The 69,774-nt window shown below is 39.1% G+C and overlaps 1 protein-coding gene and 1 pseudogene across 1 annotated transcript; one reads left to right on the top strand and one right to left on the bottom strand.

Annotated features, from left to right (window-relative positions):
- Positions 1-9,987: 9,987 nt before the first annotated feature.
- Positions 9,988-62,483, top strand: PNLIPRP3 (pancreatic lipase related protein 3). The gene is made up of 12 exons (XM_032169757.1): positions 9,988-10,202; positions 19,452-19,606; positions 25,856-25,975; positions 27,066-27,197; positions 40,176-40,284; positions 45,473-45,592; positions 45,675-45,797; positions 50,565-50,683; positions 53,383-53,515; positions 55,969-56,080; positions 60,882-61,049; positions 61,628-62,483. Exons 1-12 carry the CDS (start codon positions 10,154-10,156, stop codon positions 61,689-61,691), a joined length of 1,404 nt encoding a protein of 467 aa, XP_032025648.1. The 5' UTR covers positions 9,988-10,153; the 3' UTR covers positions 61,692-62,483.
- Positions 22,207-22,809, bottom strand: LOC116478494 (high mobility group protein B3-like; annotated as a pseudogene).
- Positions 62,484-69,774: the final 7,291 nt, after the last annotated feature.

Raw genomic sequence — 69,774 nt, 5'->3', positions numbered from 1 at the left:
GTACATGAACTTCTGTGGCTGAATGCTGTGAGATATTTCTGGACACTTTTATATCATTCAAGAGAAAATCCCTAAGCAATCCCCAACAATGAAAAGTGAATCAAAGTATTTGATTATTTTGGCTGATATTAGAACCTATAGACTTTGAATATTTCCCTGCAAAGTCATTCACAAATAGATGATGCCTTTTGATATGGTTTGGCTGTGTCCCCATCCAAATCTCATCTTGAATTGTAAGCCCCATAATCCCCATGTGTCATGGGAGGGACCCAGTGCAAGGCAATTGGATCATGAGGGTGGTTTCCCCCATGCTGTTCTCATGATAGTGATTGAGTTCTCAGGAGATCTGATGGTTTTACAAGCATCTGGCATTTCCCCTGCTGGCACTCATTCTCTCCCCTGCTGCCCTGTGAAGAGGTGCCTTTTACCGTGATCGTAAGTTTCCTGAGGCTTCCCCAGCCATTTGGAACTGTGAGTCAATTAAACCTCTTTTCTTTGTAAATTACCTACTCTTGGGTGAGAACAGACTAATACACCTTTAGAGAAACTAATTTGGCAAGAAATAACTTGGCCCACTAGCCTACACTACACTCATTTTCCTGAAATGAGAGTCATAGCCTGAACTACATTACCAAAACTGTAGAGATTAAAACAAAATTCCAAAAGGTTTCTCTGACTTTCAGCTTTATGAAAATACACTAACATTGCTTAAGTTTACCTTTCTAGCTTGTTATTGATACTATGAACAAATGGGCTACAAACTGAAGTTTTTAAACTGCAAAGCAATGGCAATGAATAACTAAAAACTAAATACATTGATGTTGAAATTCCAGAGCTGAACATATATCTCTAGATAATGATGATTGTACGAACAGAGTCTATATATGTTAAATAGCATCAATGTTAGTCTACTCTGTTTTTGCACATGAAACTAGGCCAATCAAATTATTGTTCCAAGCTGAATAATTTGTGGTTTAGGTTTCATGGCCTGACAGTGATGTCTAATGATAGATTACAATGACAAGGAGTAACAAATCGTGAAAGGAAACTTCAATAATGAAATACTTCTATTTTTTCAATATTGTTTTTACTTTAAAATTTCAAATATCTCTGTCATATGTTTGTATGTGCTATGTTACATGCTTTTATCATTATTCAAAAAACATACAGTATTTTTAAAAATTTCAATAGCTTTTGGGGTACAAGTGGTTATGAGTTGTATGAATTATATAGTGGTGTATTCTGAGATTTTAGTGCACCTGTCACCTGAGTCGTGTATGTTGTACCCAATATATAGTACTTTTATCCCACACTCCATTCCTACCCTCCCACTTCTGAGTCTCCAAAGTCCATTATATCACTCTGTATGTCTTTGCATATTCATAGCTTAGCTGCCACTTATAAATGAGAACATACAGATCATGAAGTAATTTTGGTTGTTTTCTGGCACTTGACTAAATTGACATCTAATCTGCCTCACTCATTTACATGACTGGCTGGCTTCTGTAGGCATTTGAATGAGTGACCTCTGCCTTTACCTAAGCCTCTATATGGTGCTCTGTCATCCTTTGATGAAAGACTGTATTAAAGAGAATAATCTATATGATTTTTATAAATAGAGAGTCCAAAGAGTAAGAATTTGTCAGAGTGTCTCCAGCACTGTCTAGAGGAAAAATGTACCCAGACCAAGGGCCTCAAGGATATTGTTACTGTGGAGAGAGATGCATTGTCTTTTCCTAGACTGATAACGGTGACCGTAAATATCATTTAACTAGCTGTCCTTGATCAGATGAGACACTCACCAAGCAACAGGAGCATTCCTGATCTGGCCTTAGGAGAGACCATAATTACCAGGCACCAGAGTATCTTGTCTCTTCAGAAGTGAATTTTTTCCTTCTACATTGTTACATTTTCTTTCTGCCTTATGTAGCAGCTTCTTGTCAGTTTGGGTAACTAAATAAGTCACTAGAGACTTATCACTCTTGGGCATCCTGACAAAGTATCTTGACTTCTAAACAATGGACCAGATCTTGCTACTTGTTTATATTTATATTTATAACTCAGTGTTCTAAAAACAGTTAGACCATACCCACTACTGTTCAACTGAAATGAAGTATGAGTATTTGGGAATAATAGTGACAGGCTCCCTTCCTACAATAATTTAGAAATAAAATTACTATCACTTTTACTTTGAAAGTAAAAAAATATTTTTTATGTGAATAAAATAAGTTAACTTAAGCAACGGTGAATACATTTGGAGACATTTGGGGACTCTTTAAAGTGCCATCAAAGTTGCTAGTAGGTAATTCAAGGAAAAGATAGTTTCTACTGATGCATTTTTTTTATTTATTTTAATCTAATCTAGTGGCATTCCATCTTGAAAAATTTACCCAGTAGGCTAACTGAATATTTAACAGACGTCTACATGAGAGTAGATTAGGCCAAGCCTAGAGTGCTCATGCTTTCAACCTCAGCCTGTGGCTGCTAGCGCTTTGATAGGTAAGGCAAAGACAAGGTGGTTAATGGCCATGATAGGCTTTTTCACAATAAATTAATTAATGTGGGTTTACATTCTTCTCAGAGGCACATAGGCATTCTCTGACATGCACCCATTAATATAAGTTATGAGACAAAGTGTTTTAATTATATATCATGCCACATAAGGCTTTATAATTTGTACCAACTCCGTCAATATTGAAGTCAATAAAAGTTGAGTGACTGTGAAATAAGATTCTGAACAATTAATCTTAAGGCTAAAATAGTATGAAGAGTGAATAGAAATTATAGATGTATGTGGCCGGGCGCGGTGGCTCACGCTTGTAATCCCAGCACTTTGGGAGGCCGAGGCGGGCGGATCACGAGGTCGGGAGATCGAGACCACGGTGAAACCCCGAATTACCGGGGGTGGCGGGCCCTGATCCCACTACTCGAGAGGCTGAGGCAGGAGAAGGCTGAACCGGAGGCGGATTTAGACGAGACATGATTATATTGAAAAAAAGTTTGTGTCTGCCTTTTAGAAATAATTTTAAATATACTCTGTTGGCTTTTTCTAACTCATTGAATCCTCAGACATGTTTTAAGCAAATTAATTAAGAGTGTTTGTTCTAAGAACTACTGTTGGGAAATGATAGTTTATAATAGAGATACATTTCTGCAAGAGAAAACAAACAATTAAACTGAGATGTCCATGAACGAGAAAATCATACAGTCCTTTTAAAAAATCCTTACTGTAGTGATAGTCTTAATAAAACCACAAAGCATTTGCTGGAAAGAATTGAATCTTGAAGGTCATGTAGTTTAACTTTCTACCCGATGAATAAATCTCTCTTACGTCATCCCAAATAGTCACACAGCCTCTCCTTGAACATTGCCTATGACATTGGATTTGTTACCTTTCTACTTGGTTCACAAATTTTACCTTCTATCCGGCTTTAGATTTCTTTATTAATATATGCCATACAACTTCTACTAGACTGTAGTCTCCCTGAGGGAGGAATCTATATTTAAATCCCTAAAGCCCTGTTTATAACCAGTGATGTCCCTATGATAATGTTACTGAAATAAACAGTAAGTTCTAGTTTGGGAACATTCTTCCTATTAGAAGATTTCTTTTTAAATTGAGCCCTTTATCTTCTGTCAACTGATCCAATTCCATTCTTAGGAGTCTCTCAGCCCAAGTGTGGGACTTCCTTCTTTGAGGTGAAGCTTACAATCTTTGGCTCCTTGTTATTGCTTCATTATCCCTTTCACAATGTGGAAAAGAGCTGATCTGTTTCTGTCATTTCAAAATAACTGGTATTCATGACACGGCAAGGTCTCAGATTTTACAGGACATAACTCATCCCTTTACTCATCAAGACACACTGATTATTTAGTTAATTTAATTGCAATTCAAGTCAGTCTCTCTTCCTAAAATTGCTTAAGGATAAAGAAAGGAGCTTCTTTCTGGGTGGTTCCAAGAGTCACCACCTGACTATGACGAACACTGAGACAGCACAGGTCACAGGAAATAATCCCACTTTCGGGTAGTTTTATGGTGATGGCATCAGCTTCATTGTGAGGTAGGAAGCCAAAATGGCCAATTTCTTTTTCTCAGAAAAGCTTACTCGAATGTCTATGAAAGATATCCTTAAAATTTAAAGCATAGACTGTTTTACAACCACAAAAGACTATATACCACCAGTTTCGACTTCCTCACTTTGTAGACAAGGGAGTCAAAACTCAGAGTGTTTGTCCGAAGCCAGGCATGGTGGCATGTGCCTGTAGTCTCAGCTACCCAGGAGGCTGAGGTGGAAGGACCTGTGAACAATGTCTGTGATGCCTCATTGGAAAGAGAGAAGCCTGGGCCAGCAATGATGTTTCAGGCAAAAGATGAAGTTCTGAGTGTGGACGTTGACAGTGAGTCTGACAGGAGGGAATGAATGAGGGAGACACCACTGAGGGACGATAAACAGGGCCTGGCTTGATTCATAGAACGAGAGTGGCAGGGACATTAAGGGTATCAAAAATGATGCAAATGTTTCCAGCTCATGACTCAGATAATAGCACTTCTAATAACAGGAACAGGGAAGGCATGAAGAAGAGCTCTTTGGAGTTCAGGAGTTCAGGTCCAGACTGGGCAACATAGTGAGACTCTGTCTGTTAAAGATAAACTTTAAAAAATAGGGTATTGGGCCCGGCGCGGGGGCTTACGCCTGTAATCCCAGCACTTTGGGAGGCCGAGGCGGGCAGATCATGAGGTCAGGAGATCGAGACCATCCTGGCTAACACAGTGAAACCCCGTCTCTACTAAAAATACAAAAAAAATTAGCCGGTCATGGTGGCAGGCACCTGTAGTCCCAGCTACTCGGGAGGCTGAGGCAAGAGAATGGCATGAACCCCAGGGGGCGGAGTCTGCAGTGAGCCGAGATCACGCCACTGCACTCCAGCCTGGGCGACAGCGAGACTCTGTCTCAAAAAAAAAAAGAAAAAAAAAAATAGGGTATTGTCCTAGATCATGGGAGTACTGGAAGTATCAGAAGTGAAGACCAAGACCCCTTATTTCTCTTTATTTCTATCTCCAAAGAGCTCTTTTCTCACACCACTCTCCTCAGATGTCAAATTGGATTGTGTTTTCTATGTCATGTCCTGTCATGTAAAATTTAAATATTAAAATCTGCCAGAGGGAAATAAGTGCTTTTAAAGGTATTTTGTGATTTACCATGTACAGAACTTAAGGATATGTATTAAATAAACCTGAAATAACACGTCATTCTATTTCAGCCCTCTCTAGTGAAAAGAGAAAACCTAGTTGTCTTTGGATTATCCTGTATTAGTCCATTCCCATACTGCTGTAAACAACTACCTGAGACTGGGTAATTAATGAAGAAGCTAGGTTTAGTTGACTCACAGTTCCACAGGCTGTACAGGAAGCATGGCTGGGGAGGCCTCAGGAAACTTAAAATCATGTCAGGAGGACAAAATGGAAACAAGCACATACATCTTCACATGCAACAAGAGAGAGAAAGCAAAGGCGGAAGTGCTACACACTTTAGACAGCTAGATCTCGTGAGAACTCAGTCACTATCAAAGTGAGCAAGGGGGAAATCGGCCCCCATGATCCAATCACCTCCCACCAGGTCCCTCCTCCAACACTCAGGATCATAATTCAACATGAGATTTGAATGGGGACACACAGCTAAAGCATATCATACCCTCAAATCTTCTTTTCTTCAGAAAATTTAAATTCTTTTAAATTGAAGTAGCCATTTTGGAAATACAGAAGCATAAATAAATAATATTGAACTAGGTGATGAGATAATCCAATATTTGGCCTGATTAAAGGTAAATATTTGTTAGTTCCAACATTGGATACTTGGCATTATCTGTTGGGGGAATATTTACTTGTTATATTGGGATATAATAAATTTTAATATATATATTATATACTAGATACATAATAGATAATATATTATTATATATTATAATGCAATGTATATTATATATTTATATATGTCAATATTTTAATATATCAGTGAGAACAATACATATAATCTTTGGAGTTCAGGAAAAGTGAAATAGGCCTGAAGTTAATCTTTTAAAAGCTGCCTAGATATACTAGAAACATGAAGAATGAAATGAATAAAACTCGTAGGATGACTTCTTCCTTCGCCATGAATCGTTGAGGGTTGTAATTATAGAAATTTGGACTCACGGACAAGTACTTTTCTATTTTGAAATGTTTCACCAAATAAATATTAGTTTATTTATTAATATTCATTTAAGTTTCTTTCTTTTTCTCTCTCTTACTTATTTATTTGTTACAGTATTTGTTCAAAAAGTACAAAATGTCCGCATGACAGGCCCCTTACCTGGTACTAAGTAATATAAAGATGAATATGAAGCATCGATTTCCTTAATCTCAAGGAGGCAATCCTCCTTGGAACAGTCCATCATGTGACTGATTATCATGCAATAGCGTCAGAGTGAGACATATGTCTAAAGTGTGGGTCAGCCAAGAGTAAGTGATAATTTCCAATTTAGGGGTTGGGGATGATTTTACAGAGCAGGTAATAAATGAACGCAAGCTTACCTGGTAGGGGATGGGGAGGGAAAGTGTTGCAGAAATAGCACAAGTTAAGTCATGGAGGTATAGGCACAACTAGTTTGTTTGCAGGGCTCTAAGTCAGGGGTCCCCAGCCCTCAGGCCATGGACCGGTAACCTGTCTGTAGACTGTTAGGAACTGGGCTGCATAGCGGGAGGTGGGCAGCAGGTGAGCGAGCGAAGCTTCATCTGTATTTACAGCCGCTCCCCATCGCTTGCATTACTGCCTAAGCTCCGCCTACTGTCAGATCACTGGCTGCATTAGGTTCTCATAGGAGCACAAACCCTATTGTGAACTGCGCGTGTGAGGGATCTAGGTTGCGTGTCCTACAAGAATCTAATGCCAGATGACCTGTCACTGTTTTCCATCACCCCTACATGGACTCTTGTTGCAAGAAAACAAGCTCAGGGCTCCCACTCATTCTAAATTAATATGAGTTGTAGAATTATCTCATTATGTATTACAATGTAATAATAATAGAAATAAAGTATGCCATAAATGTAATGTCCTTGAATCATCCCAAAGCCATCCTCCCACCCCATCCCGTGGAAAAGCTATCTTCCATAAAACTGATCCCTGGTGCCAAAATGGTTGGAGACTGCTGTTCTAAGTGGTTCAGCTTGAAGGGTGCTTAAAGTGAGGAAGTGGTAAAAGAAGCACGTGGGGGCAGTTTGCTAAAGGTCATGCAGGAATGCTAAGGAGTTTAGATTTTATCTCCTAGAAAAATGATCATCAGATCTGTGTTTTAGAAAAAACCTGTACCAACAAGCATACAAATGTACACTCTTGGCTTTCAAGCTTACAGTTTAGTAAAGGGGATAAAAAATAAGTAATATAACGTTTAAGTCATAAAAGATTAAAAATAAACAAAATGCAGTGAGTGTTCAGAAACTAGAGAAATCTTATCTGACTGAGGATGATCAGAAAATTTATTTATGAAAGAGATTGTTCACATTTGAGCTGGGGCTTGAATTTATGAGAGGGGTGTAGATATATAGAGAAAGGTGAGGAAGGACCATCAATGTAGAAGAAACAGCATGCCCAACACTCAGCAGGTGGACAGGAGAAACATGGGTGAAGGGCATGGACTTTACAGCTCAGATGGTAGACCAAGGAGAAGACAAGCAAGTCCTTGATCTAAATTAAGTAATTTGAGCTTTATTCAATAGGGACATTCGAGGAGAGTGTGATCAGAGATGTGATTTCAGATGGTTTACCTGGGAACAATGTCTGCGATGCCTCATTGAGAAGAGAGAAGCCTGGGCCAGCAACGATGTTTCAGGCATAAGAGGAAGATCTGAGTGTGGATGTTGACAGTGAGTCTGACCAGAGGGAATGAATGAGGGAGACACCATTGAAGGAGGATCAACAGGGCCTGGCTCGACTCATGGAATGAGGGAGGCAGGGACCTTAAGGGTGTCAAAGATGATGTGAATGTTTCCAGCTTGTGACTCAAATAATAGCAGTTCTAATAACAGGAACAGGGAAGGCATGAAGAAGAGCTCTTTGGAGAGAAAAGTGTTTCTTAAGATTTGGATAGGATGACTTTATGCTTCAGATAAAGTATCTGAAAGGCCCAGAAGATATTGGCAATGCTGGGCTGGGAGCTTTGGAAAGAGAATGGATTTTGTGATGAATTTTTAAAAGCTATTGTTAACTCCTGTATAGGACATTTGTCAGGCAGAACTACAATGATTGCAGCAAGCATTTATGGATTCACTAGTAACTGATACTCATTAAATACAATTGTTAAAGTGTGGGTCTTTATCTCTCAGAATGATAATCTCTCTAGGGTAAGAATTTCTTTAGATGATATGAGATCAATGAAATCTAATGCTATTTTTTTCTTTCAACAAATATTGACCAACTGCCTGCAATGATAGACCTATTGCTATGTGCTGGGCGCCCAGAGATGAACAAAACCCAGCTTGTCTCAGAATAGTTCGATCTGGGGGAGGAGAGTAAAATGTAAATACCTAACGATTCTATACTATCCTAAGTGTTATAAGAGATTCATTATAAATTGCTGTAAAAACACAGAAAAGGGCGTGGTTTTAAAAAATATCCCATATTATCATTGTAGGTCTTTGTACCTTTTAATTTAAAAATGCTTATTAAGTACCTACTAAGTCCCAGACATTGTGCTTGTCACTTGGGATGCAGATATAAATAACATGCAGTCTTCTGAGAGCTCCTACTGATGAATGTATTAAATGTTATTCATACTTATCTTACAGGTATGGCTGAAAACATTGATTCTTGAAATGTTTCTTGGAAAAAAAAAAACAACCAGTTGTAACTAGTGAAGCTTTTAGAGGGTGATTTCTCCATGGTGTGGGCACTCACAGCGTCTCTGGCACACTGCTTGGTGCTGTTGAATAGTTAATTCTCCAGTTACTGCAGGTCTGCATGCCAGTGTGGACTGGCTGCCATGAATACCAGAAAAGGTTTCCACCAAATAAAGCATCCAGGACTTGGAAGTACTCTTGTTCATAATCTCTTATTTGTCTAATTTTTGCATAATGTAACAAAGTTTGTGTGAAAAGGCTGTGCCTCATAAATCTTTGAAATTTTAATAATATTATAGTGAGAAACAAAAAGTCAGGAAAAACTAAGAAATAAGGTTAGCTATTTGCTATGAGCATTTGAAAATGAGAAACTAACTAAGAATATCTGTAGATTGAATTGCTCATCACTTTAAGTTAACATAGTAGCCAAAATGGCAAGTTTCTACTATTATATTACAGTATATCATGAAGCCTATGTACAATCATGTAAGGTTATATTTAGCTATATGTGAATACCAATTTGCCCATACACCCATTAACATAGTTGAACCATGACAGTACCAAAAAATTAACACATAATATAGTACTTACTATGTAGCAGGTGCTATTCAGACAATAAATAATTCAATCATCTTATTTAGCATATGAGCTAGGAACCATGATCATCCCCATTTTACAGGTAAGGAAAGGAATAGTGAGGCTTACTAGCCCAAGGTCACACTGCTAATAAGCGGCAGAGGCAGAATTTGGACCCAACATTCGGGCTCTGAAGACAATAATGATAACTCCCATATTACACTGCCACACAGGTAAGAGGAAAAGATTAGCTATGTTTGTTATTGAACTCGGAACATCTTATAGCAGGTCTGTTTATATTAATTGGGATGCTTACACACAGAAATGTGTTAGGGAAAAATATTCTGAAAATGCCTAATCCTGGTTTGGAAGAAAATACTACCTTTTAAATGCTTATTATCTAACACTTTGTAACCTTAAAGTAACTTTCAAGAGTGACTCAGTCTGTGCTTAACCAAAATATTACTAATAATGAAACAGCAAAACCTGGGAAGTTTCCATTGCCAATCACAAGATGTAAGGCACACCCCGATAATTTTATTTACTTTGCAGAGCATAAGGTGGAATAACATGTTCTTCTAAACGTAGAGTTTAAACATTGAGTTGCATCATTGTGAAGAAAACCACTTAGTATTTTATAGTGAGGTGACTTTACAAGTAAAGATCTTCAAGAAGATTTTTATGTGATTTAAAAAATCAGCTTCGATGCTTGGAATTTGGATTGTTGCATTCTTGTGCTTTGGCACATCAAGAGGTAAGATTCATAATTTATAACAAGTTCTTTAAAAATAATGAGTATACTTACATCTAAAATGTAATTGACATGAACTTATTCTTTAGAAATTACTATTACCAATTTCATTCTTAAGTAGTTTATTGTTTTTATGAATATGTTTAAAATATTGGCTGCTTATATTTCTTTGTATTTATTTATTTTTTCACTTATCATAAAATTATCAATGGAAAATGCATCATTTAATACTGAATGAGTCTTGTGAACATAAAGAAGCATCTATTTCCAACAATATAAAAGAGTTGCTGGACAGTCTTGTATTGGGCTCCTAGCTCTGCCACTTACTAGTCTTATGGGCTTAGACATTAAAGTCTCAATTTCTTCATTTCTAAGATGGGTACTTAGCAATAAATGAGAAAATATATACAAATTTCCAAATTCTGTAGCTGACTCATAGTAGATACTCAATAATTGAATGAATTAAATAATTATTAATGTCAATTGGAATGTCCATTTTTTTTGCTACTTCAGTCACAGTTTTCTGGAGGGATATTAGTCTCAGTATTCATTGACATGTTTGCTCTTTATACTATAGACTCCTTAGACATTACAGTGTAAGGAGTTAGTGATTTTGGCTACTTTTACCATCCATGTTTAATATTGTGCCTATAAGCAAATACTAAAATTAGTTGATTTATTTTAACCAAACTAGAATCAGATAATTTTAATGTTGAAAGAGATTAACCCTTTTGTTGTAAAGTATCATGTAGTTGGTTGAGATAGTATGGTGGTAAGAAGACAGTCATCACATCTAACATTCAGTTCAACCACCGGTTTGAATTCTGAATCTTCCTGGGTTTTAGTCCTCGTTCTGCTGCTCGGTAGTTGCTTAACTTTCAACAAGTACTTAACCTTTCTAAGCCTCAGTTGATTCATCTGTAGAAACAGGACAGTAACCAAAATAAAATTATAGGGTTGTGCAAATTAAATAAGATGCAAGTTGACCATCTCTAATCCAAACATCTGAAATCTAAACTTCTTCAAAATCTGAAACATTTTGAGCACTAACATGATGCCACAAGCAGAATATTTCACATACAAATACTTGACACAAACTTTGTTTTATGCACAAAATTGTTAAAATACTGTATGAAATTACCTTTAGCCTATGTGTATAAGGTATATATGAAACATAAATGAATTTTGTGTTAAGACTTGGACCCTGTCCCCAAGATATCTTATTGTGTATATGCAAACATTCCAAAACCCGAAATCTGAAACACTTCTGGCCCAAGCGTTTTGGATAAGGGATACTCAACCTGCAATTCATGTAAAATGCCTGGCATGGGATTTGGGACGTGTTATTAGTGAGCAATCAATAAACGTTTGCTCTTATTTACACAGATGAAGAAAACAAGATGCAGAGAGAGATTCATTGTGCAACATCTTGGCACTAGCTGGTGGAATTGGCCAATCTTGACTTTGAGTTCAGTGTCTTTTAGTCCCTGACCTCCAGCTCTTCTCTATTGGATAAAAAATGAAGGAGATAGGACTATCGTTAGTTTTCATATTTCAAGAACTATATTCTATTTTGCATGATTCTCCTGCCCCAGGACAGTCCTAATTGAGTGTTGAAAGCACTTAGACTGGTAAAGGCAGAATTAAGAAATAGGCAGTTTGCCCTGATCTGCTGAGATGATATTTAAAGCCATGACTACAGACAAGATCAGCAAGGGAGTGACTGCAGGTAGAGAAAGAAGATGGAACTACTGAGTCCTAGGACACTTCCTCATTAAGAAATCAGGAAGATGATGGCAAACTAGCAAAGAAGACTGCCGAGAAGTACTCAGTGAAGTGGTAGGAAACCTAGGAGAGTTAGCATCCTAGAAGTCAATTTAAGATGAAAGAAATAACAGCATGTTTGTGTGAGGCTAGGAATGATCCAGTAGAGAGGAGGAAAGTTGGTAAAGCAGGAGAAAGAGAAAGGAGTAATGTTGTGCCTTACCCCTCAGATGGAGTCTTAATAGGATGAAGGTTTGCCTTTGTGAGAAACAAAGACAGTTCATCTCTTGTAAACAGAGTGAAGGCAAAATAGAAGGGCAGGTATCTGCAGGTAGCTGGATAGGCATGCTGGGAGCTTATAAAAGGTCTCTTCTCTTTGTTTCTGGTTTCCTATTGAAATAGGAAACAGGGTCATCAGCCAAGAGGATTGGTGGTCATGAAAATGCTGGAGGTTTGAGAGGCAAGAAGAATGAAATAACCCAGGAGCCTGGGAAAATGAAGGCCTAGGAAAATAGGATACGATGGCTGGGCAGCTTTAGGATCTGCTTTAATTTCATAACCACAAATTAAAAGTGAGATAGTACAGTATGTGATTTCCTCCAGGTGCATTCAGCTGCACAGGTGTAGACAGGAAATAGGTGAAGTGTGGGTTTAACCTGAGTTGTGGTTAAGCCAAGTGAAGCAAGAACAGGAGTGAAGTTCAAGGAGAGTACAGGGGTGTGGTTTTAATTAACTGTAGGATTTACACTGGATAAGAAGGGAATTGAGGACAGAAATGACTGCCTAATAAGAAGTTATTTTAACAAAATACATACTTACGTAAAATTTAGATAATACATATATTTCTCCTACACACCACATATCTATTATACAACTGCCATAAATTTAACAACTGAGTCTACATTCATTTGTATTATTACCTATATCTCATCTATTAAATCTGTAACGGAGTCCATTGCCTTCAATCTTCTGGTACCTACCATTTATGCTAATGACTTCCAAATGTAATATCTCCAGCTAAACTTCTCCTTGGAATCCTAGTCTCATATACACAAGACAGCTCCACTTAGGTATCTAATTCATATAGAATCTACATATCCAAAACTGAACTCTCAATATCTACCCCCAAATCTGTTCATCTCAAAGTTTTCACAATTAATGGCCTTTCAGGTGCTCTGGCCAAAATACCTTGCATCATCCTTGACTTTTCTTTCTGTCATACCTCACTGCCAATCAGTCAGCACAACTCTTTGGATCCTCCTTCAAACTCCATGCAGAACCTGACCATTTGTAACCACCTCCATTGCTACCACCCTAGTCTTAGCCACCATTGAGTCTTATCTAGTTTGTTATAATAGTCTCCTAGCTGGCCTCTTCCTCTGTCTTGCCCAGAAGCTAACCCAAGTCAGTCCATGTCACTTTTCTGCTCAGAGCCCTCCAGTGGCTTCCTATATCACTTCAGAGTAAAAGCCAGTGACCTACCAAGTACTACATGCTTTAGCCCTCTGTTACCTCCTAGCATTAACCCCTGCTACTCATCCACCTACCCCTATTCAAACTCCTGGGGGCCAGATGCATTACAAATGTTAGTTTTTTTTTTATTATTTTAGAAACATGCTATGGTAAACATACTGTCTATAATACATAATTTCCAGAAAAATCTAGGACAGCACCCCATATTTGATCACGTGAATATTTATGTAGTAAAATACGTGACTATGATCCCACATAATTTAATCTCATATTAAATGGGATAAAGACAATAAATAGCTTTAGGTCTGTTATTGCTGCCAAACTAGTTACTGCAAACTGGAAAACAAATAAATGAAGAAACCCAAAAGCAACTATTTTTCCCCAGAGATTTTTAGATTTTGAAATTGCAGAGTAAGACATTGTGGAGCTATGTCTTCTCCCTGTCTCCATTCCCTGGGCCCTAGTCCGGGTGCCTCCTAATTCCTCAGTCACAATAGGCTCTCTGCTTCCGTGCAGAGTCTTGTACTTTCCTTCCCTCTGTCTGGAATGCTGTCCCGCACATCTGCACGTGGTTTGCTCCTCTGCCCCTCGGGTCTTGATGCAAATGCTACCCTGGACACCCTATTTGAACTGCAAACCCCTCCTCACCTAAACACACAAACACCCTCTTCCCTTCCCTGCTTTAGGTTCGTCCCAGCACCTGTCACTGTTTTAACGTAGCCATTTTTAAAAAACTTATTCTTATCTATTGTCTGTCTCTACATCCCCTACTAGATTATATACTCCATGAGGGCTAGAATTGTTTTTTCCAATGCTCAATTCCAGTGCTAATAGCATCTGGCAAATAATAGGCACTCAAACAAACAAATATTTCTTGAATAGATTATCAAACCTACTTTCCAGCTTTTCTGTGTCTTTGGAAAAGCCTGCTCACAGTAAGATAGAGAAGTGACTCCTTTAGAAAGTGGAAATTAGGAAGATATGAACTAATATGCCAATTTACATGATTTCTTAACCAATTAACACTAGCTTCATGTAATGTGCTGTTTTTCAAATGTTTCTTTAAAGAATTCTTAGGCCAAAGGGGAAATAAAGCATTTCAACTAGAGAATATACTAAAATATAATGACTCAAGAACTGAAGAAACTAGAAAAAAATAAGTAAAGGTGAAGAAAGCATTTAAGTCATAAAAATAAAAGTAGAAGTGAATCATACAAACAGGAAAAATAGGATTCAGAAACCCATGTGGCAGTTGCTTAATAAAACTAATGATGCCATGATGGCAAAATTAAATAAAGTGAAATAACCTCAGATGTGGGTGAAGTTAAAATGACTAGACTTTGCGTAAATTTATGGTAAAAGAATTGAAATTCTAGATGAAAATCTTACTCCTTACACCAGAATAAATCCCAGGTGGGTAAACATTCAAAAGTAAAAGATAAAACATTAGAAAGAAGTATGAAAGAAAACAGTGTGTAATTGTTACTAGTCTTGGAGTGGCCAGGCACGGTGGCTCACGCCTGTAATCCCGGCACTTAGGGAGGCCGAGGCGGGCATATCCCCTGAGGCCAGGAGTTCGAGACCAGCTTGGCTAACATGGTGAAACCCTGTTTCTACTAAAAATACAAAAAAAATTAGCCAGGTGTGGAGGTGCACACCTGTAATCCTAGCTACTCGGAAGGCTGAAGCAGGAGAATTGCTTGAACCCGGGAAGCGGAGGTTGCAGTGAGCTGAGATCATGCCATTGCACTCCAGCTTGGGCAACAAGAGCAAAACTCCATCTCAAAAAAAAGACTTGGAGTGAGGAAGACTTTTCTAAACAGAACAAAACCCCAAAGCCACTAAGCAAAAGCCTGATAATTTTGATTGCATAAATGCAAAACTTCTAAATGAAAAAAATAAAGTAAAACAAAAATATAGACAACAAATTTGAGTATATTTTCCAGATATCTGACTAAAAGGAAGCAAATTTCTCTACTCTTTGCAGATTTTTTACAAATAAATAACTAAAAACAAACTTTAGAAAAATACGCATAGGACACAAAGATCTCATCCACAAAAGAGATACAAATGGCCAGAAATGCACAAAAGGATATTCAAAGTTTCTGATAATTAAATAAATGCGAATTAAAATAACAACGGGTTTTCATTGTTGTAGAACACGTAAGGTTGTCATACTGGTGGTACTTATAGAAACTGAAATCTACATACCCTTCCATAGTATGTAGATTGTATTGTTGTTCCCCATATTGACTCTCCATCCTTTTAAGACCATTATACACATTCATCTTTGACTACATGACATAGAAGAGAATATTCTAAGTCTAGACACCTTTAAGAGCCTTTGCATGGTTCCACAGTTGCAGCCTTTTCCTCTGCCCCAAGAGACACGTGCTCAAAACAGAGCCTACTCATTTAGCTTGGATCCTGCAACGCAGAAGACTGGTAAATCAGAGCTAGGCCCAACCTAAAACCACTGCAGCCAAAGGATAACATAAGCAAGAAATAAACCTTAATTTTTGTAGGCCAATGAGATGTGGGGGGCTGTTTATTACCACAACATAACCTAGCAAAAGCTAGGCTATATCTCCCAATTCCACTTAGTGACAGAGTGACCGGCATAAGGGTACAATTATTTTCCTGCCACAAACAGCAATACATTTCACTTAGATCATCACTTTTTCTAAGTCTTCATTTTTTCATTTTTTCATATGTATGACACATAAGGCTAAATCTATTTTTGGTATTTTTTATTAGCAGTAGTAAGACAAAAAGAAAAATCCAGACTGGGCATCATTTGGTAAAGAAGTACTCTTTCTCTCCTTTTGTGACTTTTTTATTACTATAAAGGTAATTCATATTTATTACAGAAAATTTGATAAAAAGTCAGGAAACAACAGGTGCTGGAGAGGATGTGGAGAAATAGGAACACTTTTACACAGTTGGTGGGACTGTAAACTAGTTCAACCATTGTGGAAGTCAGTGTGGTGATTCCTCAGGGATCTAGAATTAGAAATATCATTTGACCCAGCCATCCCATTACTGGATATATACCCAAAGGACTATAAATCATGCTGCTATAAAGACACATGCACACGTATGTTTATTGCGGCACTATTCACAATAGCAAAGACTTGGAACCAACCCAAATGTCCAACAAAGGTAGACTGGATTAAAAAAATGTGGCACATATACACCATGGAATACTATGCAGCCATAAAAAATGATGAGTTCATGTCCTTTGTAGGGACATGGATGAAGCTGGAAACCATCATTCTTAACAAATTATCACAAGGACAAAAAACCAAACACCGCATGTTCTCACTCATAGGTGGGAATTGAACAATGAGAACACATGGACACAGGAAGGGGAACATCACACACTGGGGCCTGTTGTGGGGTCGGGGGAGGGGTGAGGGATAGCATTAGGAGATATACCTAATGTAAACGATGAGTTAATGGGTGCAGCACACCAACATGGTACATGTATACATATGTAACAAACCTGCACGTTGTGCACATGTACCCTAAAACTTAAAGTATAATTTAAAAAAAAAAGAAAAAAAAAACCACTGGGATTTACCATTAATATTTTGGCACACTTTCTTTGAATTTTATTTTTTTCCATTACAGATATTATTACAAATTCTCTATAAACGTTTTTAATGGCTGCATAATATTCCTCAATACCATAATTTTAAAACTGTATCCTTTGTTACTGGCCACTTAAGTTATTGACCCAATTTCAATATATTAATTTTATAGCAAACATTATTTTTACAGAACTATTAATCTTTCAATTTTTTCTTAAGTGGCTTTAATACCTCATAATGTTGCTCACTCTGCTTTATCACATCTATTTTCCTTTAACTTTACACTCTCTGTGAGTATTTCCTTATGGAAAAATGAGCACAGTGGCAGATAACCCTTGTAAGCGATAAACATAGAAAATAAGGACTAGTTATAAAAATCTTCATTTTAAAATCCATAGACTGAATAATGTAGCCGAGGACCTGGAGAAAAAAAAGCAACAGAATGCAAAAAATAAGGGCAACTGGGCATTCATGGGAAAACAGAAGTCTGTTTTAGAAAGCCATGATCCAACTATGATGTCACTGGTTCAAATTAGAAAAAGATCAGAATGGATTCCAGGCAGGAGAAATATTAAGAAGCTGCAATATAATAGGAATATATTGAAGAAGGCACGTGTTCATTCTTCTAGGAAGAGAAAAAAAGGCAACCAGAGAATATAGGAAAACACAAACAGTACAAGAAAGGCATGATCCAAATATGGAGTAAACTATGATGACACTGATCCTGAGTAATTCAAATGTTAGGAAAGACAATTCATTTGACTCATCTCCTTTGAAGAGAATGAGTGTCTGAACAATGGAAGTGCAGAAAAGGAAATGTAATTATAGCATGCGAGTTGACTGAAGCCAAAAATATTTATCTAGTCATAATAATATAAATTCTGTTCATTGATTTTCAACTTTTTGGAGTCAGACTGTAGACAAAACATGGGAGGATTAATTATGCTTATAGAGCAAAGTCTGAATATTATCAATCTTGATAGTATGAAAGCAACATTATGAAGCTGACAGACCTTGAAAGCTGGAAGGGAGGAAGAGAGGGAGAGGCAGTACCACTAAAATTTTCCTCTAAGGAAACTGGGAGTCAAGTTCTAATATGATGTATGGATCAAAAAATAGAAAGTTACTATTTACATTTATAATAGAAGCCAATAAATGAGCCAAAAAAAACCCAAACAAACAAAAAACAAAACAGTGTTATTGAACGCGTTGGAGGAAGAGGTGAGACAAAGTGAAGAGTGGGAGTGCTGGGTTATTGAGCTGTTATCTCTCAGCTTCAAGCCTGCCCTTCTGGCTGAGCTTCGCTGAGGCTGGAACGTGGCCAGTACCATCCTAACAAGTGTGGGATGATATCTCATGAAGGATTTGATTTACATTTCCATAGTGATTCACGATGTTGAGCATCTTTCATGTGGCTGTTGGCCATTTGTATACTTCTTAAGGAAAATATCTGTTCTGGTCTTTGCCTATTTTTAAACTTAGTTATTTGCTTTTTTGCTATTAAGTTGTGTGAGTTCCTTAGGTATTTTTTTACAGAAATAGAGAAAACAATCCTAAAGTTAATGTGGAACTACTGGAACTACAAAAGACTCCAAACAACAAAGCAATCTTAAGAAAGAAGAACAAAGCTGGAAGCAGCACACTTCCTGATTCAAAACTATACTTACTACAAAATTATATTAATCAAGACAGTGTGATACTGACATAAAAACAGACACATAAACAAATAGAACAGAGTAGAGTGTGCAGAAATACACCCATGTGTATATGGTCAACTAGTCTTTCACAAGGGTGCCAAGAATATACAATAAGGAAATGATTGGCTTATTCACCAAACGGTGTTGGGAAAATTGGATATCCACATACAAAAGAATAAAATTGAACCCTTATGCCATATACAAAATTATAAACCCATGTGTATATGGTCAGCTAGTCTTTGACAAGGGTGCCAAGGATATACAATGAGGAAATGATAGGCTTGTTCAACAAATGGTGTTGGGAATGTTGGATATCCACATACAAAAGAATGAAATTGAACCCTTATCTTATGCCATATACAAAATTAACCTGGAATAAATACTTAAATGTAAGACTTGAAATTATAAAACTCCTGTGAGAAAACATAGGAAAAATCTCCTTGTTGCTGGCTTTAGCAATGATTGTTTTGGAATATGACAACAAAAGCACAGGCAACAAAACAAACAAGTGGGATTGCATTAAACGAAAAAGCTTCTGCACAGTAAAGGAACTAGTCCACAAAATGAAAAGGCAACCCTATAGAATAGGAGAAAATATTTTCAAGCCATAAATCCAATAAGAGGTTAATTTCCAAAATTAAAGTCTACTTTAACTCATAGTGAGAAACACAGCCTCTCCCTAAGCCTGGTTCCTCTATTACTGACACTCCACCTTTCTGCTGCAGGAAAAGAAGTTTGCTATGAAAGGTTAGGATGTTTCAAAGATGGTTTACCATGGACCAGGACTTTCTCAACAGAGTTGGTAGGTTTACCCTGGTCTCCAGAGAAGATAAACACTCGTTTCCTGCTCTACACTATACACAATCCCACTGCCTATCAGGTAAGCTAACTTGCAGTCTTCACACATGGATTATTCTAAAATATAAGATTTGCCTATAGATACAGAAGACATAGATATGGTAACCTATTCTGACATGTGCTATTGACTTAAAGGCAAACATTTCTTTTCAGTATTATGAGTCAGATTTTTTTCAATGTTATCTGTTCTATATTATCTGTTCTGATATATCTGATTTAAATATGAAGATTGCTCTTACATTATTTCATAACAGGTAAACTTGATATTATGTTCAGTCAATGTACTAACTGAGAACCTTCCATCTATAAGACTGTGAATAAGCAACAATGCCTATTATCTATTGAATTGAATAAACAGAACAGTCTTGACTTTATTACAGTGGGAGAAATGACATATACAAACAAATACCTTTCTTGCAACACAAGTTATGATCTGTGATGTAAGATGCAATTGAAAGACTGGGAACAAAGTGAAAAAGAGCCCACCTTGAGGTCAGGGATGGAACCAGGTAACATTTTGAGGAGGACATGTATTTGAGGTGTATCCTGCAGGATGGGCAAGGTGCTCACAAGCAGAGATAAGCAGGGTAATGGCAAAGGAAGTGGCATGAACATAAAGGAGAGAAACCACAGGCCCGTCTGATGAATGACGTGTTGGGTTAGTCTGTGGGCAGAGAAGGAGTCTTCAAAAGCAAGGTTAGTTAGAAAAGTAGTTGAGGAACAAATTGTATAGTTCCTTCCTGTGGAGTTTGTACTTCATCCTGTAAGCCATGAGGCCCCATTGAGAGCTTTTCAGAGATGCTTTAGGGCATTTACTCTGGCTGCTGTTGTTCTCTTGTCTGAAGCTGGAAGAGACTAGAGGTGACTATGAGACCATTTAGAACTGTGCTGTCCAACATAGTAGCCACTAGCCACATGTGACTATTAACATTACAATGAAATAAAATTAAAAACTCAATTCATTAGCCACACCAGCCACAGTTCAAGTGCTCAATAGCCACGTGTGGCTAGTGGCTACCGTACTGGACAGTACAGATATAGAATATTTCCATCATCACAGAAAGGTCCATTTGACAATGTTAAATAGAAAGCTATAGTGCAGTTTGGATCACACATGGGAAACAGCCTGAACTGCGGTAATGAAAGTGAGTATGATAATAGAAAATCAACATGATAAACATCATAAACCAGTCTGAGATTTCACATGTAAGTGATTGGGAAAATGATAACCCTCTTATCAGAAAAATTGAGGATGAAAGAGAAGGAGTTAGATTCTGGACAGGTGAGGCTTGAGGAGGCTGTTGGAGATGTTAGTCTAACAGCGAAGCTGCCTGCTCCAGCCCGGAGCTGGATAAAAAGATTCAAAAGTCTTCTGGCTGGAGTTGAAAATTGAAACCCAAAGAGTACATGAAATCTCAGAAGCAGAGAAACGAGAGCAGGACTAGGAGTGGTTGGAGGATCTATATTTAGGAAGCAGGAAAAAAGGGGGGCCAGAGAAGAGCATTTCCAGTCTTTACCTGAATCTGTAACCTCGGGACTTACTTTCCATCAGGCCCATCACATACTGCTGGGCCTTGCCAGCCAAGACAGCGTTCTCCTATGCCTTCCTACCATACAAACATGGTCTGATTTGTAGCTGTCTACTCACCAGACACACATACATATGTACACATTACTCTTTACTGAAATCTGCCAGCCATCTGTAGATAAGTATTTCCCTAAATAATGTTCTTCACACCTTCTCCACTTCCCACCATTTGGAAAGAATCATGTGTAATTAAACCAGATCTGTACCTGAATTTTGCAATGGATAGAAGCCTGATTGTTTGCTGTTAAAGTGTTTTTCAACAACTAAGATAAAGGATAAATCAAGGTATGTACTTAAAACAAGGATTTCCACAGGCCTGACCCATATGCTATATGAGTTTGACCAATTCTGTAGATGTGGCTGTCTCTAGAACAAGGAAAAAAAGTTCTTACTATGGGTATAGAGACGCTTATAAAGAAACATTCCTCAAAAGTTTGAGTGTTATAATTATCAAGAAGTAAAGAGAGGAATATTACTTAGCTTTAAAAAGAAGTGAAATGCCAATACATAATATAACATGGATGACCCTTCAAAACATTTTGCTGATAAGCCAGACACAAAAGGACAAATCATCTATGGTTTCATTTATAGGAGATACCTGGAGCAGGTAATGGAGAGTTCCTGTTTAATGGGGACAGAATTTTAGTTTGGGGTGATGAAACAGTTCTGGAGAAAGATGTAGTGATAGCTGCATGACAATGTGAATGACTTAATGCCACTGAGTTTGCACTTTAAAATGGTTAAAATGTTGATTTTAATGTTTTGTATATTTTAACTTTGTTTGCGTTTTCATTTTTAAAATGTTTGGAAATATGTACAACTTTCATACAGTTTCAGGGTGCTCCAGACACCCGTGGCCACTTCATGTAAACCACTGACTATTTCTAGAGCACTTTGAGAGACTACAATATGATCATGATCAAATTTTGTAATTAAACCTAATGAGGGCAACAGACACTTCTCAAATAAGAAATGTGTCAATTACAGAGCTCCCCTACTCTAAGTATTCACAAGGAGACAGATAAACAGTTTCTTTATTCCTCCTCCTCCTCCTCTTCCTCCTCCTCCTCCTATTCTTCCCGTCTTCTTCATCTTCCTCTTCCACCTTTTTCCGGATAACTTTAGCAGGACCCTTTGCGCCATCAAACTTTACTTTCGACTTATAGTCAGCAACATCCTTCTCATACTTCTTCAGCTTTGCCACCTTAGTGATGTAAGGCTGCTTTTTTGCTGTCATTTAAGTTATTCCACATCTCACCCAGCTTTTTTGCCACGTCTCCAACAGAGATGCCAGGGTTTGTGGATTTGATCTAGGTGCAGAATTCTGAACACAACAGGAAGAATCCAGACGGTGGCCTTTAGGGGGCATTAGGAGCCTTCTTCCTGCCTCCCTTAGCTGGTCCATAATCCTTCATTTCCCGATCATAGCGCACTTTAATCGCCTTTGCCATTTCATCAAATTTAGATTTCTCTTTTCCGGACATTATCTTCCACCTCTCTGAGCAATTCTTGGAAAATTCTGCAAAATTGACAGCGACCTCTGGGTTTTTCTTCTTATGTTCTTCTCTGCACGTCTGCACAAAGAAGGCATAAGCAGACATCTTGCCCTTTGGTTTCTGGGGGTCACCTTTAGCCATCCTGACTGTATTGTTTGCTAGTAGATTAACTTTTTTTTAAGTGAAGAGAATCTATGTTGGATACAAGTATTTGGGGGCACCTTCTCTGCCTTTTAGGATGTTCAGGGCATATTTATCCACTTAGAACTAACTCTATTCCCTGATCTTCACTCTTAGGATTCATCAGGCTCATTGATCCTTTTATCCTTTTATATAAGTGGCCATGCACTTGAATTCTGTGGGGCACGGTCAGTAAAACAGAAGGTGATACAGACAGTGTTTACGTGAAGCTGGGTCCTATTGCCAATGAAGAGAAAATTGGAAAACGAAGTACTTCCCTAAATAATGTTCTTCACACCTTCCCCACTTCCCTCCATCTGGAAAGAATCATGTGTAATTAAACCAGATATGTATCTGAATTTTGTAATGGATGGAAGCCTATTGTTTGCTGTTAAAGTGTTTTTCTAACAACTGTGGTACAGGATGAGTCAAGGTGTGTAATTAAAATAAGGATTTCCACAGGCCTGACTCATATGCTATATGAATTGGACTCATTTATAAACAAATCAGAAATTAACTCTACACAGCCAACATACTCTCTTCTCCAAGTGAGGAATTGTCAAAGGTAAATGTGCTGTGGTATAATAAACTTGGCCTTCTGGAAGTCACAGGTCTTTACAGTTACCTTTCTGTAAGAATAAAACCAACCTACTTCCCCCATGAATCCATGACACCTTAACCTAGAGTGACTTATACAGTCACTGGTGGTGATGGACATGTTGCACACTTCCGGTAGTTTCTGTGTCTGCAGCTTTAGTCAAGAATAGAACATACCTAACTGGTAACTATTTTTTACTTGCCAGAGATGATATCACCGGAAATGTAGTCATCAGAGTGTATTGATCGCGTACCTATTATGCTTCATGTCTACTCAGTCAAAGACTGCTAAAAGGCCTAGATAAACCTTGATACTTTAATTCACCCTTCCTCTCGATAACCTGTTCTGTACAATATTGACATCATTTCCTGGTTTCTATCCTTGTGGCAGCAGAATCTAAGCTGTCTTCTTTTGATCCCATGATACTGTATGGAGTTGCCCACGTTTATGTTGAAAAGCTACTTTAGAGGGTTGTGCCAGAGTGAATGTGAAGTGAACGAAGGTGTTTTCTCTACCTGTTCTACTTGATTAAACTCCTCAGTGATCTCAGACAAGATCACCCATATCAGCATACCTGGATGGAAAACAGATGGCAGATGGCAGGGAGACATGTGCAATGTATGATGTGAATAAACTCCTTTTCACACTAGCATGACAACAGATGCTCAGACCCCACAATGCCTGTCAGAATGCCACTTGGAGGTTTCTCAAACTATTCTCAGGTTCAGAAAAGAATAAACAAATTTTTTCGGACTAAATTCCCTCCAAAAGTTTTTTCAGATGTAGAAACGGGACTATAGTAGGTGTTTGAGGCACTCCAGCTGGGCCTAAGAGCGTTGAAATGAGTGAGCATCTGGATTATCTTAGAGACATAGATGGAATCATGTTTTTGTACTTGGATTGGATTATTTAGCAGAAAAATGCTTCCTAGAAGGCCTGAAGACAATTGATTTTATTGCCCATTTCAGCAAATCCCACATCTGGTTTGGGCCCTGTCAGCAGAGAACACTGTAATCAGAACATCACTTGAGAGCCCAGTGGCTAAGCACCTAACTTCAAAGGCCATGTGGGTTTGAACCCTGGCTCCAGGATTCATTAGCTGCAGTACTTTTTGGCAAGTTACTTGGCCCCTCAGAGTCCCCTTTTCTAATTTTTAAAATTAGTACCTACCTCACAGTGTTGTGAGAGTTAAATGAGCTACTCTATAAAGTGCTTAGAACAATGTCTGGCAAATAGACAGATAGGAGTGTTAGCTATTATAATTACTGAGCAAGCCAACTTATGACTCATAACCATTAGCTTACAATCTTGGAGACACTTTACCTAGCCAGCAAATTGTATGATTAATTGCATTACTATTAAACACAGGTAGCCAGAAATAGGCTGTTTGTTTGAATTTCATAAATATCTAAGTATGTTGCTTCCAGGTTATAGGATTCACCACTGTCAGACTTGCTATTTGCTGATTTAAGTATTCATTTTTTCCAACAGAATTGCTTATACTTATGCCTTTTATTGTTTTAAATAACAAAATCACTTAAATTTATAGTCTCCTAAAGTTTTTGAGAGTTTTGTTATTAAGGCAATCCAACAAAATACAAGAAATACAAAAGAAATATTTGACATAATCATATAAAATTATCTCCAATATGCTGGTGTATTTCATGTGATGAGATTCTAACCTCAATTCCTTACTTATAAAGTGGGGTGGACAACCTCCATTTTTGCCATGTTTTTGGCATGCTTCTAGGCATGTTTTAATTCTCATGAATTACACTGATCACTGAGAAATATATTATACAAAAATAAGATTTACTGAAATTATGATTTAAACTTCCCAACACTGTCTTGCAAATATTACTTTAAAAATCAAATATTTTTTCTTTCCTTGTGTTGAATTTGTATACTGCATTTTATAATGCATTAGCTTTTTGAGCTAGATGTGGTGGCTCGTGCCTATCATCCCAGCGACTTGGGAGGCTGAGGTAGGAAGATCACTTGAGGCCAGGAGTTCAAGATCACCCTAGGCAACATAGTGAGACCCTGTCTGTAAAAAATTGTTTAAAATTAGCCATGTGTGGTGTCATGGGTCTGTAATCCAACTACTCAGGAGGCTGAGGCGGCCAGATGGCTTGAGCCCAGGAGTTTGCAACTGCAGTGCGTTATGATGGAGTCATTGCATTTCAGCCTGGGCAACACAGTGAGACCCTGTCTCTAAATAATAATAATAATAATAATTTTTGGTACTTTTATAATATGTAGCAGTAACTATTTAGTAAAAATATATTAAAGAAGGTTGCTAAAAATCAAATTTAGTGAAAGACTTTTGAGCAGATTTAGAATAGGTCTACTAACGATTAAATAATTTTTAATTATTATTTTTCCTTAATCTCTTTCTGCTTGAAACAGGAGATCAGTGCGGTTAATTCTTCAACTATCCAAGCCTCATATTTTGGAACAGACAAGATCACCCGTATCAACATAGCTGGATGGAAAACAGATGGCAAATGGCAGAGAAACATGTGCAATGTATGACATGAATAAGCTCCTTTTTACACTAGCATGGGAGCTTTACGTTTAACATGAATGTAATTTGCAAGGTATTGATGTATATTCATGGAAATCTTCCATTCAGTTATCCACAATTATCCGTGTTCCAGGGTCTCAAATGAGTTATCCATTTCCCGTTTATTTTTATTATAAATTGCACAGATTACAAGGGAAGCAAATTTATATAATCACTCTTAAATAAATTCTTCTCTTGACAGAAGATTAAATGGTATGATCAATTTCTCATTTAATTTAAGAAAAACAATTTCCAAGTTAACTCCATGAAATTAATCTTTCTCTCCTATACTTAAGATTAATAGACTTCTAACATCATAATCAATTAAATATTTATAAGGCCATATAATGAAGATAACATTAGTACCTATCTCACTGAGTGAGAATTAAATTTATATATATAAATATATATATTCAGTATATATAAAATACATATATATAAATTTAATTCTCAGTGAGATAGGTACTAATGCATAGGTGCTAATTACTAGTGTGTGTGTGTGTGTGTGTGTGTGTGTATGGGTTAGGACATATATATATATGGGTTAGGACAGAGCTTAGCCTGTAGTAGGTTCTCTATTAACACCTACGTATTACTCCATTTTCATACTGCTATAAAGAACTGCCCTAGACTGGGTAACTTATAAAGGAAGGAGGTTTAATTGACTCACAGTTCAGCGTAGCTGGGGAGTCCTCAGGAAACTTACAATCATGGCGGAAGGCACCGCTTCACTAGGCAGCAGGAAGGAGAAGTGCCAAGTGAAGGGGGAAGAGTCCCTTATAAAACCATCAGATCTCATGAGAACTCACTATCACGAAAACAGCACGGGGGAACCGCCCCTATGATTCAATTACCTCCACCTGGTCTCTCCTTTGACACGTGCAGATTATGGGGATAATGGGGATTACAATTTAAGATGAGATTTGGGTGGGAACACAATGTCTAACCATATCAACCTACTAGTATAATTTCTTATTATGGAATCAAGTGTTGAGACACGTCGCTTTCCTTGAACACTTATTTATTTAATATTTATATGAATCTTTGTGCCAGGTGTTGCTACAGCTGGAAGATATAAACTGCATTAATTTAGATTGGATCAACGGTTCACGGGAATACATCCATGCTGTAAACAATCTCCGTGTGGTTGGTGCTGAGGTGGCTTATTTTATTGATGTTCTCGTGGTAAGAACAGTTGATTTTTTTAAATTACACTGAATTGGTTTTGGATATTAACACTCAGAAGTTGGGACAATTTAATGTCTTTTTTTATTGGCTTAGACAAGTACTGAATGTGTGAAATAATAAGCATTTGTATATGGCAGACAAAAAAGAAAGTTTCTTCGTAGTAAAGAGTCTGTGGTTATTTGAAGCACCACTAGGTGGCAGTGTGTCTACACAGGCTCATCACTAAAAACTGCCCCCGCAAGGTCACTGCCCTGGTCAGCACGTTGGACCATCTCAATCAGTTTCATCATATTGTAAATCTATCCTTAGAACTATAAATGGTTATCATCTTTCAAATATTATTTGTTTAGAATATGACATGTTTTTTCACACAAAAAGAGGGTTCTGTGCCTGTGAAATAGTTAGGTCTGTAGGCCAGTCCAGACACAACTATTTAACCCACATATTCTCTAAAAGAATAAAATAGACCTTGCCATTTATTAGGCCTACACTCTGCGACATGCACGAATCTCCAAATGCTTTCCAAAAAGTAATTTCCCACCTCAAAATGCAGTGTAGTAAAATCTAAAGATGCATAATCCTTTCAGATTTTTAAGGAGGGTTCATTCATTCATACAACAAATATATATTTCACTCTGCACTTACTGTGGGCTGGGCATGGAAGATATGACTTGTATGTAAGACAGTGTTTCTGCTGTGACAAAATGTACACTCTAGTAGGCAATGGAGGCACACACAGAAACAAATGAACAAGAAAATGTCAGTTGGTGACAAGTAATGGGTGAAGAAAATGCAAGGCAGTAGAATGGAGAATGGCAGGAGCAGAAACAAATTGTATGAGCAACCAGGTTAGGTGATATTTGAACATTGACCACTGTCAGTAAACATCCTGAAGAAGGAATTAGGGATCCAAAGACTCATTTATGCCCCGACACTTCCCTATCTTCTCTTTCCACTCTGTCAGGGAAGACTAAGGTACAAGATCTTTAGAGAAAGTCTTTGTGTACAAAGGATGAAATCAGATTCATCTTCATCTTCTCTTTAGAAAAAAAAAAGCCAGCTGTAAGCTTTTGTGAGTTTCTTTATTGACCTTAGGGCCTGAGCTGTGGGCTTTCCTATGTCCAGTAAATAAATAATAGTGGTTCATAGGAAGCTGACAGGAGATGTTTGCAGAACTGAAGGGAAAAATGTTTGTTGAATTCAATGTTCACTGAATTGAATAGGCCACCTTGAAGTGGGAAAAGGGTTTAGGGTGAGTGGGCTCCAGGGCCTCTGGGGATAATTCAGGATTCAAGCTTAAAGAAGGAGCAGCTAAAGGAACAGCTGAGTCTCTTCTCCACCTCTCTTTCTGTCATCTCATCACAAGTTACTAGGCCACCACAATTCACCACCTGGACTGGTTCCGGGGCAAGCAGGTGCTTGGGAATGGGGTAGGAAGATGGGGAAGAAGGAGAGGAATTAAGGGGATAAGGGCTGAGAATGATCTCAAATACCAACCTATATAAGGAGATAGGAAAGAAAATAGACATTTAAAATAGTGGCAACAGTCGGTCAGGCGTGGTGGCTCATGCCTGTAATCCCAGCACTTTGGGAGGCCGAGGCGAGCAGATCACAAGGTCAGGAGATCGAGACCATCCTGGCTAACACAGTGAAACCCTGTCTCTACTAAAAATACAAAAAGTTAGCCGGGCATGGTGGCGGGTACCTGTAGTCCCAGCTACGTGGGAGGCTGAGGCAGGAGAATGGTGTGAACCCAGGAGGTGGAGCTTGCAGTGAGCAGAGATGGTGCCACTGCACTCCAGCCTGGGCGAGAGTGCGAGACTCCGTCTCAAAAAAAAAAAAAATAGTGGCAACAGTAGAGGAAGGGATGTCCTAATGACCATGTAGCATTCATTGGCAGTTATTCACATATGTAAATGAGAGAGAAAATATTCTTTGTTCCGTGACTTATAAAACTGTCATAACTGGTGGAAAAAATGGAACATTTGATCAAATGAAAAATGTATGCAAGTAAAATCAAGTGCTTGATTTTTGTGATAATTATGAGAGCCTGAAACTTAGGTGAAACTAAAAATGCTTGCTCAGGAGTGACATTATTAAGATAATAGAATAGGGAGACCTAGATCCTTCTTTCTCCAACAAGCACAGTGAGTCAACAATAACAGACAAATTTTCTTCGTGAGAAATTAAGAAACTAGTTGAGAGGCTCTTACACCCTGGGTAAATATAAAACCAGCTACAATGAAGGCCAGAGGAAAATCTGACATACCTTCTTGTCTTAACTTCTACCCCTGACCCAGCACCATATGATCTGAAGGAAACTCCTAGCTTCCCGCTTCACCCTGTGAACGAAAAAAGTGGGACTTTATACCCAATGTTTCAGCTTTTCTGCGGGCTGCTTAGGGTAATCACTTCAATCTCACACGTCTTGGAGCATTGATAGAACCCAGAATATTTTAGTATCTAGGGGCCAATGAGAACAAAGATGGGAAGAAAGACGGCATTCAAGCAGTCACTATAGCCCCTTCCCCTAGCTCAGTGCAGACAAAGTGATTGGGTAGAATACCTTAGATTCCATGTTTTCTTTGGGAGGAAAAGAGTTAGACTGCAAATCAAAAGTTCCAACTTTTCCAGGGGCTGCCTGAGAGACTGATTTCTGTCTTGACTCTCTTGGAAGTGCTGACAGCACTCAGCTTACCCTAGATGCTTGAGGGCTGCTAAGAATGAAGATAGTGGTTTTGACCAGCACAAAGTTTTGACAGGTGCCCAGAATTGTTGGCTAGGCTCATTGGTGAGAGTCTTCTCCCACAAAGAACAATCCACGAACACCCTCGCAGAGGTGGCTATTTTTTCTAATGTGCAAATACCAACATAAAGAGTCAAGGAAAATGAAGAAACAATATATACCAAAGAAACAGATTCATCTCCAGAAACTAACCCTAATGAAACAGAGATATATGATTTAACTGACAGAGAATTCAAACTAACCATTATAAAAATGTTAAATGAGGTCAGGAGAATATTGCATGAACAAAGTGACAATTTCAACAAGAAGATTAAAAAAATATAAAAAGTACCAAACAAATCTTGGAGCAAAAGAATATAATAATTGAAGTCTGGGCATGGTGGCCCATGCCTGTAATCACAGCACTTTGGGAGGCCAAGGCAGGCAGATCACTTGACGTCAGGAAGTCGAGACAAACCTGGCCAACATGGTGAAACCCCGTCTGTACTAAAAATACAAAACATTAGCTGGTCATGAAGGCATGCACCTGTAATCCCAGCTACATGGGAGGCTAAGGCATAAGAATCGCTTGAACCTGGGAGGCGGAGGTTGCAGTGAGCTGAGATGGTGCCACTGCACTCCAGCCTGGGTAACAGACTGCACTCCAGCCTGGGCAGCAGAATGAGACTCCATCAAAAAAACAAATAAAATGAAAGAGGAAGGAAGGAAGGAAGGAGAGAGAGAGAGAGAAGGAAGGAAGGAAGGAGGGAGGGAGCGGGGGAGGGAGGGAGGTAGGGAGGGAATGAAAGAAAGAAAGAAAAAGAAAGAAAGAAGAAAGAAAAGAAATAGAAAGAAAGAGAGAAAGTATGTGGAAATATAAAACTCTCTGGTAAAGGTAAACATATAGACAAATACAAAATACTGTAACGTGTGTGTAAACTACTTTTAATTCTAGTATAAAAGTTAAAAGACAAAAGTATTAAGAATACTTAATACTTACAAAAATATGTTAATGGATACACAATAAAAAAGATGCAATTATGACATCAATAACATGAAGGATGTGATGTGAAGGAGTAAAAGTGTAGACTTTGGGGTATGTGATTGAAATTAAGTTGTTATCTCCTTAAAATACACTATTATACTATTATAACTGTAAGATATTTTATGTAAACCCTATGGTAGTCACAAAGAAAGTACCTATAGAAAATACATGAAAGATTTAAAAAAGCTATCAAAGTAGATTAATATAAAAAATCAACAAAACACAAAGGAAGACAACAAGAGAGGAAAAGAGGAACAAAAGAACTATAAGACAGAAAGGTAGGAAACAATTGTTTAAAATGGTAATACTGCTCAGATGTGGTGGCTCATGCCTGTAATCCCAACACTTTGGGAAGCTGACGTGGGAGGATCACTTGAGGCCTGGAGTTCAACACAAGCCTGGGCAACATAGTGAGACCCTATCTCTATAAAAAGGTGTTGTGTTTTGTTTTGTTTTGTTTTGTTTTGTTTTGTTTTGTTTTGTTTAGGACTGGGTGCAGTGGCCCACACCTGTAATCCCAGCAATTTGTGAGACTGAGGCAGGCAGATCACTTGAGGTCAGGAGTTCAAGACCAGCCTGGCCAACAGGGTGAAATCCCATCTCTACTGAAAATACAAAAATTAGCTGGCCATGGTGGTGGGTGCCTGTAATCCCACCTACTCAGGAGGCTAAGGCAGGACAGTTGCTTGGACCTGGGAGGCAGAGGTTGCAGTGAGCCAAGATTGTGCCATTACACTCCAGCCTTGGCAATAGAGCAAGATTCCATCTCAAAAAAAAAAAAAAAAATTCTAATTAGCTGGACATGGTAGCATGCACCTGTAGTCCTAGATATTCAGGAGGCTGAGGCAGGAGGATTCTTTGAGTCCAAAGGTTTGAGGGTACACTGAGCTGTGATAATGATCTTGCCACTGCACTCCAGCCTGGCTGGCAGAGCAAGACCCTGTCTCAAAACAAGACAAAACAAACAAAAAACAATAGTAAGTTCTTCTCCATCAATAATACTTTAAATGTAAATGTATTAAACTCTCTAATCAAAAGATATAGAGTGATTGAATAGATAGTTTTGAAAAGATTTAACTACATGCTGTCTACAAGAGATTCATTTTATATTTTGGAGACACATGGGTTTAAAGTGAAGACATGGAAAAGAATAATCAATGCGAATGGTAACCATAAGAAAACAAATGACTGTACTTGTATCTGACAAAATAGACTTTATGTCAGAAAGTATCACAAGTGACAAAGGTCATTATATAATGGTAAAGGAATCAATTCACCAGGAATATATAATAATTATAAATATATATGCACCCAACACCAGAATACCTAAATATATAAAGCAAACATTGACAGAATGGAAGGGAGAAATACACACCAGTGAAATAATGGTAGGAGCCTTCATTATCTGATTTTCAATAATGGATCAATCACCTAGATGGAAAACAAATAAGAAGAAAACTTATTTGAACAACAACTTCAACAACACTATAGACCAAATGGACCTAACACATGTGCATAGAATATTTCACCCAACAACAGCAGAATACACTTTCGTCTCAGGTACACACAGAACCTTCTCCAGGATAGATCACAAGTGGGGTCAGAACAAAATCTTAGCCAACTCAAGAAGATTGCAGTCATACCAAGTATCTTTCTTAACCACAGTAGAATGAAACTAGAAATCAATAGCAAAAGGAAAACTGGAAAATACACAAATATGTGCAAATTAAACAGAAAACTTTTAAACAACCAATGGGTTAAAGAATAAATCAAAAGAGAAATTATAAAATACCATGAGACAAATGAAAACAAAAATGCAACATGCCAAAACCTATGGGATTCAGCAAAAGCAGACTAAGAAGGAAGTTTATAGTGATAAACACCTGAATTTAAAAAGAAAAAAGCTCTCCATTCAACCACCTAACTTTACACCTGAAAGAACTAGATCAAGCTTGCCCAACCCACAGCCCAGAACAGCTTTGAATGTGGCCCAAAACAAATTTGTAAACTTTCTTAAAACATTATGAGATTTATGCATAGACCTTATTTTTAAGCTCATCAGATACCATTAGTGTTAACTTATTTTATGTGTGGCCCAAGACAATTCTTCTTCCGCTGTGGCATGGGGAAACCAAAAACTTGGATACCCCTGAACTAGATAAAGGAGAATAAACTTATTCTAAAGTTAGCAGAAGAATGGAAATAATAAAAATTACAGTAGAAATGAACAAAATAGTGAATACAAAAACAATATTAAGAAATTGTTTGTTGAAAAGATGAACAACATTTACAAACCTTTAGCTAGACTAAAAAAAACTTGAGAAGACCAACATTTAAAAAAAGAAGAATTAAAAAGGAGACATGACAATTGAAACCACGGAAATAAAAGGAACATGAGACTAGTATAAATCATTACACAACAAAATTTAAGATAACCTAGAAGAAACAGATAAATTCCTAGAAATATACAACATACCAAGGCTGAATCATGAAGAAACAGAAAATCTGAATAGACCTGTATTAAGGAAGATACAAATAAATGGAAAAACATCCTGTGTTCATGAATCAAAAGAGTCAATATTATCAAAATGTTCATACTACCCAAAGCTATCTACAGATTCAGCGTAATACCTATCAAAATTCCAGTGGCCTTTTTTAAACAGAAATAGTAAAAACAATTGTGAAATGTACATGGAAGCACAAAGGACCCGAATAGCCAAAACAATCTCGAGAAAGAAGAACTAAGCTGGAATCATCACAGTTCCTGATTTCAAAATTTATTTAAAAAGTACAGCAATTAAAGCAGTGTGGCACTGGCATAAAGACAGAATAGAGATCTCAGAAGGAAGCTCATGCATGTATGGTCAACTGATCTTCCACAAGGGTGCCAAGAATACACAATGAAGAAAGGATAGGCTCTTCCTACAACTGGCATTGGGAAAGATGGATATCCACATAAAAAGGAATTAAATTGGACCCTTATCTTACCTTACGCTATACATACACACACACAAATCAATTTGAAACAGATTAGAGACAAACATAACACCTAAAACCAGAAAACTCCTAGAAGAAAACATAGAAGAAAAGCTTTATGACATTGGACCTGACAATGACTTCCTGGATATTTCACCAAAATCACAGGCAGCAAAAGCAAAAATAGACAAAGAGGAGGACATGGTTTGGATGCGTGTCCCCTCCAAATCTTATGCTGAAATGTGGTCATCAATTTGGAGGTGGGAATAGTGGGAGGTATCAAATCATGGGGGTGGATCCCCCATGAATGGCTTAGTGCCATCCTCTTGATGATGAGTGGGTTCTTGCTCAGTTAGTTCACACAATATCTGTTTGTTTAAAAGAGCATGGTACCTCCCCACTTACTCTCTTGCTCCTACTCTTGCCATGTGATACCCCAGTCCCACCTTTGCCTTCCACCATGATTGCAAGCTTCTGGACATAAGCAGATGCTGGCACTATGGTTTATGTATAGCCTACAGAACCAGGAGCCAATTAAACCTATTTTCTTTATGAATTACCCAGCCTTAGATATTTCTTTATAGCAACACAAGAATGAACTAACACAAAAAAAAATTAGTAAAAAGGAGCAGGGCATTGCTATAAAGATACTTCAAAATGTGGAAGTGACTTCAGAGCTGGGAAATGAACAATGTTGGGAGAGTTGTGGGGCTCAGAATAATACAGGAAGATGAGGGAAAGTTTGAAACTTCTTAGAGACTTGTTAAATGATTGTGACCAAAATGATGATAGAGATATGGACAGTGAAATCCAGGCTGATGTAGTCTCAGATAGAAATGACAAAGTTATTGGGAACTGGAGTAAGGGTCACCCATGTTACACCCTACCAAAGTGCTTAGCTGTAGATCCACACCCTGGGGATCTGCGGTATGTTGAACTTAAGAGTAATGACTTCAGGTATCTAGCAGAAGAAGTTTCTAAGCAGCAAAGCATTCAAGATATGACCTGTCTGCTTCTAACAATCTACAATCAGATATGGGAGCAAATAAATGACTTAAAGTTAGAACTTATATTTCAAAGGGAAGCAAAACATTGAAGTTTGGAAAATTTGCAGCCTAGCCTAGCCATGTGGCAGACAAAGAAAAAGCTTTTTCAGGAGCAGAATGTAAGTGGGCTGTGGAGCAACCACTTGCTAGAGAGATTAGCATGACTAAAAGGGAGCCGGGTGCTACTATCCAAGACAATGAGGAAAAGGCCTGAAACGCATTTCAGACATCTTTGAGGCAGTCCCTCCCATCACAGGCCCAGAGGCCTAAAAGGAAAGAATGGTTTCAGAACCCAGGCCTAGGGTCCCACTGCCCTGCTCAGCCTTCAGGACACTGTTCCCTGCATCCCAGCTGCTCAGGCTCCACCTTCAGCTCTTAGGGCCCCAGATACAGCTTAGAACACAGCTCTGGAGGGTGCAAGCCATGAGCCTTGGCAGTTTTCAAGTGGTGTTAAATCTGCAGATGCTCAGAGTGCAAGTGTGAAGGAAGCTTGGCAGCTTCCACCTAGATTTCAGAGGATGTATAGATAAGTCTGTGTGCCCAGGCAGAAGCCTGCTGCAGAGGCAGAGCCCCCACAGAGAAACTCTACTAAGGCAATGCCAAGAAGAAATGTGGGGTTGGAACCCCCACACAGAGTCCCCACTGGGGAACTGCCTAGTGGATCTGTGGGAAGGGGATCCTGCCCTCCAGACCCCAGAATGTTAGATCCACTGGAAGATCCATGATTATAAAAACTGGCATGCACTCATCTCCAACCCCAGAGAGCAGCATGTGGGTTGCACCCAGAGAAGCCACAGGGGCAGGGCTGCCCAAGGCCTTGGGATCCCACTCCTCACACCAGGATGTGGAACACAGAGTCAAGGATTATGTTGGAGCTTTAAGATTTAATGCCTGCCCTGCTGGGTTTCAGATTTGCATGGGGCCTGTTACCTCTTTCTTTTGGCCAATTTCTCTTTTTTGGAATTGAATTGTTTACCCAATTCCTGTACCACCATTATGTCTTAGAAGTAAATAACTCATTTTTTATTTTACAGGCTCATAGGTAAAAGGAACTTGGCCTTGAGTCTCAGATGAGACTTTTGACTTTGAACTTTGAGTTGATGCTAGAATGATTAACATGTTGGGGGAATAGTAAGAAGGGATGATTTTATTTTGCAATGTGAAACGGACATGAGGTGTAGGGGGCCAGGAGTGGAATGATATGGTTTGGATGTGTGTCCCCTCCAAATCTCATATTGAAATGTCATCCCCAATTTGGAAATGGGGCTTAGTGGGAGGTATTAGATCATAGGGATGAATCTCTCATGAATGGTTTAGTGCCACCCGCTTGGTGATGAGTGAGTACTTGCTCGGTTAGTTCACACAAGATCTGATTGTAAAGAGCACGGCCCCTCCCCACTTGCCTCTTACTTATGCTCTCACTCTGTGATACACCAGCTCCTCCTTTGCCTTCCCCGATGATTCTAAGCTCCCTGAGGCCTCACCAGAAGCAGATGCCAGCACTATGCTCTGTATATAGCCTGTGGAACCATGAGACAATTAAACCTCCTTTCTATAAATTACCCAGCCTTAGATATTTCTTTATATTAATGCAAGAATGAACTAACACAGGTGACTACATCTAAAAAACTTCTTCCCAGGAAAGGAAACAATTAACACAGTGAAAAGGCAACCTATGGAATGGGAGAAAATATTTGCAAACCATATATGTTGTCATATATACGATAAGGGTTTAACATCCAAAATATATAAGGAACTCCAACAACATAATAACAAAAAGACAGATAACCTGATTTTAAAATGGGCAAAGGACTTAAACAGTATTTTTGTTTTTTTGAGATGGAGTCTTGCTCAGTCGCCCAGGCTGCAGTGCAGTGGTGCGATCTCAGCTCACTGCAAGCTCTGCCTCCTGGGTTCACGCCATTCTCCTGCCTGAGCCTCCCGAGTAGCTGGGACTACAGGCGCCCACCATCACGCCCGGTTAATTTTTTTTTTTTTGTATTTTTAGTAGAGATGGGGTTTCACCATGTTAGCCAGGATGGTCTCGATCTCCTGACCTCGTGATCCACCCGCCTTGGCCTCCCAAAGTGCTGGGATTACAGGCGTGAGCCACAATGCCTGGCCTAAATAGTCATTTTTTAAAAGAAGACATACAAATAACCAACTGGTTTATCAAAAAATATTGAGCATTAATAATCATCAGGGAAATGCAAACCAAATTCATGGCGAGATACTACCTCACATCTTTTAGAATGGCTATGATCAAAAAAAAGATGATAAGTATTGAGAATTGGGAGAAATTGAAACCCTTGTACACCGTTGGTGGGAATGTAAAATGGTGCAGCCGTTATGTAAAACACTATGAAGATTCCTCAAAAAATTAAAAATAAAACTACCATATGATCCAGCAATCACACTTCTAGGTACTTATCCAAAAGACTGAGATCAGGATCTAGAATAGACAGCTCCACTTCCATGTCCATTGCAGCATTATTTGCAATAATCAAGACATGGAAACAACCTAAATGTCCATGAACAAATGAATGGATGAAGAAAATGTATATATACACAATGGAATATTATTCAACTTTAAGAAAGAAGAAAATCCTGACATATGCAACAAAACAGATGAACCTGTAGGACATTATGCTAAGTGAAATAAGCCCATCACAGAAGGACAAATATTGTGTGATTCCACTCACATGAGGCATCTAAAATAGCCGAACTCACAGAAGCAAAGAATGGAATGCTTCTTTCCAGGAGGTGGGGAAAAGAGAAGAGAAATAGAGTTGCTATTCAATGGGTATAAAGTTTCAATTATGCAAGATGAGTAAATTCTAGAGATCTTCTGGACAACATCATGCCTGTAATTAGCAAAACTGGGTTATACAATTAAGATTTTGTTAAGATGGTAGATTTTGTGTTAAATTTAGTCTGATATTTAAAAACATTTTTAAATGCTTGCTTCTTTGTTTCCTATCACACTTTTGTTTTTGTTTAAACTCTAGATGTATAATCTACTTGTGAATATTCTTATTTGTTTTTGTTTTTAATTGACAAATAATAATTGTACCTATTTATGGGGTACATTGTGATGTTTTGATATATGTATACAAGTATACATGGTGGAATGATTACATCAATCTAATTAACATCTGTCACTTCACATCTTCACATATCATTATTTTTTCAACTGGACCATTCTTCTTTCTTATTTTATTTCATTTTACTTGAAGTTCCAGGATACATGTACAGAATGTGCAGGTTTTTTACATAGGTATGGATGTGCCGTGATAGTTTGCTGCACCTATCAACCCATCATCTAGGTTTTAAGCCCTGCATGCATTAGGTATTTGTCTTAATGCTCTCCCTCCCCTTGTTCCCCATCCCAAACAGGCCCCACGGTGTGTTGTTCCCCTCCCTGTGTCCACGTGTTCTCATTGTTCAACTCCCACTTATGAGTGAGAACATGCAGTGTTTGGTTTTCTGTTCTGGTGTTATTTTGCTGAGAATGATGGCTTCCAGCTTCATCTGTGTCCCTGCAAAGGACATGATCTTTTTTTTTTTTTTTTTTTTTGAGATTTGAGATGGAGTCTCGCTCTGTCACCCAGGCTGGAGTGCAGTGGCACGATCTCAGCTCACTGCAACCTCTGCCTCCTGGGTTCAAGCGATCCTCCTGCCTCAGCTTACTGAGTAACTGGGATTACAGGCACACACCACCACACCTGGCTAATTTTTCTATTTTTTTTTTTTTTTAGTAGAGATGGGGTTTCACTATGTTGGTCAGGCTGGTCTCGAACTCCTGACCTTGTGATCTGCCTGCCTCGGCCTCCCAAAGTGCTAGGAGTACAGGCGTGAGCCACTGAGCCCGGCCAACATAGCATTTTTTAATAAAGAAAATGTTTTAAATCTACTCTTAGCAATTTTGAAATATACAATGCATTACTATTATTGCTAAGCAATAAATCTCAGAAACTTATTCCTCCTGTGTAACTGAAGCTTTGTACCCACTAATCAATATCTCCCTATTCCCCACACCCCAATCTCAGCCCCTGATAACTACTATTATCCTCTACTTACGTAGTTTGACTTTTTAAAATTCCACATATTAAGTGAGGTCATGCAGTGTTTGTCTTTCTATGCCTGGCTTCTTTCACTTAGCATGTCTTCCATGTTGTCACAAATGACAGAATTTCCTTTTTCATTGTGCAGGTACAACACATTTTCTTTATCCATTAATTCATTGACGGACACAGGTTGATTCCATATTTCGGCTATTGAGAATAATGCTGCGATGAAATAGAAGTGCAAATATCTCTTCTTCAGCATAATGATTTTGATACCTTTGCATATATTCCCAGAAGTGAGATTGATAGATCATATAGTAATTCTATTTTTAGTTTTTCAAGGCACCTCCATATTATTCTCCATAATGGCTATACCGATTTACGTTCCCTCCAACAGTGTACAAGTTTTCCCTTTTCTCCAAATCTTTGACAGCTCTTGTTATCTTTAATTTATAATAGCCATTCTAACACATGTGAAGTGATATCTCATTGTGATGTTGATTTGCATTTCCCTAATGATTAAGGATGTTCAACATTTTTTCATAAATCTGTTGGCCATTTGGTCTTCTTTTGATAACTATTCAAATCCTTTGCCCATTTTTGATTGGATCATTTGCTTTCTTGATATTGAGTTATTTTGAGTTTGTGAATATTCTTAAAAGCTCCTGTTTTAAAACCAAAGTTATCCCATACATTTTCTAGTGTTGCCTTAACCTGAAGGATACAGACACGGGCAAGGTGGATAACGGTGTAGGAATGAGCTGCCTTTGATGCGTGTGGTGAGCATGCTGAAAGGATTGGGCCTCAGGAAGGATCAGCATGGAGCTAGAAGCCGCAGATATAGTTGCTAGGGCTGTTCTCCTGTTTCCAAGGACCACAGGCCAGCCCCTTAGCACAAGCAGAAGAGCTCCTATAGAAGGCATTCTTCCAAGCCCATCTGTTCTCCTTCAGTTGGATAAGGATGTAGGCAGAGGTGTCACTTTGTGACTTTACCAGTCCCCATCTTATGGGCAAAAGGGAGAACCATGTTGATCTTTTTTTTTCTATTTTTAAAGCATATTTAAGCTATTCCACCACTGTTTTAAAAATACTTATTCTGTTAAACAATCCTTTCAGAAAAAATTTGGATATTCCCCTTCTAAAGTGCACTTGATTGGCCACAGCTTGGGAGCACACCTGGCTGGGGAAGCTGGGTCAAGGATACCAGGCCTTGGAAGAATAACTGGTAAGCATGCCCTGCAGTCGGGCCTTGAGTGTGTTTAAATATTGTTTACACACAGCATCAAGTATCTGAACACCAAGTAATACTGCAGAAGAAAATGTAAGATACTACGAAATGTGATTCCGATGAAATAAAACATGAACGTGTTTTCAAAGCAGAAATGTGCAGATTCGTTTCAAGGGGGTTCTTTGCAGCATTGCCTGTGGTGACAAAGTAAGAGAAACTATGTGATCCCTCACCTGCAATTGAATGGTTGAAGGAATTATAACACATTCCATCCTTTGGGATTTCATACCAGTAATGCAAAGAATGAAGTTTACGTAGAGGTAGAGAGTAGAATGGTGGTTATGAGAGGCTGGGAAGGGAAGAAGAGAGGGGAGGCTAAAGAGAAGTTGGTTAATGGGTACAAAAATCCATAGCTAGAAGGAGTACATTCTAATATATGATACAGAAATTACAGTTAACAATAATTTATTACATGTTTCAAAATAGCTAGAAGAGAAGGACTGTAATGTTCCCAACACAAAGAAAAGATGAATGATTGTGGCGATGGATGTCCCAATTACCCTGATTTGATCATTACACATTGTATACATGTCTCAGAATACCACATGTGCCCCCAAAATATGGACAACTATTATATATCAATTTTTAAAAGTTATTTTTAAAAAAGAATGAGTTTGAGTCCCACTGATTGTCCTGGACGTTCCCGACACACCTGGACTGCAGCCTACTCAGTTGTTACTATTTTTAATATTATCCCTGGATATACTGCTAAGTCTAAAAATAAGTTGCAGAGTAAAGCATATAGCATGAATTGGGTTTGGGGGTATAATAAACAATCATGTCTCCTCCCCACATTCTGTGTGAGATGGATGAAGGTCAAAGCATCAGCTCCTTTACCGACAGGCGGGGCTGGCCTCTCCCTCTGCATCCCCCACCAACAGCCAGTAAGCCGGCCCCACGTCTCCTTTATCTGCCTTTCCCCTGTCCATCCGCTGGTCATTGTCTTGGCTCAGTCCCTCATCTCTTGCCTGCATTTTGGCCTTGGTCCCCGCTGGTGCCCCAGCCTAGTCATCTACAAGTACTGCCAGGCTTATCTTTCCAGGCGCAGGCCATGCCACTCCACTGCTCCAAATCTCTCAGGGTGTCTCCTTGCCTAAAGCCTCTTAGCTTGTCACGTAAACTTGTCATGTTTCATCACAGTTTTTCGTGCTCTGTGCCTTTGCACATGCTGTTGTCCCTCTTGCTGAGCATTCACTGTCCCTTTGTCAAGATTCATCTCAGATGTTTCCTCCTCGGGCAGGAATTAATTCTCTGTGCTTCTCATACCCTTTGACATGTGCCTCTTTTGTATTTGAAATCACACTATTATATCACTTGGTCTTATAATTATGGATGAGCCTGTTATTTTTAACAGAAAGCCTCCCTTACTGCATTGACTCCAGGCTTGGCCACAGTAGCATATTTTGTCTTTGTTAAACTACTGTGCTCTGTGTGCATGTGTGTGTACATGCTCTGTCTCCCTCTCTCTCACACACACACACACACACACACACGCACACACGAACACTTTAAATTCAAATCTCAATTTAGAACACAGTTTTTAAAAAAATCTAGGAAGTCCAAATTGGGATTAAAGTATTCTGTCTCTGCAATCTGTTGATATAACAGGCTTATTCCTGCTATAAATCATCTCTCTTCTCCTAGCTCTCTGCTCCTAACTCCTCCTCACTCACCTCCACCACCACCACCACCACCATTCTTATTTAGAATAATAAAAACTGAGCTTTTTCGCTGAAGTCATTATGTGACCCTTTGCGGTCACTTTTCAAGCCCAGAAGAAAAGAAGAAATGAGTTCCTCTTTTGAAGGTGGAACCTCATGGGGCCTCACAGCCTCACGCAGGCTGTGAGATGACCTGGCCTGAGTGAAGCAGAACACATAACTGCATTTACAGTTCATACTGGGTTATAATCAATTCAAAGAGATTTTGTTTTTATTAAGTTTTTTCAAAAATCAGATACTGTTTAACTCTAGTTTTTCCCATCAGGTGAATTGTCCTTCTAGGTAAATAGAAAACAGGTTTTTAAAGGCTTTCTGAATGTCCAAAGAATTAATATCATGTGGATGTTGTAATCTATATTCCTCTGAGAAATTAGTCTTTGGGCAATCATGTTCCTTACGTAATGGAAGAACTGAGACCTCACAAACAGATTTTAGCTATGTAATAAACCAGTTAAAAACAAAATTAATATGATAAACATATTAAGGACATACATAAGTTTTTATGTCTTTGGTATTTATGTATAAGTGGTAAGCAGTTGTCATAATAACTATAGTTAGGGGGTTACTCAGCTGATTCTGCTTTTGTTTATTTTTATTTATAAACAGTATCAATGCTTTTCTTATTTGAGGAAAAATTACTCTCATTATGCTGACACACACACGTACCAAAATACACATACATACTACACACTCAGATCCTAAACGATTAGTTCTCACTCATGTTTAAGAGGTCATGTCTCTCTCCCTAAGGTTAATTAATAGGTTGAACCTAATAGTTCTCTTCCCTTCTGTAAACTTTTCTCCTGAGATGTCCTAGAACAACAAATTCAATGTTCCCTCTTCCCTACATCTTGGAAAGACTGTCTTTTTTTTTAATCTGATTGCCTTGTCCTCCAATCAATAAGATCCGAGGTATACCTATCTTGGGATGTTTCTCTCCAGGAATCCTGACTTTATTAGAAAGTTGTGTGTAATCACACTAGTAAAATAAAAATTCTTCCAAGAGTTGAAGATTAATTGTGAGATAAATACTTTTTCCTCTTTCTTTGTTAAGCGTGAATGGTTCATTCACATGCATGTTGCATTACTTCATTGATCTCTTTGTCTAATTGTCTTTCCACCTGTGCTCTGAGTTCCACCCCCCTTTGTGGACTTAAGTCATTTGTTCACTTTTTCTCAGGTCTTGTCAACAGAAGCGCTGTGCTGAAACGCACCCCTTCCTTCCTGGCCTCCCATTTCCTTCTAAATGACGCCCTAGCCTGTTGCATTCCTCTAGATCCAAGCTCCACAAAGTTGAAAGTGGAGCGATTGCATTTCCTTAGGGTTCATTCTCTCCTTGACCCACTGCTACCTAGCTTCTTTCCCCAAAACCACTATTACCAGATCACTAGTGGCTTTTTGTGGAACTCTACCAGACCTTTTGACTCTGTGTTTTACTTGACCCCTCTGCAGAATTTGTCCCAGTGGACCCCTCCCGCCTTGCTGAAGTGCTCCCTCCTCTTAGCTTCTATGATTCCGCATATTCTTGGTTGTCTTTGTTTTTTCGACTCCCTCTCTCCAAGCTACTTCATGAGTTTCCTTTCTTTTGCCTTTGCCTATATGTTCATGTTCTTCAAGGTTCCATTCTAGGCCCCCTCTTCTCTCCTCTTGTTTTTCTATAATCATTCTTTTAGTGATTATATTAGTCAGAAAAAAAAAAAAAAAAAACACAAATCCTATGACAAGCTAAGTGTGCTAAGCACACACCCAGAGCTGTGACACAGACATTCCTTCCTTGCTGATGCCACATTCCCAGAGGGGTCAATGGCAATGCTACACTGCATCCTCCCCACTCCAGGATCCAGCCTCTATATCACAGCAAAGGGATTTTGCTAAAATATAAATCTGATCATAAATCTCCCCTGTATGCAAGCTTGCAACAGCTTCCCATTGATACCACGTCATGTCCAAACTCCTTGACATGGCTCAGCTGACATCTGGCTCCTGCTAGCAATACTACCCTTATCTTCCACCAAATCCTAGAACTCTATACACCAGCCTTAGCAAACTAGTTACAGTTTCCCAAACACGATGCTCTTTCATCTGGAGGCCATGTACTTCTCTGTCCTCCCCTGGGTTGCTGGCCACCTTACCTTTGCCCTGGCCAATTCTTCTGGTCCTTCAGATCTCTACTAGTGTTTCTTTTCTTTTTCTTTTTCTTTTTATATTTTGAGACGGAGTCTTGCTCTGTCACCCAGGCTAGAGTGCAGTGGCACAATCTTGGCTCACTGCAATTTCCACCTCCCGGATTCAAGCGATTCTCCTGCCTCAGCCTCCCAAGTAGCTGGGGTTACACGTGCCCACCACCATGCCTGGCTAAATTTTGTACTTTTAGTAGAGACCCCAGGTTTCACCATCTCGGCCAGGCTGGTGTTGAACTCCTGACCTCGTGATCGACCCGCCTCAGCCTCCGAACGTGCTGGGATTACAGGTGTGAGCCACCGCGCCCGGCGGTGTTTCTTATCTCTTGCAGAAGCATGTCCTAGTTCTGCAAGACTGGGTTATATGTGGCTTCTCTGTGCTTGGATAACACTTATAATCACCACTGCCTCTGCACGGAGGACACTGATTGGGGTGCCTTTCCCACCAAATGGAAAATCCCTTGAGGACAAAGCAAGGTCTTATTCCTCATATCTGAATGCTAAACCTAGTTCCTGGCACATACTAGGTGCTTGACAAATAATTGTCAAATACAGAAATTATTGAATATGTGAAAGATCATAACGTTTTAAAGACTTCCAGCTATCTTGCCCTTATTACGAATGTTCAAATGTTACGAAACATTTGAACATGATGCAAATGGGATGACAGTCTGGACACCTGGCCTCTTAGTCCAGTTTGCTTCTAACATATGATAACCTTGTCCAGTCACTTCACTTCCCTGGGCTTCGGGCTTTTCATTTGTATTACTATTAATGAAAAGTAGAACTAAGTGAGCCATAGCTCAAGACAAAGATTCTGTTATTTTAATTGTGTTGCTTTGTAGATTCATCTTTACACATTGAAGAGTGGTTGTGTTTTTAATTTAATTTTTTGCCTACAGATGTTGCTTTTCAAGAACTTTTGTAATTCATAACCATATTGTATATATGGTATTCCATATACAGACCCTAGAATAGCCACTGTGATTTTTTTAGTTTGTTAGCTCTTTTGGCATTGTCTCAACATAGCATTACTTATATGTAGATACTTGACATTGCAATATATAGAGACCCTACATTTATAGATTTAGGTTATGTATCTGTACTTTTTCCTAAGTGATCTTTGGTTGATAGAAATAATGCAGGAAAGGATACATGCTTCCAAAGTAACAACAATATTAATGTGCACTTCCATAGAACATGTCTTGGTTGTGCTTTCTCTAGGGTTGGACCCAGCTGGGCCATTTTTCCACAACACTCCAAAGGAAGTCAGGCTAGACCCCTCAGATGCCAATTTTGTTGATGTTATTCATACAAATGCAGCTCGCATCCTCTTTGAGCTTGGTAAGTTTTAACAGAATCAGAAACTTCATTGAAGCATAGAGGAGATTTCTAGAGGCATTTACCCTGTTTTTATTTATTTCAGGTGTTGGAACCATTGATGCTTGTGGTCATCTTGACTTTTACCCAAATGGAGGGAAGCACATGCCAGGATGTGAAGACTTAATTACACCTTTACTGAAATTTAACTTCAATGCTTATAAAAAAGGTAAATACTTTCTAAACTATGAATGCTGCTGATACATATTCACTGAGCTCTCTCCTTAGATGGGATGCACATACTTTTGTGTCTAATATACATATAAAATGTATTTTCTCTCAAAACACAGTTGCATATAAGAAGCTCTCCCACCAGTTCTAAGATCCGCAAGATTGGGTACCGTGTCTTAGTTAACTTTGTATCCCTGGTGCCTTATCAATGTCTAGCATATTGCAGTCATTCAATATAAACAAGGAAGGTGTGTTATTCACTCAGCAAATATGTATTGAGTGTTTACCATGTGCTAGGCATTATTCTAGGAACAGCAAATATGGAAATGAATACAAAAGACAAAGGTCCCTCCCTGATGGAGTTAATTTTCTAACTTGTTAGGAAACCAATAAATAGTATAAGAGCTAAGGGGACAAAATAAAGCGTGGAAGGGGAATATGATGTATTGGTGACAGTGAAGGTAAAGTAGAAGAAGAAAATTGTTGACAGGATGGTAAGGGAGTCCTCACTGAAAAGATGACCTAAAGGAGTTAGCCTTATGGACACCAAGGGGAGAGGCATTCCAGGCCAACAGGGGGAAGCAAGTGTAAGGGCTGAAAACAGGAGTCAGCCTGGCAGGTTCATGACAGTGAGGAGCCTGTTGTGGCTGAAACTAGGTAAAAGGAGAGAAGTAGGGCATAATGTTGGAGAGGGAACCAGACAGAGGGCAATAACACAGGACTCTGTGGATGGTAGAAAAGACTTAAGCTTTCACTCAAATGAGATAGGAGCCATGAGTGGGTTTTGAGCAGAGAAGAGACGTGGTTTGAGTTACTTGTAACAAGAATCACTCTGGATGCTGTAATTACAAATTAAACAAGTAGTATTTAACTTTTTATAGTAGTTTCCAATAATAATAATTACAATATCTTTATGGCATCAAGTTAAAAGGCACCAAAAGGTTATTATTTGGGAAATTTGTTCTTCCCTATCTCTACATTTCATCATATAAGTAATGAAATATATTACCCATAATACATAATAATAATAATATATATGTATGATGATATGATAATGGATACCTGGATGATTCTGAATATCTCACAGCCCAATCCCCTGTAGTCAAGATATCAAGGGGTTGAAATTACTTGCTCTTTCATTTGGCTGTTGTAAAGGAAATATACACAGATCATAGTATTGAGTGTAACTCAGGTATATACTTCACTAGAAACAAATTACAAAGGTTTAATATTTGCTCTGAAAGAGCAAATGTGATCAGAAGTATATATTTGTAATGACTATATTTTAAAAACCCACACAACTGTCTAATCTACAGGTGCAACGAATAAAAATTAAAGCCAATTTCACCTAGTTCAGATAAGCAAAATTCATACAAAAAAGGCATATTATAAAATTGATTTTCCTCATTATTTTCTATATTATGACCATGAATCCTTTCTATTAGGAGAAAATATAGATCAGAAGACTTCATTACATAATTAATTGTTATACACAGATCATATGAAATTTTATAAAAGATTAATTCAACTAAAATATACATTTATCATAAGCTATCATTTTGAGACATTTTAAGATTTCCTATAACTTTATTGGATTAAAAGAACATTTATCGTTCATGTTAAACCTTTGGATGAGTTTTAAGACTTCAAGATGTTCTATTTTACTTAAATTTATTACTAAGAAACCATTACTTTTAAAATTAATAGTTTGCTGTATTCTAACGAACCGTCTTGCCTAAATCACAATTAATTGTGAATAGAAATCTATAGATACACAGAGACCTAATGTAAGAGAAGTCTTTGTTTAATAAAAATGGATGATGCCAATTATTAATCTGTGCTGATGATATTACATTATTTCTGCAACTATGCTGTCTCAGTTCTCTATTGTGTAACAAACCACAGTGAACAATTACAAGAAAAATTATGTTATTGCCCAGCCTTCTGAGGGTCAGAATTCAGGCAGAGTTCTGCTGAGATTCTGCTTCCTGTGGTGTTGGCTGGAGTAACTCAGGTGACGGCATCCAGCTGGGGGCTGAGCTGGGCTAAGCTGGATGAGGAGGTCTGAGATGACCCTCCGTGTCAGGAACCCTGGGACTTGTTCTCCTCTGTCAGGTGGTCTGACATCCTTCAGGACCTCTCTCCCCAGACAGGTAGCCTGGATTTCATAATATTGCAACTGGGTTCCAAGACAGTAAGAGTGGATGCTGGAAGGTCTTTTAAGGCCTTAGAACTTAACCAATGTCAGTTTCTCCAGAGAACTGATCTTGGTTCTTTGCTACTGGGCAAAGCAAGTTACAAGATCAGCCTGTAATGGAGCAGGGGTATTTTTAACATGGCCTTCATGTTGAGAGAAGGAATGGTTACATAATACTGCAAATGGGTGAGGACCTGGAAGGAGTCATTTGTTGGAAACAATTATTACATAATAATTATACTGCATATGCTAAAACCAAAATCTAGTTTCTCAAAGATTGGCTAAGCTGTGTAGGTCATTGAAAGAATAGTCCATGCCATTCAGTAAAAATACTGTTATGTAAAATAAAATAAAGCATAAATGGCTGGGCACACTGGCTCACACCTGTAATCTCAGCACTCTGAGAGGCTGAGGCAGGAGGATCACTGAGACTTGAGGCCAGGAGTTCAAGACCAGCCTGGGCACAACATGATAGTGAGGCCTCATCTCTAAAATAAAAAAAAAGAAGAAGAAGAAAGAAAAGAAAGAATAAATAACTAGAATGTTATGAAAATTTTGGAACGTGCAGATGTATTTAGATCTTATTATTATTATTCTAATAATCCTAACTATTGATGGCAATAATGTCATGCTTGATAATGACAAAACTAATTCATCTTTAGCATTCTTTCTAAAACCCACCACCTGTTACACCTTTAACCCAGCACTGGTTAACAGTGCTGACTTTTGTGGGTGAATAGGAGGGAGTTCAGTTATTCTTGCAGAAACAGAAAGGCAGAGTCTTAATTGGTCTACAGTGGAGATACTATATGCACAGGGATATTGTGTCAGAGGTCCTAGTGATACAGGATTTTTTCCATGCTGCTTCACCAGCCAGAGACCTCCACAGCCTGCAGTGCCTCTGCTTGAGTTTCACTTGCACCTGCTGGGCTCACCACCGGACTTATCTCACCCACTTGGCCTGGCACCTGTGCTCAGCTCACTCTGCTGACCTGGATCTCACACCTGCCAAGGCTGAGCCAGGCACGCCCACTGCTGTGGTAGGGCAGGTGGCTTCAGGCCAGTACAGGCACTGGTTCCACACGAGGCTGTGGCTGGACCAGGCATACTGCAAGCAGCTTCTACCTTGGGCACCAGCTTCTGAATGAGGGAAATGTGGTGGTGCCCAAAAAACTTGGAGATGCCAGGAACCATGGAGCCCGAAAGGGGGTGTTGTACATACAGCATGTTACAGCTCTGACTTATGGAGCCTTGAGGCCTAAGCCCCCAGGAAACATTACAGCTCGTTCGTATTACAGCTCATTTGATCCCACCCTCTGCACAGTTCAGCAAATAGGGGTGTGTCTCACATTGTTTGATCCCATTGCCATACTCCAGACAACAGCTCTTGGGCTGTCCCAGCCCCACCGCAGCTTCCTGATGCGTGGGGTGGGATGGCTACAGTGTTTCAGCAGCCCCTTTGGCACCTGCCATTTGGTGGGTCTCAGGTTCTTGTCCCACATCCAGGAAGAATGAGGTTACACAGACAACTGAAGAGTGAGCAAGGTGCAGAAGAGTTTTATCGAGTGACAAAACAGCTCTTGGCTGAGATGGGAACCCAAAGTGGGTAGCCCATACCTGAAGGCAGGTAGTTCCCACCCAAAGACAGGTAGTCCCCAAAGTGTGGCTTAGTCTGGGCTTTTTATAGGCTCAGAATGAGGGAGGTGTTGGCTATAGGTAGCCTTGGAAAAAGCAACATTCAATTGGTTAAAAAACCTTGTTCAGGCCGGGCGCGGTAGCTCATGCCTGTAATCCCAGCACTTTGGGAGGCCGAGGTGGGTGGGTCACGAAGTCAGGAGATCAAGACCATCCTGGCTAACATGGTGAAACCCCGTCTCTACTAAAAATACAAAAAATTAGCCGGGCGTGGTGGTGGGCACCTGTAGTCCCAGCTACTTGGGAGGCTGAGGCAGGAGAATGGCGTGAACCCCAGAGGCGGAGCTTGCAGTGAGCTGAGATTGCACCACTACACTCCAGCCTGGGCGACAGAGCCAGACTCCATCTAAAAAAAAAACAAAAACCAACCAACCAACCAAACAAACAAAAAACCTTGCTCAGAAAGAACCAAAAACGTTGTTCAGGAAAGACCAGGCAAACAGGAATAGAAGTTCTCACTCTAGTCAGGGACTTTACCTGGAACTGGCAGCTTCGTTTTCAGGCTTCACACTGCTTTTGGCTTAAAGGTTGGGTTTCACTGAGGACACACCCCTATCTGCCTAGGAAACTGTCTGCCTCCTGCCGCTGTCACTAGGAAGTGACTCAGTGTATTCGTGTCAAAGCACAAAGTCATCCACATTTGCTTTTGCTTATTTCCACTTCTTGAATGTCCTTTTTGAGTCACATAATTCTTTGGTACAAATAAAATTATATGTAACTTTGACAAATGTTGTACAATATCCAAGCCTAAACAAAAGGTCTGGCCCTCCCAACTCAAGAAGACTGCCACTTACAGTTGCTGTTTCTAAGAAATGGTTTATGCTACCGGTTATCAGTTAATTGCTATCAGTTAATTGGAAATTGTTTTCACAGAAATGGCTTCCTTCTTTGACTGTAACCATGCCCGAAGTTATCAATTTTATGCTGAAAGCATTCTTAATCCTGATGCATTTATTGCTTATCCTTGTAGATCCTACACATCTTTTAAAGCAGTAAGTAAATCATCTTACTTGGAATTTAATTATAAAGTAATTTTTTGAAACACAATCATCCAGCTAAACATTAGGGCTTTGAGTAGGTAGCAAGAAAAATGCACCTGCCATTTTGGGAAATAATGGATTGTTTCTGTGCTGAGTACTGAACAGTAGCTGGGATTGCTGGAGGGTTGAAATAACTCAACCAACTATTTGTATTCTGGTTGTTTCAGCTCTTTTGAAAATTATATACAATTTTGCTTTTTTGGCCATTTGTTATGCAGTAATTAGATGCTACTGTGTAACAGGCATAAGTCTAGGGCAAAAATATTTCTGCATATATATTTTAAATGTCATCTTCAAAGATGCCCTAAGAAGGCTGAACCAATCAATAGCTACAACCAAACATATTACTATTTACTTGGAACATGAAAATTATTTTATTAAAATTTAATTATTTATACAGAGCAGAACTAAGGCATAGATAGCTCACAGGAGTTCTACCCAGATCAATATGTGACAAACTACCAAATCTGATTTTATTTGAGTAAAAGAAAGAAAATCTGTTTTGTAGTGGGAAGTGGAAAAGATCTTCATTCTTGTGCTTTAGAGACCTAATCCCCTGTTTTATCACGGTAGAAAATGTGGGCTATTCAGCTGAAGTTTATGGTAAGTAATAGTACTTTGTGAATAAGTGCCGTGTTGTGACATGAAGAAGCATTTCCCTCTTGCTATAGAGCTTGACAGATGGAGGGGTTTAGGCCATTCTCTCAGTTTCCTGCCATTCTCAGAAAGCTTGACAGCCAACATTAGCATTTCCCACATATCGTCCTTCTCCTGGACTTCTCTCTTCTTCCTGCCTCAGCTGCTACTCTGAGCACCCACGGGATCCTGGCATTTACTTCTAGTAGAAGCAGGCCCTTGGAGTCATTGTATATTTGGAGATAAGGGTTAATCTGCCAAATTGGAGAACCCTTAGAAGCTAGCTCATGCCACATGGATGCTACTTGTGGTTACAAACTATTAGAATGAATCAATTTCCTTGACATACTTTATTGTACTGTACCCAAATAGGGTATATTTAGATGCTGTATCTAAATCCTTTAGATTTTTAAAACATACAAATAAAATTAAAGAAGCAAAGGACCTTATATTCCCTTCAATCCTTCCCCTAAGGCAGAGTTGAATTTGATATGTATCAAATAAATGCTATCGTGTTATGTTTCTGGATTTGCTGTTTTCATTAAATATTATAAATATAAAATTTGAAATTTACATTGATGTAGGTAGATCTAATGTATTTATTTTATAGGAATCAGCCATAATTTATTGATTCGTTCTCCTACTAATGTGAGTTTTTATTTTTTCCAGTTTTTGTTATTAAAAGCAATGTCGGCCGGGCCTGGTGGCTCACGCCTGTAATCCCAGCACTTTGGGAGGCCAAGGTGGGTGGATCATGAGGTCAGGAGATTGAGACCATCCTGGCTAACACGGTGAAACCCCGTCTCTACTAAAAATACAAAAAATTAGCCGGGCGTGGTGGCAGGCACCTGTAGTCCTAGCTACTTGGGAGGCTGAGGCAGGAGAATGGCATGAACCCGGGAGGCGGAGCTTGCAGTGAGCTGAGATCAGGCCACTGCACTCCAGCCTGGGCAACAGAGCAAGACTCCGTCTCAAAAAAAAAAAAGCAATTTCTACCAACTCTGCCATATTTGTATGTCTCCTTATGTACTTGAGTGGAATTCCTTCATGGCATACAACAGAAGTGAAATTATCAAAGCATACATGCATTTCCTTCTTTATTAGACATTACCAAATCACTGTTTAAAATGTCTATCGATTGCTAAAGAAAAATAAAAATGAAGGCCACAATTTAGATATAATCCAAGGCCACACACGACCACATAGCCAAAACCAAGTCATCCTGATTTCCCAGAAACACTAGTTCTAATCATAAATGAAACACAAAAACATGAGCTTTACCTCCTTGTCAGCATGATTCAGGGAAATTAAACCAATCAGCTGTAGACAAATCAGCATAAATATCTCTACTTGCCCTAGAGAAGAATGTTAATGCATAATAGCCAATCACAAAAAAAAGGTCAAAATACTTCCTTCTTTATAAACTATCTTGTGATTGCTGTAAGCGGGGGCTTCTTACCATTTTCAATTTGAAGTCTCCTAGCTCAAGGACTGTTCTTTTGTGTGCACAGCAAATTTTTAAAAATTAAAAAATTTGATCTGATTATATTTTTGACATTTTAAAAATTATATTCCAGGCTAGGAATGCAGTGAAGAACAATACAGCTTTCCATCAGAAGTGAATGAGAATTCCCCTATTACACGTATTCAGTGTTGCCAATTGCTTTAATGTTTGCAAATCTGCTGAATATGAAATTTTACCTTGTTTTAATTAACATATGCTTGACAACTAGTAAGACTGAACATCTTGCATAGTTATTGACTATTTGAGCTTCCTCTTCCGTGCATTGTCTATTCATATCATCTACCCATTTTTAATAGGGAGTTTCCTTTTTCCCTCAGTTGCTTTTGTTTTATTTTTGAAAACAGACATGGTGGCCTGTTAGGCACTCTTAAAATGCATACCCTTTATTTAGATCCTGGAGATTTATTATTATTTAATAATATATAGTGAGTTTATTGAAGGGCAACATTTCTAATTACATAAGTAATCACCTCTCATTTTCTGTCATCAGGGAAATTGCTTCTTTTGTCCCAAAGGAGGTTGCCCAACAATGGGTCATTTTGCTGATAGATTTCACCTCAAAAATATGAAGACTAATGGATCACATTATTTTTTAAACACAGGGTCCCTTTCCCCATTTGCCCGTAAGTATTATAGCTAAGTTTTGTTGTAATGCTTTCAGGTACTTATCTTTAAAAATTCAACAGTTTTTGTTGAGTGTCTACTAAATAACTGGGCATTGGGCCAGACTGGGAATTCAGTGAAGAACAACATAGTGAGGTCTTTAATTGAGTTTGGGCTAGTGGGAAAGACAGCAAGTAAAATCTCAGTTCCAATCCTGGGTAATAAACTTTCTCTCAGGAAACATTCAAGATATGTGCAGAGTATAAAGGTCAGGGAGCCTTTCGAGGAAAAGAGATTTCTAAGCTGACTCCTGAAGGATGAGTAAGAGGGAGAAGGGAAGTATTCTAGGCAGAAGCGACCACATCTGTAAATGCCTGGAAGTAGGAGAGAGCAGAAACTGAAAGAAGGCCCTGCGAGGATTGTAGAGACCGGGAGGACAGTGATAGGAGATGAAGTGGGGGAGACAAATTGGGTCAGATCATGAGGGAAGAGCCTTGTGTCCCAAGTGGAGAGGTTGGGCTTTGTCTGTGGGTGAATGGAAAGCCATTGAAGGGTATTAAGAATTACCAGATTATTTCTATTTTTAGAAAAATCACTTTGGTTTCTGCATAGATTAGAAGGCCACAAGATGGAAGCAAGGTGCCTGTTAGACAATTATTGCCACAATTCAGGCAAAAAAAAAAAATAGAAGTAGAGAGGTTGCAAAGATAGTTAGAAGCAAAATGGACCTAGGTGAATGGATTAAAAAATGCAGAAAAGCAAAGAGTCAAGGACAATTCTGGCTGTGGATGATCTGTCATTCTCTGAGCTTGACGACACGGGAAGAAAGGCTAGTTTGGTGCAAGATGATGGGCTAGTTTCTCACATGTTACGTTGGAGCTGCCTTTAGGGTTGGAGAGTGTGTGTGCACCATGAGGCAGGTAGAGATACGGATCTCAGCCTCTGGAAATGGATGTGTTCTACAGATGGAGGGTTGGGAGTCACTCAGACTGTAGTCAGTGTAGTGAAAGTGGATGATGTCATTAACCAGGAAGAATGTGCCAGATAAGAAGGAAAGAGAGCAAAGAAAGAGGCTCCTGCAAAGGAGACTGAAGAATGGGCAGAGAGAAGGAAGACCAGCAAAGGTTATCGTTAAAAGAGCCAAGGAAAGAAAGCTGAGGAGGAAGAGAGGAGGCATACACCACAGCAAATTTATATATATATATAATGTATATATATACTTTTTTTTTTTTATATACGGAGTCTGGCTCTGTTGCCCAGGCTGGAGTGCAGTGGCGCGATCTCGGCTCACTACAAGCTCCACCTCCCAGGTTCACGCCATTCTCCTGCCTCAGCCTCCTGAGTAGCTGGGATTACTGGCGCCCGCCACCACGCTCAGCTAATTTTTTGTATTTTTAGTAGAGACGGGGTTTCACCATGTTAGCCAGGATGGTCTTGATCTCCTGACCTTGTGATCTGCCCGCCTCGGCCTCCCAAAGTGCTGGGATTACAGGCATGAGCTCCCGTGCCCAGCCCACGCCAAATATTTTTATGACTTCTAAAAATGGAAGTCCTGTGTCTTCTTTTGTCTATTTCCTTTGTATTGTGGTCACATGAGACAGGGCCCCATAGAGGCTCATTGGATGAAGAAACAATTCAACCCTTAGTGAGCCTGGCTGGGGTGGTTTCAGTGGAGAGACAGTGGGGGAGCCAGATTCCAGTAGAATGGGCTGAGAAGAGAAAGAAAATTCTTTGGCAATGATTAACTCATGAATTAAAATTCCTCTCTGGTAGGTTTCTTTCCCCTTTCGATTATTTTCAAATAATCATATGAAGAATTGCGTTTTTTTCAGTTTGTTATTAAGCTACAGTAATTTCAGAATTCAGAATAAAACATCTGTTTAGCTCTAGATGTAAAAAGTCACATTTGGCCATTTGCAAGGGAATGATCTACTGACAGATACTATATTGATCTGTATCTATGTGTACTGGGCATTCTTAGCACATATCCCTGCAGGAGAAGAAGAATGACTCACTTTGCCTCTAAATGATTATAAAAGCATACATCTTCTTGCCCAATTGGTTTCCTAGATTTTTCTAGATTAATTGTCTCACTATGGCAAATAAAAACTTGGCTATAGAAAGTATACATACTATATATATGCCACACAATACAAAGGCAATAGACAAAAGAAGACACAGGACTTCCATTTTTAAAAGTCATAAAAATGCCTGGAAAAATAAAGAATTTTCTTTTAAAAATATTAGTAAACTATTTATTCTGGAAAATTAAAATGTGACCCATAATGTGTATTTTTAAATGTAGTTTTTCACCAAATTCACTGAAACTAAAGTTGTATTTTTGCATGAATGTGTGCAGCACTGTTCAAATACAACCCCGAAAATTGTATTTCCATAAAGGATCCAGGAAGTCATACTTCCCATGTGTTTTTAACCCTTTCTCTCCTTTTCTTTCTTGTTTCCTTATATCTAGGTTGGAGGCACAAATTGTCTGTTAAACTCAGTGGAAGCAAAGTCACTCAAGGGACTGTCTTTCTTCGTGTAGGCGGGGCAATTGGGAAAACTGGGGAGTTTGCCATTGCCAGGTAGGCAGAATGAGAAACTGACGCTTTGCACAGTGCTGGGGGCGCTCAGTAATACTCAGTGAGACTGGCTCAGTAAGCTGTTTAGTCTTCTCTTTTCGTATAATTCCACAGGCTACCGTGTTATCTTTGATTTTTTTTTTTTTTTTTACTTCATGTTTTCCAAATATAAGGTAGAAATCATAATATGTATTTTCTCTACAGTTCCAACTAGAAACAGAAAATGTTAGGAAATGATAACGTGAAAATACAGATCTAGATAATAGAGCAAGTGGAAAAAAACTTACAGTATTCAAGGTATATTTTTAATCCCATTCACTTAATATTATACAAATATAAGCATATATTTTTATTTGTGTCAGTAACAAATAAGACATTTATATAAATTGCTAAATTCCTAATAAGCTATCTAAGCATTACCCACAGATACAGGACATGTGTTAGAATAGTCAGAGGTTAAAAATAATCCAGTTCAGATTTTCATTTTGTATCTTTTGCTAAAGCCTCCTTTTATCTTGAAATTTTCTTAATCTTTTATTTGCTCAGCCTTAGCATTTTTGTATTATGTTCATGTCCATTATTTTATTCTGTAATGTATGTCAGAATTAACATTATACATACTAATTAGATGCAACATTTTTGCAAACAGATGAATGGATTAGGTGTTTTATCTCTGTGATTTCCATCATCCTGAAACACTAGGCACAGGCATGAAAAGCAGAGATTTTGTGGTTATTTTGTCAGTTGAGAGATGCATCCGTTTTATCACTGGCAGAGTTTCTGCAGGTGATCTTGCCTTGGTCCAACTGCCTATAAATATAAGCTCAGTGAGTGATGATCTGGATCCTGGTTGGTGCACAGGCTCCAGCCTACCCTTCTTCTAACCATGTCTCCCACCATTTGGCTTTGTTCCACCTTCAGTTCAGCAGGCTACACTGTTTGCACTACCCAGTACTGAATAGATCCTACCCTTACCTTTCTTCAGGACTTCACCCATGCTGTTTCTTTGTTGCAGATACTTTTTCCTGTCTGCTATTTTGTTTCTACCTGTTCTTCATGGCTCCATCAAGCCTCCCTCTGAGAGCAGTTCAGCATAATCACGTGCCTGTGGTTTTGAGGCTCACAGGACACTGAGTAAAGCTGTGTGATGTGTGCCCTGCACAGAGACGTCTAACCTGAGGCAGCTGGTAATGAATATGCAGTTTCTGCCTCTTTTAAGATTTGTGAGAGCATTTCCACATCTCTGTTCTTTTGATAACGGCTGAAGCAGCTGTTTGTAATGCTGTTGCATAGTTACCCAATCCTCTTTTAAGAATAAGTAAGCATTGAAGGTTCACAGCAGATTTGTCATCTTGAAATGAAGTCAGCTGGCTAAATTTGTATGCTGGTCTAGTTCTATTCTTCAAACAAGTTTTATAAGTCCAGCTTCTCCATGCTCATGGATAGGAAGAATCAATATCATTAAAATGGCAATATCAATAACATGAAAAGAGATCTAGATAATTGAGCAAGTGGGAAAAAAATGATGGTATGTAAGGTATATTTTTAATCCCATCCATTTAATATTCTACAAATATAAGCATATATTTTTATTTGTGCAACTCACAAATAAATAAGACCATTATATAAATTGCTAAATTTCTTTTTCTTTCTTTCTTTCTTTCTTTCTTTCTTTCTTTGAGATGGAGTCTCACTCTGTCACCCAGGCTGGAGTGTAGTGGTGTGATCTCACCTCACTGCAACCTCCCCTTCCCGGGTTCAAGTGATCATCCTGCCTCAGCCTCCTGGGTAACTGGGATTACAGGTGCCCACCACCATGCCTGGCTAATTTTTGTATTTTTAGTAGAGACAGGGTTCACCATGTTTGCCAGGCTGATCTCGAACTCCTAGCCTCAAGTAATCCGCCCACCTCGGCCTCCCAAAATATTGGTATTACAGGCCTGAGCCACTGCACCTGGCCAAATTGCTAAATTTCTAATAGGCTATCTACTGCCCAAAGCAATTTATAGATTCAGTGCTATCTATATTAAACTACCATTGAGTTTCTTCACAGAACTAGATAAAACTATTTTAAAATTCATATGGAACCAAAAAAAAAAAAGATCCCAAATAGCCAAGGCAATCCTAAGCAAAAAGAACAAAGCTGGAGGCATCATGCTACCCAACTTCAAACTACACTGCAGGGCTACAGTAACCAAAATAGCATGGTACTACTACAAAAACAGACACATAGACCAATGGAATAGAATAGAGAATCCAGAAATAAGGCCGCATACCTATAGCTATCTGATCTTTGACAAGCCTGTAAAAAACAAGCAATGAGGAAAGAATCCCCTACTCAATAAATGGTGCTGGGATACCTGGCTAGCCATATGCCGAAGACTGAAACTGGACCTCTTGCTTACACCATGTATTACAGGAATTAACTCAAGATAGATTAAAGACTTAAATGTAAAACCCAGAACTATAAAAACCCTGGAAGACAACTTAGGTCATACCACTCAGGACATAGGCATAGGCAAAGATTTCATGATGAAGATGCCAAAAGCAATTGCAACGAAAGCAAAAATTAACAAATGGGATCTAATTCAACTAAAGAGCTTCTGCACAGCAAAAGAAACTATCAACAGAGTGAACAGACAACCTACAGAATGGGAGAAAACTTTGGCAACCTATCCATCTGATAAATGTCTAATATCCCGCATCTATAAAGAACTTAAACAAATTTACAAGGCAAAAACAAACAACTACATTACCAAATGGGCAAAGGACATCAACGGACACTTTTCAAAAGAAGACATACACATGGCCATCAAGCCTATGAAAAAAAGCTCAACATCACTGATCATTAGAGAAATGCAAATCAAAACTACAATAAGATACCATCTCATACCAGTCAGAATGGCCATAATTAAAAGTCAAAAAATAACATGCTGGTGAGGTTTTGGAGAAAAAGGAACACTTATACACTGCTGGTTGGAAGGTAAATTTGTTCAACCATTGTGGAAGGCCTCAAAGACCTAAAGACAGAAATATCATTTGATCCAGCAATCGCATTACTGATTATATACCCAAAGGAACAGAAATTATTCTATTGTAAAGACATATGCATACATATGTTCATGCAGCACTATTCACAATAGCAAAGACATGGAATCAACCCATATGCCCATCAATGACAGACTGGATAAAGAAAATGTGGTACCTATATACCATGGAATACTATGCAGCCATAAAAAAGAATGAGATCATGTCCTTTGCAGGAACATGGATGGAGCTGGAGGCCATTATCCTTAGCAAACTAATGCGGGAACAGGAAACCAAATACTGAATGTTCTCGCTTATAAGTGGGAGCTAAATGATGAGAACACATGGACACATGGAAGGAAACAACACACACCAGGACCCATCAGAGGGTGGAAGGTGGGAGGAGGGAGAGGATCAGGAAAAATAACTAATGGGTACTAGGCTTAGTATCTGGGCGATGAAGTAATCTCTACAGCAGACCCCCATGACACATGTTTACCTATGTACCTGCACATATACCCCTGACCTTAAGTGTTTAAAAAAAATGTCCAGCTTCACCATAGGTTATATCTTAGCTAATTGGGCTTCTAATGACATAAAGGGCTGCAACGTATGGGCACTGAGTGAAGATAGTTCTTGGAATAATGGAAAGATTACCCTTAAGAACTTGGAAGAACAGTTTCCTCTGGTAATTAAATCAATTAATCCTACTAGTAATATAATAAGACAGACCCTAGGAATAGCAATATTCATTTGTTAATTCATTCGGCAAATATGTAGGTGCCTACACTGTGCCAGGAACTGTTCTAATTGCTGGGGATGCAGATACAGGTCCTTCTTTCACAGAGCTTATATTTGCAGTTTGAGTAGACAAATGATACATTAACAGAGGAATAGTTGTAAGTTATGAAGAAATAAGGAAAGGTGATACAGTATGGAGCAACATGGGGACAAATTTAGATTGGATTGTAGCTTAATCATTTACTAACTGTAGTTTAATTTATGTTACCAACACAACAAAAAAAAGGGACTGTTTCATCAGAAGGAGAATATTAGCAATAGCCATAGGAAATGGGAGTCAGGAAGCTCTTATGGAGGTAAGAGATGTTGGTTTGGGTGCCACGACCAATCTAGGTCACAGTGGAGAATTTTTGCATGATGGGGAACAAACACGTCATTGGTTTCACTTTGGCTTGGATGGAACATACCTTATGCCTCGAGATATGGCACCTCTCTCTGCTTTATTGCCATGATCAACAAAATGTCTTTTGATCACTAGTTTGGTTACCCAATTCCTTTTATGTGGTTAAAGAAGGTACCAGAAAAAGGGCATGGGAGCATTCTGGTTAATCAGAGGGAGGCATTTCCACACTGTGAATTGGTGAACAGGCTCCTGGTTTATAGATAAGTCTTGTGTAAATTTAGTCCACTGTTGAGAGTTTCTTGATTTCCTGGTGTCCGTATAATCTGGTTTCTGATACTACAAAGCCAAGACCAGATCTTTCACTCTGGAGAAATCACAATAATGCCTCTCTAGGTATTCTCTAAAAATCATCTAGCCAAGCTCTCCATTTACTTCACCCTTCTTTCAAACTTCAGAACCATGCTATTCTGAGATGCTGATCAATACACATGGAAAGAATAAATCTCCTACAAGCAAATGCTAGCAAATACACGTTTCACGTTTCTCTTCCATAGTGCATACACAGATGTGTTTTCTTTCATTCAGTGCTGTGAATACCAAGTGCAAACTTACAAGTCTTATTTTTGTTTACAGTGGAAAACTTGAGCCAGGCATGACTTACACAAAATTAATCGATGCAGATGTTAACGTTGGAAACATTACAAGTGTTCAGTTCATCTGGAAAAAACATTTGTTTGAAGATTCTCAGAATAAGTTGGGAGCAGAAATGGTGATAAATACATCTGGGAAATATGGATATAAGTAAGTATTGCTTTTTCCTTTTCATTTTCATAGTTTACGTTTTATAAATGGTGTTTAAACCCATAGATAATTTGAAATGTGCAAGTAGTATAAAAATTTATAGGCCGGGCGTGGTGGCTCACGCTTGTAATCCAACACTTTGGGAGGCCGAGGCGGGCGGATCACGAGGTCAGGAGATGGAGACTACGGTGAAACCCCGTCTCTACTAAAAAAAAATACAAAAAATTAGCCGGGCGTGGTGGCGGGCGCCTGTAGTCCCAGCTACTCGGAGAGGCTGAGGCAGGAGAATGGCGTGAACCCGGGAGGCGGAGCTTGCAGTGAGCCGAGATTGCGCCACTGCACTCCAGCCTGGGTGACAGAGCAAGACTCCATCTCATAAAAAAAAAAAAAAAAAAAAAAAAAAAATTATAGACTTTGAAATTTTACAATTAAAGAAAGGGAAATTTTAAGAAACCAAAGCTATATGTGCAGAAGTGTTAGAAAATAAGAATTACTCATTAAATCGGGGGATCTACCAATGTCTTTTTCTTCCCTGGCATCAGGTTAAAAATCCCTTTTTTTTCCTTAAAAACTTTCAGATCTACCTTCTGTAGCCAAGACATTATGGGACCTAATATTCTCCAGAACCTGAAACCATGCTAATCTCAGATACAGTCTTGATGGATTTCTTTAGTAGGAGCAATGAAGAATGCCTTCCACCTGGCATCCAGACCAAATTTGACCCTTGTAAATGACCGAGTCATTTACAAGGGTCTTACTCAGAGTCAAGTACAGGTTTGTTTTTTTTCTGTGTAGAATGTTCATCTAATTGCACCTTAAAAACACACTGAACCCTGGGACAGAAGATAATTCCTATGATCTGTAGGAATCTGGATATCATTGACAAAATAGAGCTGTTTTGGAATTTTCCTAGAGGAGGTGATGCAAATGTATGTTGTGTGTATAAACTCACTGGACAAAAGTGAGCCTCTGGTTTGCTGAGTTTTTGAAGTACATTTTCAGGTATAATAATCATTGTTCTAAAATTATATAAAACTATTTGTTATGTTGTTAAATCTTGCTGAGACAAATTATGACTATAGTGCATGATATATAGTAGATTATAACCTTGTGGGTTGGTGTCTATCTAGTAATAATAAAAACTAATGAGATTGCACTACTATTTCCAAGGTGTTCCTTGGTGTTCAGGGTGTGCATAAGAGAGATTTTGGAGCTTATCTGTTATGTGTTCATCAGTTAGCAATGGGACCTGAAGTTCAACAACCCAGGGTATAGCCCCCTTCCTCCAAAAGTCCCTGCCACAGGAGAATTACTCCTCTCCCTGGGTCTTGAAGGCTCTGTGGTGAATTTGTATTTAGCCTCAAGGCAGCATTTCATTTGTAAAGCACTTGGGTAACCCTTTGTTCTTGCAATAACAATATTATAATATTTAAATGTGTCCACTGTGTTTCTTTTTTCTTTATGTTGCTTCAATTTCTTCCAAGTCAGTTGTCCTTAGCCAGCGAAAGGGAGAAATTTCATATTTTCATTTGCTCTGTTTTCTATCACTAGGCTCAGTGTTTAGCCTATAGGTCTGTGCTATAAATACTGTTGGAAAGAAATGATGACAGATACTCTGCAGAGGGTTTCTCGATTCTCCTTGGTGCCTCGCTGCCAGCTGAACTTTCAAAAGGACTCGTGGGTGTACATAAATAAATCTGTGCTGTGGCGGAAAGCAGAGAAGCATGTGGGATGACTCTCCCATTTTGCAAGGAAGGGATGGAAGATTGCTGGGGAGAAGGAGGAAAGCGGGTTCAGGGACATTTGGCATGATCCAGCGGTGTGTACTGCCCTCACTGGTGGGCTGTACATATTCACACCTAGGCCAACCCAGGAGCAGAGTGGCTATGAGTAAGCTCAGTAGAAGGGACTGAGCCGTACTGAGTAATTGTGTCGCAGCCCAGCATTCATTAGCAAGCTGGTGGTGGAGTCAGCACAGACCCTGGGGAGAGAAGTCTTCCTGAGAGCAGCTGTCCCGAGCCTGCGCAGGTCCCAAGGTGGAGGAAGAGTGATGGATCCAGCCGTGGCCTTAGGCAACGTGAGTACTAGCTCCCTCCTCGCCCAAGAGTTCTCTAGGCTGGCTCCTTCAAGGTTTGAAAAGACTAATGGGAGTCAATTAACTTCTGAGAACCCTATTTTAATAAAGTATAGACTTACTGTCCTATAGTTCTTAATATCTGTCCCCTTTTTTGCATTATAAGAATGTATGAGGATGAAAAATAGTGCATGAACTATCTAGGCAAAGGAATTCCAAAAGTTCAAGGTGACGCCGTTATTTTCTGTGTGTGCTATTCCCTAAGGAAGCACTAAAAAATGATTCCCTTTCCCTCTGAGTGCCCTGCATTATTGTAGCAAGCAATTGTGCCCTACTACTGTTTGGGCAAGGACTATTAGGGAATTGTTCTGCTTCCTGGATGAATGCTGAAAATGCAGTCCAATTACCCATTACTCCCTCCACTCACTGTGACTATTGACCCACACTCATGCCTTGTCATCATATCACTCAAAAATGCCCACCTCCAAACTCACCAAGTGGAATGTCCTCTTTGACCACAGTCACCTCCCCTTCTGGCTTGCTGACTTTTTTGTTTGTTTGTTTGTTTTAACTGTTAGGCAAAACCTTAACCTTGAATGCTTTCAGATTTCTTTTCTCTGGGCCAGCACCTGAAGTGCTGTTGGGACAGTGGTACCACAGAGAAGATGGATGTAATTAGAATGTATATGATATGATGTATATTGTGATCAGCACTGTCCTGAAATGCGTTTCTTTTGACACCTGCTGCCCCAAACTCTTCTCCTACTCCTACTTTATATAGAAAACAGATGCCATGATCAGATAGCAATCTCTACTCTTTTTTTTCTCTGTCGCCCAGGCTGGAGTGCAGTGGCACAATCTCTGCTCACTGCAAGCTCCGCCTCCCGGGTTCACGCCATTCTCCTGCCTCAGCCTCCCCAGGCGCCCGCCACCAAGCCCAGCTAATTTTTTTGTATTTTTAGTGGAGACGGGGTTTCACCATGTTAGCCAGGATGGTCTCCATCTCCTGACCTCGTGATCCCTCCCCCTCAGCCTCCCAAAGTGCTGGGATTGCAGGTGTGAACCACCGCGCCCAGCCAGCAATCTCTACTCTTTTTGATCCAAACACATCAACTACCCACATCTGCATCCATTCTATCCTTCTTCTTTCTAATAAGGAAGCTGCCTCTTCTTTCCTGGGCTAATCTCTGCCTCTGTGCGGTGAACTCCACCCTCTCCTGCTTTCTTGGGAACACTGTCCTGCGGGTATCTTTTTCTTTCTTTTGTATATTCAACTTCTCATTTCATCCGGTGTTTAAAATCTGAAGTCCCTGCCATTACAAAATAAAATAAAATAAATCCTTCCCCGTCCTAAATTCTTCTCTGCTCCCATCTGACTTTAGAAGAGCTTTCACTCAGATTTCCAATGACCACCAGTCACAAAGTCAAATGGGAAATTCTACTCATTTGCTCCATCCCATAGCAGAGTACAACACTGTTGTCAACTGCCTCCCACTCTCTCTCTTTTTAAAAATTAAAAAAAAAAATTATTTTTGGCCAGGCGCGGTGACTCACGCCTGTAATCCCAGCACTTTGGGAGGCCGAGGAGGGCGGATCACGAGGTCAGGAGATGGAGACCATCCTGGCTAATACAGTGAAACCCCGTCTGTGATAAAAATACAAAAAATTAGACGTAGTTGCGGGCGCCTGTAGTCCCAGCTATCAGGAGGCTGAGGCAACAGAATGGCGCGAACCCAGGAGGCAGAGCTTGCAGTGAGCCAAGCTCACGCCACCGCCACCGCACTCCAGCCTGGGCGACAGAGCGAGACTCTGTCTCAAAAAAAAAAAAAAGCAAAAGAAATGTGTAGAAACTTTTAAATATTCACAACAGCAAAGAAAGCAGTAAACTAGCACCCCCAGGTGCCTGTCAACCAGTTTAACAATTTTCATATATTGCCAATCCTATTTTATGAGTGTGCACACAAACACACTCCCTATTTTTGTTTTGTTTGTTTTTGCTGGAGTATTTTAAACCAAATCCTAGACATAATGCTGTTTCTCCCATTTATACTTTAGTATGTATCTGTAAACAATAAACTTGCTTACCTGTCAGGCCTCTGAGCCCAAGCTAAGCCATCATATCCCCTGTGACCTGCACGTACACATCCAGGTGGCCGGTTCCTGCCTTAACTGATGACATTCCACCACAAAAGAAGTGAAAATGGCCTGTTCATGCTTTAACTGATGACATTGTCTTGTAAAATTCCTTCTCCTGGCTCATCCTGGCTCAAAAGCTCCCCTACTGAGCACCTTGTGACCCCCACTCTGCCCGCCAAAGAACAACCCCTCTTTGACTGTAATTTTCCTTTACCTACCCAAATCCTATAAAACGGCCCCACCCCTATCTCCCTTCGCTGACTCTCTTTTCGGACTCAGCTGGCCTGCATCCAGGTGATTAAAAGCTTTATTGCTCACACAAAGCCTGTTTGGTGGTCTCTTTACACGGACGCGCATGAAATTACCGTAACTACAAAACGAATTTCATAAAAATTAACGATAATCATTTTTAAGTGAATTTGAGATTAACTGAAAAATTAAGTCATTTAAAAATATCATTTTATATTCAAGTTGTATTGAAATTTCCCAGATTGTCTCAAAAATGGCTTTTGGCAGTTAGTTTAAATTGGGACCCAAACAAGGTCCACACACAGTGTTTGATTGACATGTTCCTAAATCTCTTCCTCTGTAGCAGCTTCCCCTCTGGCTTCTTCCACACTAATTATTAAATAAACCAGGTCATTCATCCTATAAAAATGCTCACATAAAACTGATGGAATTCCCTTGGTATCATTTAAAGTATTTCTCTATCTTGTATATGTACTGTAACTAGCAGTTCGTTTGAGAGGCTTGGTGAGATTCAAGTTCGTCTTCATTAGGCCCTGGGGACTGGCCGCATGCCTGGTAGCCTACAGCCCTGGTAAGTTTCACACCTTGCTTACTGCTCTCAAGTTAGCTGCAGATCCCTTTATTTTTTTTTTTCTTAAAGGGCTACGTATGTAATAGCATTTTACACATTTGAAAAGGCTATACCAATTCGAATTGTAGGTAAAATAGAATATTGAATGGCTTGGAACCTGGTTGCTCAATGGCAGGCTAAGAGGAGAAAGGTACCTAGGAGAAGGTTTACAAGGGTTTGTGCTCCAGGACTGGAGGAAAGAAAGGGGAAAATATTAGAGTTGTGTAAAGATCCAATTACGGCTGGGCACGGTGGCTCACACCTGTGATCCCAGCACTTTGGGAGGCTGAGACGGGCGGATCACGAGGTCAGGAGATTGACACCATCCTGGCAAACACGGTGAAACCCCATCTCTGCTAAAAATAGAAAAAATTAGCCGGGCGTGGTGGGGGGCGCCTGTAGTCCCAGCTACTCGGGAGGCTGAGGGAGGAGAATGGCGAGAACCCGGGAGGCGGAGCTTGCAGTGAGCCGAGACCGTGCCACTGCACTCCAGCCTGGGCGACAGAGCGAGACTCCACCTCAAAAAAAAAAAAAAAAAAAGAAAGATCCAATTACGTCAAAAGCACTGACCTCTGTACTATGCCTAGGGCTAGGGGAAGTAAAGCAGAAGCTAAAGGAAGATTCTGACACCGGGTTGAGTTGCATGGCTATTTATTTCCCCAGGCTCATCAGGTGGGAGTGAATAATAGAAATTCTCCTGTTCAATACAGCCTTCAGATTTTGTTGACCCCGGAACTCTCCAGAACAAGCAGCAGGGCCTTAGGAACAGGAGAATAATAATTCATGCCAAGTTATTGTTTCCCAGCCTTTTAAAACCTAAGTTCATGTTAGATAAACAAAAAATTCTCATGTCCCTCCTGGGGTCTTCTCCACTTGGTAAAAGCAATCTTTTTTTCATAGGCCCTCTGGCCAAGAAGATTTTGTAAATCTTCACTTTCTGTAGATTGTGTAATAAAAATGATAGATGTAGCCTGTGTTGTGTTGTGTTATAGTTTTTCCCAAAAATACATACTTACAATACTAGATGCGCTTCTTTATTTTATGCATGCTTTTCTGTGAGTTCTGCCCTACAGGATTTGAGTGTTATACTCAGGAGAGTAGAATCTACCAGATTTTATTCCAATAAGGGAGGCCGAATGTCTATGTAGGCTGGGCCAAAGATTTTTGGCAGATGTTTTCTTCCTTATACAGCCTATTTTCTATGTTTGAGTTTTGCAAACATTTAGCCTTCACATACTTATATATTTCTCTTTTATAGGCTTTTCTCCATTTATTTAACAAACATTTATTGAGTTATCCTTATGTGCCAAGCATTGTGCTAAATAATGAGGCTATATAATAAAAAGATATATAGTCCCAATTCTCAAGGTACACACAGCATTGAAGAGGGCACAGGAGAGGAGATCACTGATTTTAATACTGCATGACAAGGATTATAACAGAAGCAGGCACAGGGGTGAGAGAAGCACAGAAAAGAACCAGCTTTCTCAGCTAGTCTTAAGACCTTTGCTCTACACACATTGATCTCTTATGGGAACAATAACTACAGAGAGAGAACCAACAGTGGATTTTCTTTTCTGAATTCTGTGGTTACCACACATATATTGTCATAAGCAATCTCACTTTGCAATTCAGAGTACTTTATTTTTCTGGAAGCTATGGTCCTGGAGAATAGAACTGACATTTCATTCATCCGTACACACATACATCTACCCATCAAGGATGTATTGACTGTCATCTGAAGCCAGAGGAGCAGTAATTTCCTTGAGGGTCCTAGACCAAGGGAGCAAAGGCCATGCCCAATAGATTTAGGACAAATCCAACCAGACCATGACTAATCCACTCAGGCTTCTCTCGGACACAGTCCAGTGGCCCTAACTGGGTCAATTGCAGAACAGTGTCCATTGAGCATGAAGACAGATGCAATTACCAAACTTTAATCCATCATTTAGGAATAATCACAGCAAACCTAACATTTAAAATAACTTAAGGCCAGAAATGTGAGTGTGTGAAGGAAGAAAAAAAATGTCACTTAAAAATAAAGAAAAGAGCCTATTGGCAGCGGGCAAAGCTTCCCGATGGTTCATTTATGTGAGATAAGACTCTCACGCTCTTTATTCAACTAAGAACTCAATCTGGCCTGGGGCGGTGGCTCACGCCTGTAATCCCAGCACTTAGGGAGGCCGAGGCGGGCAGATCACGAGGTCAGGAGATCGAGACCATCCTGGCTAACACGGTGAAACCCCGTCTCTAGTAAAAATACAAAAAATTAGCCGGGCACGGTGGCAGGCGCCTATAGTCCCAGCTACTCGGGAGGCTGAGGCAGGAGAATGGCGTGAACCCGGGAGGCGGAGTTTGCAGTGAGCCGAGATAGCGCCACGGCACTCCAGCCTGGGCGAAAGAGAGAGACTCCGTCTCAAAAAAAAAAAAAAAAAAAAAAAAAAGAACATCAAAAAAAAAAAAAAAAAAAAAAAAAAGAACTCAGTCCAAGTCGCTATATTGCAAGTGTGGGAAAAGGGAAGAGAGTGATTCTTATCTGGCTTAAAAATGAAAATATATGCATATATATAGCTTCTGGAGAGCAGAAAGGAATTTAAATTTTATTTCTACAGCAAAACATTTTAAGTCAACCAATCAGAATTAGACCTTTCATAAGATGAGGGCTACATTAATAGACGATAACATCAATATCTAAAGTCCAGGTGTTTTACCAAACTCTTTTTAGCGTTTGGAAATAGCACTTACAGCAACATTTTTATTATGCATGATGCCATTTACTTTTTCTCTGAAGCTGCAGGGGAAATATGCAACATTTTCTGTCGTATTTACAGAAGTTTCTTTCACCAGCACTTAGAATTTTCGAGGCCAAAAACTGTAATTCCATTGGTTATCACAGAGAGAAAGAAACAGGCACAAGGCACCCAAAACAAAAAACTCGAAAAAAGAGAAATGCAGAAGACAAATGGAACATTTGGCCAGAAGACAAATGGAACATGTTGATATTTTGTACCAGCAATGCAGATGACATTTTCTGAAATCTTAGAAACAAAAGTTTATTTCTGTTTGAACTTCCACAATATCTTAGAATCTAATATAGTGAATAGAGCATAGCATTGTGAATTGGAGGATCTGAGATCTAGTTCTGATTCCAGCATCAATTAATGAAGTGGACTTGAGCAAATCTATTCTCCCCTTTAACCTTCAGTGTATCCATCTGTAAAACGATGATAGCATTCATGATTTCTGGGGTTACTTTCTTATTGTGAAATCCTTGAGGAAAATTAGGTTAGAGTATGTGTACAGGAATGGCTGGATAGATGGATGAATGAATGAATGAATGAATGACTCGGTCAATCAATACAAAAGAAGCTTTGGATTTTCATGTGTGGTCATAATTCTCCACAATCATATGCAGCTATAATTACATATTTTTATGTTTTAATGATGTTTACCGATTGCACCAAATAAATTCTAATTTTCCAAAAGTTTGATTTATCTTTTTATTGTGGAAAGCTTTAGTTGACTTTAATAGATTTATTACAGTGCCCTCTAGTGGAAGAATGAGCATATTGTGTCATCCTGCCACTGCTTAGTAATCAACAAACCTCTACATTTCACCCATTTTTAATGAATCAAACCTCCATGCATCTTGCACT

The sequence above is a fragment of the Hylobates moloch genome, unplaced genomic scaffold (genome assembly GCF_009828535.3).
Source record: "Hylobates moloch isolate HMO894 unplaced genomic scaffold, HMol_V3 SCAFFOLD_3, whole genome shotgun sequence".
In the NCBI taxonomy this organism is placed as follows: domain Eukaryota; kingdom Metazoa; phylum Chordata; class Mammalia; order Primates; family Hylobatidae; genus Hylobates; species Hylobates moloch.
This window is presented reverse-complemented; position numbering and strand designations above follow the sequence as displayed.

Bases quoted from the DNA above. Each gene is read 5' to 3' on its own strand.
- PNLIPRP3 (XM_032169757.1), top strand. From the start codon at position 10,154: ATGCTTGGAATTTGGATTGTTGCATTCTTGTGCTTTGGCACATCAAGA. The intron at 40,285-45,472 runs GTAAGCATGCCC...TGCTTTCTCTAG, and splicing joins AGGCCTTGGAAGAATAACTG to GGTTGGACCCAGCTGGGCCA. The intron at 56,081-60,881 runs GTAGGCAGAATG...TTTTGTTTACAG, and splicing joins GGGGAGTTTGCCATTGCCAG to TGGAAAACTTGAGCCAGGCA.